Consider the following 55852-nt stretch of genomic DNA (forward strand, 5'->3'; position numbering starts at 1 on the left):
AGTTCTTTAATATGATTAATACTTTGGTATAATTCAGTTTAAAATTATCATGAACAACTGACAATTTGAAAATAAGAATGACAATGAACAACCATGAATGAAGGAATAAATGTCAATGAGTTTTATGGGGTTTACATCTTTAGCCCATGTAGAGGAATGGAAATATGTTGTAGATGGAACAAACTTAGCTGAATGATGATTGTAAGAATTAACTCTTATTTTATCCTTTTGGAAATCTAATTTCATAGATTTTATATTGATTTGATTAAATTGATCTTAATTCAAACCTTATAATTTATACATTATTAAAGATTCGTCCAGCGAATGTTAAAATCAGTATATCTTAACAATTTTGTTTATCTTACTTCGTGGCCAACGACAAAACAAACAAAATAGGAATTTATCAATTTTGAGCATGACCGTTAAAAACATTCTCAAAATCATGCCTGAATCTGAAGAAAGACATAAAATAAGTAATATTTTATGTCTTTGTACTTATGTAACCGATGTGTGTGATCTTGTTGTCAAGAAATGAACTGATGAATGTGTAAAATTATTGACACATTAGTTGAACATATGACGGAGAAAAATATTGTAACGTGTGTGAAGTTCCTTCAATATATAGATAACTTATAACCAATCATATTTAATGTTTGACCGCCTTCTACAATGATTGTAAATAAAACCTACTTGACACTAACCGTTCTGTCATTATTTTCTGAAAAACAGTGGAGTAAGATGTCTGAATTAATGAAAAAACATAGTACAATCCTTCAAACCCAGGGTCTTTGGGGGTAAAACGGTTAAAACGTGCAGTGTTACAGGAATACGGCGTAACTCTGAATGATAAAGAAGTTACGGACAAAATGTACAAAGTAAGTACATTCATGATCATATAATAAATTCTAAATAGAATACCAATTGATGTTTTAGAGCATCATAGTTGCAATTTTGGGAACGTGGGTCAAAAAATTGCGGGGAAAGAATCACCTGTTTCTAATAGTGCGGGTGACACCCTAAATATGAGCTTGCATATTGATGAACGAATGTGCTTAAATGTAAATTAAGCAACTCTCTGTTTTCCATATATGTATTTTCCAAGTCAATGAGACAATAACCTATCTTGGAATAGTTATATCCAAAAATCCAAAACTTGGGTACGATTTAAACTGTTTGCCTATCTTACAAAAACACCTAAAAGAAAATTCAGAGAGATCTCTAAAAGGAAGGATTCTTCTCTCCAAGGCAAAAGCATTTCATGCCAAACAAATGCAGCTATCTCTTTAGACCCTGATAAAGTAATGTGCAAATAGTTTGATCAACTATTTTGTAACTTTGTATGGAAAAATAAGACATTATGTCAAAAAATCAGTTTTATCCAACAGCTACAGTAATGGTGTCCTTAATTTTGTTGATTTTGCAACGTTAAATAATACTTTTAAAGTCAACTGGTTGAGGAATTACTTGAAAAATCCATCCAGTACTTGGAATATTATACCAGAATATGTCTTTTCTTAGTTGGGTGGTTTGAATGTTCTATTGCTATGTAACTACAGCGTTGAGAAATGCATTGCTCTCTCTAATTTCCACAAACAAGCACTAATAACATGACCTATGAATTTCAAACACAATTGTTCTGCAACTAATTACTTAATTTGGAATAAAATATAGAATTTCTGCTATAAACACGAGTTCCTTTTTTTTTTTTTTTTTTGGAAAACTGGTTTAAGAATGATATCAGTAGGGTTAGTCAATTAATTTATCAGGATGGTTAATTGTTTACTGATCAAGAATTCCTCTCACTATAATTTCCCTGTTATTCCAAAACAGTTTGTCATTGTATTTGGTGCTATCCCGAATGCTAAAGGGCTATAATAGTGTTTTGGTAAGTTCTGAAATACATCTCCCAGACCCGGTTGACACATATGTTTTAAATCTACTTAAAAAAAAAAAAAAAAATGAAAGAAATATTGCTTTCTTTTTCTTAATGATTATATTTCCACTCCACATGTTGTTTCAGAATGGAACAGATTAGTGGAAAATATTTTGTGGAAAAAGGTTTGGATTCTTCCCAACATCAGTATTATCCTTTAAAACCTTCATTATGTCAACATTCAAATTAAGTATATATGTGAACTGTACTTTCTGTGACTCACAGCCAGAAACTTGCATCATCATTCTTGCATTTCAGTCTGGCTTCCGTCCATAACATAGTACAGAAACTGCCCTTGTAAAAGTAGTTAATGATTTATTACTCTCTTGCGACACTGGCTCTCTATCTTTACTTCTGTGACTAGACCTCAGTTCTGCCTTTGACACTATCTCTCATGATTTACTCATCTCTCGACTTTCGGCTGTGGGTATATCAGGCACTGCTCTTTCCTGGTTCTCTTTATATCTATATGACAGACAGTTTTACATTTCTGCTCGGGATTTCAGATCCCCTACTGCCCCTGAAACAAGGCGTCCCCAGGGTTCCGTTCTTGGGTCTTTGTTGTTTATTATTTATATTTTACCACTGGGTCAGATACTACAGCATCATGGCTTTAGCTATCATTTTATGCTGATGACATTCAAATCTACACGTTATGCAGGCCTTCCTATTCACACAAATCGACAAAATTTTCTGAAAATAAATATGGAAAAAGTGAGATCATCATTATTGGTGAATTATTGATCATCACTTACCACCAAAGTTCCCGCTGACTTTACTTGCGATTATTACTGGCATCAAGTATCGTTAGAAATCTCGGTGTTATGTTTGACCCATCTCTTTCATTTCAGTCTCATATTAACTCTCTCTAAATTAGCATTTTTCACTTGCGACGAATTGTCCAGCTCTGTCCTTTCATTAATACCAATGATGCAGAAACTCTCATTCACGCTTTTGTCTCATCTCGCCTCGATTACTGTAATGCCCTTTTCATTGGCTTGCCAGCTACCTCTATTGCTAGATTACAGTATATTCAAAACTCAGCCGCTCGTATTCTCACTCGCACTAAGCGTTCAGCCCACATCACCCCTATCCTAGCTATCGTATCAAGTTTAAAATGATCCTGCTTACTTTTAAAGCTTTGAATGGTCTGGCTCCTTACTATCTTTGCAATCTGCTCCTCACCTATTCTCCACCACGTTCATTGCGGTCCTCTGATTCTCACCTTCTCACCATCCCTCGATATTGCCTCTCTTCCATGGGGGGCAGATCATTCAGTGTTGTTACCCCTAAATTATGGAACTCTCTACACCCAGATCACTCTGTCTTGCCAATAGCCTGTCTAAATTCAAATCGCTGCTCAAAACTCACTTGTTTTCAGAATGTTATCTGTCTTAGTTAACTTTTGTTTATTCTGTCTTATGTTGTATATTACTCTTTCTGTTTACCGTTTGATGTTTTCCTCAAATAAGAAAACTTTGGAAAGACATTTGGCAAGATTGTAAGACAGTTCATTGTAATATGCAAAGTACAATGAATTTGAGCTTTACTTTAAGGATGTTTTGTTTGGATTTTTCACTTTTGAGAAGCAATATGGAAATGTTTACTTTCTTTGCAAATATTTTGCTTGCAAAATATTATATCCACAAATGCAAAGTTATGAAAGTTCCCCCCCCCCCCCATATTAAATCCTTGTCTACCTTAAACATTTTTTTTATAATATTTTATGATATTAATTTATGTTTTGTATGAAAGATTGTTATGTTTATTGTTATGTGATCTGTTTATTTATTTATTTTTGTTGTGCATCTGATTACAGATATGTGGGATTACACAAGATTTGTATTTAAAAGAGAACCAGTTCTAGGGAACATTAAATTGATAAGAGAACAATTTATTTATATTATAACCGCTACCCAATTTAGGCTTAAGTTATACATCTAAAGGGGTACCTAAGAAAGTTCTTTAATATGATTAATACTTTGGTATAATTCAGTTTAAAATTATCATGAACAACTGACAATTTGAAAATAAGAATGACAATGAACAACCATGAATGAAGGAATAAATGTCAATGAGTTTTATGGGGTTTACATCTTTAGCCCATGTAGAGGAATGGAAATATGTTGTAGATGGAACAAACTTAGCTGAATGATGATTGTAAGAATTAACTCTTATTTTATCCTTTTGGAAATCTAATTTCATAGATTTTATATTGATTTGATTAAATTGATCTTAATTCAAACCTTATAATTTATACATTATTAAAGATTCGTCCAGCGAATGTTAAAATCAGTATATCTTAACAATTTTGTTTATCTTACTTCGTGGCCAACGACAAAACAAACAAAATAGGAATTTATCAATTTTGAGCATGACCGTTAAAAACATTCTCAAAATCATGCCTGAATCTGAAGAAAGACATAAAATAAGTAATATTTTATGTCTTTGTACTTATGTAACCGATGTGTGTGTGATCTTGTTGTCAAGAAATGAACTGATGAATGTGTGTAAAATTATTGACACATTAGTTGAACATATGACGGAGAAAAATATTGTAACGTGTGTGAAGTTCCTTCAATATATAGATAACTTATAACCAATCATATTTAATGTTTGACCGCCCCTTCTACAATGATTGTAAATAAAAACCTACTTGACACTAACCGTTCTGTCATTATTTTCTGAAAAAACAGTGGAGTAAGATGTCTGAATTAATGAAAAAAACATAGTACAATCCTTCAAACCCAGGGTCTTTGGGGGGTAAAAAACGGTTAAAACGTGCAGTGTTACAGGAATACGGCGTAACTCTGAATGATAAAGAAGTTACGGACTGGCTAGCGACTCAAGACGCATATACCTAACACAGAACTGCACCTGTCAAATACAAGTGTAATAGGGTCGTGGTGTTTGGGAAAGACGTACAGTTTCAAGCAGATCTGGGGTGTATTCCAGAAAGCATGGTTAACTTGCCGTCAGATAAACCCTGAACTTTCGGTTGATTAACCCCAAACCTTGCTTACTCGAGGTATGTGGTTCCAAAAATGCGTCCGGGAGTAAGTTCATTCAACTCAGAGTATGTTCCTGGTTAAGACTCAAGACATTCTCAACAGAGCGACGAATCGACGAGTCACTATGGAAACGGACGCTAAGAATAAGCGCGCCATAATGCTTCTTTCTTCTTCTTCTGTTCAAAGGTCATGTATGATGGTTTTGCAATCATTTTTATTTTTTTTTCTGTTTAATCTTTAATCTTTGAGAATAAGAATTATATTGTTTGTTTGATGCTAATTATATATTAAGTCATATCAGATATGTATTTTATTATAGAAATACATTATAGAAAATGCCGATCCATGTGTGAGATGATAATATAAAATGTAATAAATTATATTATTATATTAGCCTATATATATATATATATATAGGCTAATATAATAAATTAAACATTACATTTTCATAATAGTGTTTTATAATTTATACAGATAACTGTTATATATGCCAATAAAATATAATAACCATATTAGAGCAATATATAGGCTAACCTTATTTATTACTTATATTAGCGCTTTATCATTAAAATAACATACAACTATATATATATATATATATATATATATATATATATATATATATAGTAGGCTATATACATAACTGTATTGTAATAATATATAATATTGTGCTCTATCTGTCACGCCCACTGAAGGCTCGTCAGTAGATCATACATGCTCTGATAGCGCTGAAGTGAACTGGAACATAACCTGCTCAGGAGCAGGTTATCTTCAGAGAGCAAGTTGCTATGGTTACTTACATACCCTCAAAGTAACCTCCGATTTTGGAACCCGAAAGCTGAGGTTATCCGCTCACTTATCCTCAAACATATCCGGGTATGTCACAAAACCTGCTTTCTGGAATACACCCCTGGTCGACATGTCTGCTTATTCGAAAGAAAATGATAATATAAAATTTTTACTTACTTGTATAGACGTTTTCAGCAAGTACGCATGGGCACGACCGCTGAAGAATAAGACGGGGAAGGAGGTTACGAAAGCGTTCGAATCTATACTCAAAAGAAAACCGTGTGCCTCAAAAATTACAGACTGATAAAGGTACTGAATTTTTTAACAAACATTTCCAGCAACTGATGAAAAAGTATAACATACATCATTTTGCTACAGCAAGTGATGTAAAATCATCGGTGGTGGAGCGCTTTAATCGCACGCTTCGGGACAGAATGGCGCGATTTTTAACAGCCATCAATTCAAAGCGTTATTACAATATCTTACAAGACCTTATAGATGGGTATAATGCCAGCTATCACAAAAGCATTAAAATGCGACCCCTGGACGTTGATAAAGAAAACGAAGCGGATGTGTTTAATAATCTGTATGGAAGGATGCGTAAAGGTGCATCTGTCTTTAGGTATAAAATTGGCGATGTGGTTAGGGTGTCTAAAGTCAGGAATGTGTTTTCTAAGGGGTACGAGCAGAATTACACAGAAGAGTTTTTCACTATAGCGGCCTGTATACCACGGACCCCGCCGGTGTACAGGTTACAAGACTACGATGGGGATATTATCGAAGGTTGTTTTTATGAAAAAGAATTACAAAAAATTATTGTGAATCAAGATAAGTCGTTTAAAATAGAGAAGATTTTAGATCGTAAAAAGAGAGGAAAAAAAACGTCCTGTCTCGTGAAATGGTGGGGCTGGCCGACTAAATTTACGTCATGGTTGCCAGAAAGCTCCATCTTGAACATACAGAACCGTTTAAAGTAACGGCGAGGTCATCTTAAATATCATTCGCAATAATCTACATCATGACCGAGGGCGGTTTTTACATTACGCTTCCTTGCAACGTGTCGATGAATGTATATCCTGACAACCGCATTTCTAATTACAAAACAAGGCTTGCCAGAAGTATGAATCTCAAAGGCCAGTGGGAGGTAGGCCTGATCGAGTTTTATTATCCAATTTCTTGGTATACATTTAACGAGGAGGATGCGGCGTTTATTATTAACACGAACCCCACCATACTGAATTATGATGAGAAACGTTACGAAGAGGATGCGGGTGTGATTATCTATATTAAAGAAAAAAATCTTCAAAACGTATCTAAAGTATGTAATACGTTAAAAGCGGGTTATAACGAGGATGTACTGTTTCTGGTTAGAGAAATAAATGCAAATCTACCTCCTAGAGTGACCCTCGGTTACGATCATGTCAAAAACAGGATATTTCTAAAAGCACCGACGAACACATCTTTGATATTTTACGGGAAGTTGGCCATTATTTTAGGTTTAAAACCGGGCATGCCTCTAGGATCTGTAAATCAGCCTCGCAAAGATCATCCTGATGACGCACCTGTCGTGACGCACGCCCCACATCAGGCCGACATAAGAGGGGGTTTTTATAGCATGTACATATACACGGACATGATTGAATTTCAATCAGTCGGCGACTCGTATGTACCGCTACTGAGGACTGTACATATAGAGGGGGCGTCTAACGACATAGTCAGTGTTAGATTCGATAAGCCACATTACGTGCCTGTGAATAAATCTGATATTACAGACATATGCATCGAAGTCAAAGACGATCAGAACAAACACGTACCTTTCATTACGGTAAAGTTGTGGTTAAACTACACTTCAGACCAGTGAAGTAGTTTTTTTATTTATTTTTTATTTATTAATTTTTTTTTAACAAAACTATCACACGACTATGGACCCCGAACGCTACGTCGCTTACTACCGAAACCAGGCGGGTAACGGGTTACCCGGCTATGCTGGCGGTCCTGTTATGTACAGGGCCGGTATAGGTGGAATTTTCAAAGCGCTTTTCAGAACCGCTCTACCTCTGTTGAAAAGATGTTTTAGTATAGCAAAACCGCATCTAAAAGCCACTGCGAGAAATATAGCTAGCGACGTTGTAACCACAGCCCTATCGAGATCGTATAACGATAATAATAACTACAATGGTCAAAACGGTAACAGGTAAATGGCTATGTCGCGCAGGTTTTTTAAACCGCCCGGAGTGCGTGTGCGTAGGGGGAGTGGCCGCGTGAAGAAAGCTAAACGTACTAGTAAGAAGCGTACAGTCGCAAAATGCTCACGACGCTCCCATGCGAAACGTGTAAAGAAAACTGTCCGTGTCAAAAGACCACTGAACACTGTTTTCTAAACATGTCTCTGTTCCACAACATGTCGGAGGAATGTATTAAATCCGAGTTAGATTTATTTACCGTTCCTATGACCCAGACGTCTATTGAAAAAAATACCTACGTGTAAATACCGCCTTTATCTGCAATAACGGATTCATCGCCGTTAGAATTTTTTATTGCAGGGACGGGTGAAGATTACATCGATCTGAATAACACTCTGTTATACACGCGGGTCAAAATAACCAGACCGGACGGTACCGATATAGCAGACGGTGCACCTGTCGGTTTAATAAATTACCCCGGAGCGTATATATTCTCGCAGGTGGATGTGTCTCCAGGCGATCGCTTAATAACACAGAGTTCTAGTACATACCCTTATAGGTGCTTGATCGAGGCGCTGATCAATTTCGAAAAAGATACCCTCGAAAGTGTCTTTTCAGCTGGATTGTTTTACAAAGACACGGCGGGCCACATGGACAAATACAGGATTAATAAGGCGCGCGGCGTTTACCAACACTAGTAATATCGTAGAATTACTAGCCCCCATCCATAGCGATATATTCTTTCAGGAGAAATTAATATTGAATGGTATAGATATAAAAATACGGATGACAAGAGGTAAAGACGAGTTTTGTTTGATGCGAGATGACCTTAACGCTTATAAACTCAATATTGTATCCGCGTCTCTTTTTGTGAAAAAAGTTTCGGTTTCACCGGGCGAATGGCTAGGACATGCGCAAGCGCTTCTATCCACCACAGATAAATACCCCATAGAACGTGTGTGTCTGAAGAATTTCTCTATACCGGTAGGATCTCGCGTGTCTAATCAAGAAAATCTTTTTTTGGGGACTTTACCAAAATCTATAATTTTAGCAATGACAGAAAATACAGCTTTTTCAGGGGCGTACGATACAAACCCCTTTGCTTTTAAACATTTTAACCTGGAATTTCTGGCTTTATATCGAGACGGAATACAAATCCCGTCCAAACCCCTTCAGCCGGAATATGAGAATGGATCTGCTGTGAGGGACTTTTATCAACTCGTATTATCTACCGGAAGATATCTTAAAAATCAGTCTCTGGCAATAGTTTGCCAAGATTTTCTCAACGGATACACCCTCTACGGATTTAATTTAGCGCCCGATGAAGATTGTTCGAATCACGTATCATTAATTAGATCAGGAAACATTAGACTGGAAGCGCGATTCAGACAACCTCTCACGCAATCCGTAACCATTATCGTATATGTGATTTTTGATTCGATCGTTGAAATATCCAATCAAAGACAGTTGCTAGTCGATTATTACTGACTGAGACGACGAAATGAATACCATCCAACTGACGGCCGTTATGGATAAAATTGCACACAACACGTATTTTTTAGGCGTGCTTCCGTGCGATTACCTACCCAAAACCCCGTTAAAGAATTTACCGGCTATGCTTATTTTTAATACCGACCCATCCACAGAACCGGGTCAACACTGGCTAGCCATCTACGTAAACAACGATGGTGTTAGATGTTTTTTTGACAGCTTTGGCGGAAGCCCTAAAGATCCGCGTTTTCCGAAGACTGTACAAGATTTTTTTTTAAACAATTTTATTCGCGTGCAATACTCTAACAAACAGGTTCAAGACTTCGCATCAGATGCTTGCGGGCAACATTGCATGTTTTTTCTGTATCACATGTCAAAAGGTTACGGTTATGAAAATATTGTTAAAATGTATTATGATGATCTGATTAAAAATGATGACATGGTTGTTCGATTTGTAAAGAGATTGAAACATCGTCTCTGTGATACATTTAATTGTATTCACTGCGTGCAGATCTGCAAAGCTCTATAATTACATGTTTAATAAATAAAAGATGTAATCTCAAATGTATGTACTTTATAAATAAAAGAAGTTGGTTAATCAGTCATATCTTTTTTCTTTATTAATATAGTGTTGATATTTCAAGACATTTTAATACAAATATTTCAAACATTTCAAACATGCTTACAAATATATTTACAAACAGTAACTTAAAAAGTTAACCACGCGCTAGCATCAAGAGTCGGCGAATTAAACGCCTCTCCTACTGGGGTACTAAGCTGTGACGCGGCCGCATGCTTTTTACCACGCCGTTGTTTCAAGGGGGTCGCCATCTTTGGGGACATCTGCTGGCTGTGTGCGGGTGATTTACCTTTAAGGGCTTCGACCGCCCGTTTAACTTGTGGGTTGCTTATAGTTGAAAATGGTATATTTAAAATCCATCCGCGAGGTCTGTATTCATCGTGGACGGTATGAGGTGCTGTTACGCTTTTGACCAAATCCATCATGTGCGAACCGGCGATTACGCGACCTTTAAACACAAACTCTCCAGAATCTGTCCATGAAGACAACTGCTTAGCATTAGACATTTTATTCAAAATGAATTTTTTTTTTATTATGCAAGTAAAGAATGTGACAATGTTTACATGTACCAAATACATAATATATCAAACATATAACATATAAGACAAAGAGAAGAAAAAATAAACAAAACAAAACTGAGGAAAAAAAACAAAAAAAAAAACAGAGTTTATAAGGTGACAATATTTGCATGTGCCAAAATGTAGAACCAATTGGACAAACAAACATACTGATGGCCAACATTACAAGTCCGTTCTGATTAACTCCTGTATTTGCATTCATATGTCTGTGAGCATGTATGTGTGAGTGCGTGCGCCCGTGCCTGCGTGTGTGTCATTGTATCTAGGGTTGGGGATGGAAGCATACAACTGAGATTGCATCATAATTGATTGATAACAGGTATGAGTAGAGTAATAAAAAACAAAAATAACCAAAACAAATGAATATATAAATAAAGACTAATAATAATAATAATAATAATAATAATAGAGACAACAAATGTTATTAGCAACAATGATAACTATAATAATGTTAATCATAATGATAATAATAATAAAAATAATGATTTCATCAAAATTGGGAGGGTGGAGTACAACGAAGAGGGCAGGTATAAATAATAATATTAACATTGGATTATAAATGAATAAATGTTTAATAATTGGGGGTGCCTCCGATCCCACCGTGGCTACGACATATCAGAACTTAATCTCCCCCTCTCTCTCCCCAAACATCAGCCATTAGCCGTCTATTTATTTATTTTCTAATTAATTATGTTTTAAATGTGTGGATGTGTATATGTCTCAGCTAGTTTGAGATGCATTAAAAAGTGAGATGTGTAGTGCAGCCCAGGTCAGGGACCCGGCCCACCCACACAGCCCACTTGCCCTGTATGTTGTTTTTTGTTTTTCCTTAATCTTCCTTTCCTTTCCTTTTTTAATCATGTATATGTCTCAGCTATTTTGTAATGCATTAAAACAGTGAGACGTATGGTGCAGCCTAGGCCAGAGACCCAGCCTACCCATACGGCACACTTACCCTGTATATGTTTATGTTTATTTATTTATTTGTGTGTAAATAACAAATTTACCCCACAGTGTTTCCTCATTGATGTTGTCCTCCACCCCTTCCCAAAACTCAAAGGATAATATTCAAATTAAGTTCAAATAGTAGTGTAGGTGAAGATGTGTTGTTGTGATTGGTCTCAGACAAAGAAGGTCAGCAGATTTATGACTGCTGGAGGGTAATGAGAGATGACCAGAAGGGGTGTAATTCTACTGTATTATGAGATGAACAGGATAGATTTTCCATTGAGATATAATCAATTAGTAGATTTTTCCAGGATGCGACATGTATGGAATTTCTTGATTTCCAATTCATGAGGATAGTTTTCTTGGCGATAGCTAGCGCCACCAGGAGTAACTGACTGTTTATATTGTCTAAACTGATTATGGATATATCGCCTAGTAAACAAACTGATGGTGAATTTGGGATGTGACATCCCATAGTGACCGATAGTGATTCAATGACCTTTTCCCAAAAATTTTTAATTGGGGTGCAATACCAAAGGGCGTGAACATATGTATCTGTTTCATTTTGGGTGCAATGTGAACATGTTTCTGAAGTGAATCCCATTTTAAACAATTTCTGTCCGGTTAAGTGAAATCTGTGAAGTACTTTATATTGTACAAGTTGCAAGTTGGCATTTTTTGTCATGAAGTAGATATTTTTGCAGATTTGTGTCCAGAAATCGGCATCAGGAGCAATAGATAGGTCTGATTCCCACTTAGCATGTGGTAAACTTAATGTGTTGTCTGATTTTAATATTATTCTATATATTTTGGAGAGTAGTTTTTTTGAGGACGGTATATTAATTAACTCTGAGATTAAAGGTGAGAGTTCTAGATTAACGGTTCGAATGTTAATTTTTGATTGGATAGATGATTTGATTTGCAGATATTCCAAAAAACGATTACTCCCGATGCCGTATTCCCGGACCAAATATGAAAATGAGGCCAGATTATTTCTATGAAAGATGTGTTGGAGTTGTGTGATGCCCTTTTCTGCCCATGTGTGTAAATTAAGTGGCTTTTTATTAACTGTATAATCTGGATTATTCCAAATGGAGGTGTATTTAGATGGAGCAAGAGGAGTGTTTGTTATTTGGTGAAATTTCCACCAGGCTGTCAGAGCTGCTGCTATAGTTGGTGCTTTAAAACAGGGGTGTTTTTTGATTGTTTGACTGTAGAATGGTAAATCTGAAATTAGAATATCCTTACAAATTGTTTGCTCAATATCTAGCCATATGTTTTCTGATGAGTTTGGGTGAATCCATTTGTATATCTGTTGAAGCTGATTAGCCAGAGAGTAGTGGTAGAAATGTGGTGCTTCCAATCCTCCTTGTGTTTTTGGTTTCTGTAGAGTAGATAGTTTAATTCTTGGGGTCTTATTTTTCCAGTAAAATTTGATAATAATTGAGTCTAAAGATTTAAACCAGGCGAGGGTGGGTTGTGTTGGGATCATTGAGAATAAATAGTTTAGTTTAGGGAGTATAGTCATTTTGATTACTGATATTCTGCCCATAATGGATAATGGTAATTTCATCCAGCGTTGAAGATCATCATTTATTGTTTTAAGTAATGGGGTGAAATTTAGACTAACCAGCTCTGACAGCCTGGGGGAAATATTAATGCCTAAATATGTGATGTGATTGGTGCATAGAGGGATAGGTGATGTCTGGGATGTCACATCCAAGCTATTGTGATTTAATGAAAGAATAGAAGATTTACTCCAGTTGACTGAATATTCAGAAATGTGAGAAAATGAATCAATAAGTTTAATTGTTTCTTGTAATGATGATGAGGGATCTTGTAAATATAGTAATATGTCGTCTGCATAAAGACTGATTTTATGCTGTATGTTTAATGTTTGGACTCCTTTAATGTAGCTGTTTTGGCGGATGGCTGCTGCTAACGGTTCGATAAAAATGGTGAATAATGAGGGAGAGAGTGGGCATCCTTGTCTAGTCCCACGGTGCAGTGTGAAGCTACGTGATGTTAGTCCATTAGTGATGACAGTGGCTGAAGGTGATGTATATAGAATTTTAATCCAATTGATGAATGACTCCCCAAAACCAAACCTCTCTAATGTGGAAAACAGGAATTTCCAGTTGACCCTGTCAAAAGCTTTTTCTGCATCCAGGGTGGCTATGATGGCTTTTGCTTTTTGAATTGAAGAATAGTACATTGAGTTGAATAGTCTATGTGTATTGGTGGATGCTAGTCTACCTTTAATGAAACCGGTTTGATCTGGGTGTATTATAGATGGTGTGACCTTTTCTATTCTATGAGATAATACTTTGGCGATGATTTTAATGTCAGCATTGATAAGAGAAATGGGACGGTAGCTTGATGGTAATTTTGGATCTTTATTGGGTTTGAGAAGAAGTGTAATTGTGGCAGTATTCATATTAGCTGGGAGTTTTAATTTTTGTTGTGACTCATTTAACATTCTGATGAAGAGTGGCGATAAAGTGGACCAAAAGTGTTTGTAAAACTCAGCAGGGAATCCATCAGGACCTGGTGCTTTATTATTAGGCATGTGTTGTAGTGCTGTAAGAAGTTCGGGTTGCGTGATGGGTGATTCTAGGCTGTTTCTTTGGTGTTCATTCAGTTGTGGCAGACTGATACTGTTGAGAAATGAGTTGATGTCATTTTGATTTGGGTCTTTTTCTGATGAGTATAATTTGCTATAAAAATTTTGAAAAATTTGGTTAATTTCTTCTGGTGAGTTGGTGGGTTTTCCTGCTGGGTCTGTAATAACTGAGATTGTTACTTTTTCCTTGTTTCGTTTGATTTGATTTGCCAAATATTTACCAGATTTATTACTATGGTGAAATTCTTCTTGTCTGAGCCTATGAATCAGGAATTGAGTATGTTTATTGATTATTGCATTTAATTTAAGTTTATATTCTCTTAATTTATTTTGGGTTTCTTCTGTTGGGTTATTTATATTGATGTCTTGAAGTTGTTTAATTTTCTGTTCCAGTTCTATTTCTTGTTCTTTTTCCTTCTTTTTTTTGTAAACGGAGTATGAGATTATTTTCCCTCGTAGTACTGCTTTTCCCGTTTCCCACAGAAGAGAGGGAGACAATCCAGGGGTGTCATTCATTTCTAGAAAGAATGCCCATTCTCTTTTAAAATAGTTGTCAAAATCTGGGTCTTTCAAAAGAGATATGTTAAAACGCCATCTGGTAGCAGGTTTATGAGGTTCACTTCTGTTCCATTTTAATGTTACTGGGGCATGGTCACTAATGACAATTGGATGAATCTTTGATTCAGAAATGTTTGATATAATAGAATTACTGGTGAGAAAGAAATCAATGCGGGAATATGAGTGATGGACTGGTGAGAAAAACGAGTATTCTTTAGTATTTGGGTGTTGTAATCGCCAGCTATCACCAAGACCAAAATCACTCATGAACTGTTTTATGGTTTCTGCAGATTGCCACATGCGTTTATTACTTAAACTAGATCTATCTATTGCTGGGTTGAGAACTGTATTAAAATCACCTGCTATTATGACTGGGAAATTAGAAAGATTTGAAATGGAGGAAAATAAGTTTTGAAAAAAAGATGGGTCATCTGTGTTTGGGCCGTATAGATTACCAATTGTAACTGGGATATTATCGATTGAAATGTTTATAATAATAAAACGTCCCTCGGGGTCTATAACAGTGGTATTATGAATAAATGACATGTTTTACTTATTAAAATGCAAACTCCTCTTTGTTTTGTATTATATTGAGCTGAGAAAACATGATTGTATTTTGATGATTTAATTTTATCCTGATCTGCATCTGATAGATGTGTTTCTTGCAAAAGGCATATGTCAGCTTGTAGATTATTTAAATGATTCAAGACTTTGACCTTCTTTGCCTGAGAACCAATTCCACGAACATTTCATGACATAATTCAAAATGAATTTGATGTTTTTTAATCGCCTTTGCGATACATTGTTTAAGATCTCTTTGACGATGTGATCCTCTTCATCGCCGTTATCAGACGGCGGGGCAGGTGCGCTAGCAGGTGTACTAGCAGGTTCGTCGGTATGAACGTTATCCTGTTTCGGGAGCATGAGAGTTAAAGTACCGCTCTCCAAATCACCCTGTTTTACTATAGTTAAAAACCTCTGCAAGACATTGGAATAAAGTTTAGCTTTCCCGTGCGAATCTAAATCAGACCTTTGTAATATATTTCTTATAGCACCATCCAAATCGTTCTCCACAACTTGTTGAATTGTCTCGCGAACGTTCCCGGCTCTTAATTTATTCAGCTGATTCTGCGGAATTATATAATGCTTTTCAGCATATTCCATTCCTAATGTTGTCTGGATGTTATTAAACTAGTGATAAAAGGTATGGCGACACTTAACAGAGGGACGAGAAATCCTCCTCTTTGATTAATCAGAGTTTTTTTTCTCTCGACGGTGATCTTTTTACTAGCAACGTATTTGATTTCCGCTTTTTTTCTTTTTTAATCTTCGGAACTGTGTGCTGTTTAGTGGTATGGTACCGCGGAGCACGTTAAGAGCTATTTCGCATAAGGATAGAATCAATTGATCCGATGCCGACTGTAAAATGACGCGCCGCTGCTTCGGTGAAGCCTTATATAACAGTTTTAAAAGAGGTAGGTTTTTACAAAGCCTATCGCTCATTTTTCTTATTTTCACCCAAGTTTACCGCGTTCTTTTCTGTACGTACACCACCTGATGATCTGAAAACAGATCTGATCAGAGACGAAAACGCTCCGGCGTTTTAGCTTTAAAGTCAATCAGGAGAAATCTGAAAGGCTTATTGGTTGCATCCTGATAACATTCCATGAAATATTTAGTGCTTCCTGGAAAAATTTGTCGCCCTAAAACCATTATTTGCATAGAGTCTCTGGGACTCTTGTACAAAATAATATAATGAGTATTCAGTGTAATAGTTCTACTGGTTTTACCTTGAAAAAACAGATTCTGAGTTATCAATATAATGGAAAAACGATTTATGATGAACATATTTCGTGAAAGCGCGTGAGAGTTCATCGTTCGAATATGATAATTCCATTAAATCATCACAAATCAAAATAGATTTCTTATTAGGAGGCAATAAATTTTCATCCGTTAAAGATTTTGGCATGCCTTCAATAAATTTAATATCAAACAATGACAAGAGTTCATCATACAAATTTACATTGATCAGCTTATCTGCGTTACACAACAGATTTTTCACAAAGACAGTCTTCCCACTGCCAGAAGGTCCGGAGACCACCGCGGAGAACAGGAAATTAAAACGAAAGTCAAAACCTTCTTCAACATACACATCGTCTGGTCTGGACATATTATTAATAACCGTACGGTAAAGTGGAGCAGTCAGGCAAAAGAATCCGTTTGTCATAAACCACTTTGAATCCTTTCAAAACTGATCTATTATGTAGTGTGAACTTCTTTTTATTCCATACAATGGTCTCTGTACGGGTGAGCAGGTGGGACGTGCCACGTGATGCTACATAACCGTGTACCAGACATATCATACTTTCTAAGGTAACGATTTGCGCATTCGAAGAATGGAGCGTGATCCCTTTCGCTTTAAGGGTGACTTTATTTTTTGCAGTTTTAAAGCTGTACGATTTAGGACCAGTTCATGCGAATTTCGTGATGTTATCATCTATGTCAAGTTCGTTCGTCAGTTCGCCTAGGTACAAGCCTGTTTGAGGCATCCATTCGCCTTCTTTCGACAAAAAGATAAGACTGTCTGGATCTACATAAAAAACGCGCGGGCCTAATCTGTCCATAAGGTCTTATAATTCCAAGCGTCCATAAGCCGTGGTGAATGAGGCGATAAACACATTAACATCGCATGCGGGGGCGGGGTCCTCCTTAGCGTAACACCACTGCACTAGGGCTACAGAGTCTGATACGAATGAGAAGTGTTTAATTACGTGGTAGTTTCCAAAAATGTGACGGGCGAAATCTTCAGGATCTGTCAAAAGTTCAGTCTTCGGTAAATTACATCTAAGTCCGATTCTCCCCCAAAGGGCGTTCAATAAAAATTTATTTATAGATCTACGTGCCAGATTGAGAGCGATTTTGTCGATGTCTAGTTGAACGCCCTCCTTCTCAAAATAATCTTCAACATAAGATTGTTTTTCGGCATCTGTCACTACGTACGGTGTCATTCTCTGAAGCCTCTTGCTTGAATTTGAGAAACGTCTTAACATATTCGGTGAATAATGTATCTGACGTCTGCGGAAAGTGCCAGACTTCCACGATTCTGACAACTGTATAACCTTTAACTACGGCGTGTGAGAGTTCCACAGAAGTCCAAACCCCTGAAATAGCCCTTTCTTCATCGCTATGCTGACAACACGTTTGTAGTTGTTGCTCTGCGCAGGTGCGACACAGAGCGAACAATAGCTTTCCCTGCGGTGATTTGAAAGGGATAAGCGGATGAAGTAGTTTACGCGGGGGCAGCACCGTACATTTAATAAGTCCAAAATACGACTCGACCGGTTCAAAATCTTTTAAAATTATTTCAGGATGCCCGATGGGGTAAGTTTTACGCGACTGTACGAAAGGATACAATGACGTAAAGTCCAGATATGATACGCGTTCGCCCTCTGTAACTTTATGGTAAAGCTTCAGTGCATTCGTTCGACCGCCGAAAAGTGACGCACTAGGATTCAGACGTTCAGGTGCTGCGTAATTACTCATAAAAGTCCTAACATCTGGATCGTTTTGTTTGACATTCTCCCACTGACATTCCCTAATAGTAATTACTTTGAGGTTGTAAGTTTTACGCAAAACTTACAGTTTATTATCAGACTGTCTTCTGAGCACACCGAAAGGTGTTTTTGACACGGGATTTAATTTGTTAGGATTAAAACGACAGCAATGCCCGTGCCAGAAACACCCCAGGAATTCCAAAGCCATTCTATCGCCGTTAAACTCATAATATCCATCCACGTGATAAGATCCGAATTTGACTTCTCCGTGATTTAATGCATGATGCACGTCAACGTTTTTGCTCGCTTTAATATATTCCAACCACTGGATAGACGGGGTAGAATATGCTTTGTACTGATTAAGATAGGCGTTTTTATGCGTCAGGGCTATTGTGTCTTTGGATAAAAAAAGTGTTTTAAACACCTTCATAGCGCACCCCGCGAGCGTTACACATCCGAAGGGGTCCACCTTTGTACACGCTATAAACTCGTTTCTGTATTTCATACATCCCTCACGTAACAAAATGACGCCGTTCTTGCAATACATTGCGAGTTGTGTTTTGAAATTAAACACCTGTCCTGCTACACTCTTGTACCACCTATCAAATTTGACCTGATCAGGCTCGGATATTGTGTTGTATCCATAATCTTCTTTAGATGGATACGGTCCAACGTAATTTGCATTTTGCAAACGATTAAAATGATGGGGAAAGAATCCTTTTTCGTCAGTGTTTAGGTTTAAAGCAGAGGTCATTTTTGACAATTTCATAGGTAAGAAACTGTAACTGTCTATGTATCTCTGTTTAAATACATGATCGTACATATATACAAGTCTGCATCCTTGGAGTATAATTTTTGGCGCCAAACTCTGACTTGTGAAATACTCGAGCAATATATAAGAGTTGAAACCTGAAGCATTGTGCGCTATAAATATAAAGTCTGTAAATTTTGGACGTCTGAAATGTTTGACCATTTTGTCTACGCAATCAACCCCCTCGGCTGTAAACTCTTCACCGTCTTGCGAAATGGCGCACACGTAATTTGCAGTATGTCTTGAATCTTTGTGCATCGTCTCTAAATCGAAATAAATATATTTTTCGCTATGCTCGTCAGGTTTTGCGGGTTGAATATAACAGCTGTGATGGCCTTCATCTATCAGTATGTTGTTGCAATGCGGACCTTTGGACGGCGCGCACTTGTGCAATAATAGTTTATCAACCGTCCATTTCGGTCTATACTGTCTGCAACATCTGCCACAAAATTTTACGAGATCACAGCGTGACCTCACCCCTTCACTTTGCGGCTGTTTATGAATTTTGTAACAGAAGTCAGATCTGCAATATCTAGCACAGTCCTCACATTGCACCCATTTCTTAGGATGTGTGTGGCACTGAGGCGTATTACACACGTTGCATGTAAATTTGCAGTAATGTAAACTACGATCGTTAAACCCTTGATGGCAGTAGTCGCAAACGTAGCTGTACCCTAAGAAACCCTTCAGATTTTTTATCATGTAGTAATGTTCATCATGCAGATATAAATGTACGGTGTTAGGGTGTGTTTCATCAGTATTTTTATACACTTCCAATTTACCTGAACACGTTCTGTGAAAGATGACTATTTTCAGGTTTAGGGCTGTTTCGAATTTAGAAACGTTGTGAAATGCAATTTTATGTTGCGGATGATAACCCTGTTCTGTGTGTATGTTGTTGGCTATTCTGATCATTTCCTGATCGGGACAATGAGGGTTTAAAAAATGTGCCAGGCATATACTGAAGCACATATTGTCTGTTATATTTTTTGCGACGAAAAGATTCATCTTATTTTTTTGGATTATCATATTGTGGGCTAGGTCGGTTAGCTTTCTACGACCTCCACCTTGTCTATTCCGTACCACAGACACGCATAACTGTAAAGCAGAATCGGCCCCCACATCCGCGTTGCTTTGAACCGTTTGTTCGATTTGATCGATAAACGTATTAACGTCATGTTTATTATCTGGCGTTAGAACCGCATTAATGTCTGTGGGGAGACTCTCACCTTGCAGCGACACGTTCATAAAACCGGATTCGCCTGCCAACAAACATGAAAAATCTACGATCTCATTCAAAATATCTTGCAAAAAGATATTATACGCTGCATAATCATCTGCGGCGATTTCGCGGAAATTTAAAGTTCTGCGAATTTCTAAACCGTTAAATCTCGATCTTGGGGTAATTGTAAAATCGTTCACATGACCACCTTCATTTATTAGCCTGTCTATAAAATTTTGGCTGAGACCCATATTTGGTGCTGAAGGATCGTAGCTTGAGGCGTCATCGTTAGATGGACCCATACCAATCTGTACTTTACATTCATACTGTTCATCTACCAGTTCGTGCAATCTTTCGGTCATGTTAAGCGAATCTGGTTGTAACATCTGTAACTGATTATTAATAAGATTTCGTAACAGATTGGCGTTATTTTGAGAATCATGTCTAGGTCTTAATGATCTCTGATCATCTTCTGGCACACGGTCATGCAAATCGTCGTGACATATTTTACCGCTCATTTTGAAAATGTATTTTGAAAATCAGAAATACAAAATAGTTCAACCTTAAAGACAAACGGATGTAGCCCCTTGAAAACACCACAACGGTTCACAACGTAACATGTCCAGATATAACAAAAACAAACACTTACAGTATAAATTCAAAATAATAATTTTACCATCAGTGAGTAAAACTGTACCAGAAACTAATAGTAGATACAATCAACGATGAGAAGTTACATATCAACACGTATATGATTTACTAATAACATGAATAAAACAATAATACACTGTTGTCAATGATAAACATTAATAACATTATGAAAAGTTCAATATAGATAACATACAAAATAATGTAAGGAAAAAAATCAGCTAGTCAATTCATTGTACATTATCTCCTCGACATCATACGATCATGCAAATCTACCAACATTCTCTGTAGCAGATTCAAACGCTCAGACATCAAAGATAATGCATTTACCGACAACCTCTGCTCGGTGCGATGCTCGCGGATATTCTCCGGTATTCCGATCATACTCTGCCGAAATTGCGTGAATTCATTATACAGCTCTTCGTGACAATTTCTCCAAAACTCCGCTGCATGTCGTAAGGCTTCGGTGTGTTGTTGTTGACAGGATATGACATTTCTTAAAATCGAAATAACATCACCTTGCGCGTTAGCTGCAATCTCTTCAACTTGCCGGTAAGTTAACGGTTGTCCGGCCAGGTCAAAAAGTCTTTCGAAGTAACGATTAACACGCTTCGCGATCAAGCCTTCTATTTAAATCACAATCGCTAAACAGCTCCCGAGGTATTTCATGTAGTAACTCCGCATCCTCCTCCTCCTCCTCTTCTTCACTCTCCGTATCGCTGAAGGATACCTGATCCCATGCGTGGACCTGCGAATCAGACCAAGCTGTTAGCCCTCCTTGGTCATGATCTTGTTCTGTAAAAAGAATAACAATAACCGCTTTATTAATTTATTAAATAAAAGTCGAACATAAAATATGATAATGCAATTTTCTGTTCCTTAAACGGCTGGTGGACGGCGAGTCGCTCGTTTCCTGTTCGGGCAGCCTCACGCGTTTTACGGCCTGTCCGCAACCATACATTCGCTGCGTGGGGGGGTCGGTTACGACTGTGCGTGTATTTGCACGGACGGTAGGCGTGTGAAGTTGTCCATCCGCACACTCCGTGTGGGAGGGGGCGGACGTTGTGACGTTGGCTGGTTCGTGACGTAACTCGGTTCCCACCACAATCTCCCGCTGCACATCCTCTGCAGCTATTATTACAAGGTTGTTGTCATCATTATGCACACCTGTCAAATTTAGTAAATACTGTTTATGAGGAATCGACGGTTTTAACACGTTAAGAAAAACAAAACAAAACTAATGTCAGCTTACCGTTAGGTCCATTGTCGTCCTCGCAAACAGTTAGTTGGGCTTCATCAACTGAATAAATGATAACCAACATTATTATTATTAATAATATTATTAGACGTTAAACCGTATGATAGAAAAAAAGAGTAAAGACTTACATATCTCCTCAAGGATATGTTCCAGATCTTTGTCAAACACGAGGTTATCAAAAGTAGCTGGAAATAATAACGTCATGTTAAACAAATATTCACGTTAAAATATTTAAACATCTCCTATGAGCAAAACATACTCACCATCGTAATTGTCAGCCATCGTTCCGAAGTTTGTTGAGGTGTAACAACGTCGTACGAGAGTTTTACAGGTAATGAAGATGTTTAACTTCACCCTGTGGGCGTCTCTTGAAAATGTATCGTAAATCCGATAACAGCCGGCAGGGGGTGACCTAATACCACAAATCTTTAGTAAGGTACACAACACAATGTTAATTTGTGAAATAGTATGGTCAAATATTACGAAATTCGCGTTTAAACATAATGACTGCTATTCTATAAATAATGCGACTATTCGTACATGCTTGCATAAAGGAACGCTTTTATTATTTACATTTAAATACAGGTTTCGCATCTGTTTACGTAATTTACCTGATGGTATGATATAGATTTACATCACATTATTTAAAACAGAAACTCTGGATACATTTTATATTTAGACTCCTACTTATCGTTCGCGTCCGGCATATATTTATTCGGATTCTGACTTTCCTTATAAATCTCATCAAATCCATCCCGCGCAATTCATCAGACGCAGGCTAGTTAGCAGACCGCATCTTCATCAGTTTACTTAACACAGCTGGAGGTGTTTCACCGATGGGATGAAACATCTTTTAGATTTTCTTTTTTTCTTTTACAACTTAATTGCTGCGATGTTAGCATATCCCTTGCATGTAGACGCATATTGACCCTTATCTATGCGCGTTTGAACGCCACGAGTGATTTTAACAGACGAAAAATCAAAGCTTGGGATATCTGTTTATTGATCTCGCGTGATGTGAACCATCTGTTCAAACGGCCGTTTGAAGTAGGTCTTATGTATTTCTTACGACGGTAAAGTTCACGGGATTCTATTTGTATTATCTGTATTACGTATAGACCTACATCATAATATGTTTTAAGCACAGCAATGATCAAAGATCGGATAAAGAAATAACAAATTATGTGAAATTAAGTAAATTAAACGTCATTTTCCTACAACATAGACCATCTTATTAAAACAATCATCTTTGGAGATCCTCTATTTATTTAAACTTTATCACCTTCTTTATCTACCTCATTACATCCTGAACATCGGTTTGAAGTCGTATTCGAATAGATTATAAATTCATTATAAATACTCAATTCTCAACTTTACCTAAACTTTTAACTTAACCAGCTATGTGTCATATAAAATCTTCAAAAGGGAACACATCCTTTGATAAATGAACAGCAATGCCAAAGTTTACGATGCCAGAAACACCTTTAGATGTTTTTACAACAACCCTCTTGATCTGATACGGTCACGTCATTAATCATACGTCCAGACACACAGTGGCGTTCTCATTTCGTGGCACTGCGTTAGACGAAATATTTACATTTCGCGCGATAATGTAAAAAGTTTAGGCGTCTAATTACGGCTGAAAAATCCAAAGACGTCCAAACATTTGCTTTCATTCCGGTTTCCGCTCACATACGCCTATATGCGTTTTAACCGTTATAGCAGGCTAGAAAGTTTAAAGATTGACACAAATCAAAGAGTAAATAAAGATATTATACTACTAAAATGAAATAAAACAAGACAAACAACATTTTCCTGCGGCTTAGAGGTGATTTTTATAATAAAAAATGAAAAATAAAAAACGTAATTTTTAAAAGTGAAACAAGTCTGGGTTATATAACACGTCAGAAGTCTTAAACTTGACAAAAATAGAAGAGTAAATAAAGGAATTACTATATTAAGTGCCAATAACTAAACTAAAGTAAATAAAATAAAATAATCAACATTTCCCTGCGGCTTAGGTACTGTTTGTTTAAAAGGAAAAACCTTATTTTAAAGTGAAAAACTTTAGGATGAGTGCAGAATTGTTTCATTAATTAAGAAATGCTAAAGAATTATTAAAAATAACGTTCGTTCTAATGTTAAAACATTACTTTAATTCTTTTAAATCTTTGTGGGCTCCGGCGTTAGGGGCGGTGATGTAGGTGTGGTCTGGCCTCAGCAGCGTAAAGTCATTCTGATTTTGACACGGTAGTGTGCGGTTATCTGACGGAGGCTGAATAAGATACTCTGCTCTTTTTCTTTTGTTTAATTTTTCTAACAAGATTTTGACTTTTTACTTAATGTTCGCTTCTGATGCTTTTTTGTTTTAGAAGACTGGTAAGATAAGTCAGATCTATTTGCTGTAACTTGTGACAAAAGCTACCTTTTAATTTGTAATGTATCTTACTTAACGTTCGCTTCTGATGCTTTTTTGTTTTAGAAGATGGTAAGATGAGTCAACTCTATATTATTTAACTTGTAATGTTATGCTATTGTTTTAACTAAGGTGTCAGATGCTTTGTTTGTTTTAAATAAACAAACACGTTCACTTCTGCTTCTTTTTATTTAATGTAAAACGTTTTTAAAATAGTTAGAGTTCGTTACAACAACACTAGCAAGTCGTTGCTCATTTTACGTATATGTTTGATGTTTTTTGTTGATATGTGTACGTGAAAAAACTCCAATAAAAACTTCCCTTTGTCCCGTTTAACACAGTTTCACAATTTAAAGTTTAAACACATAACAGTCTTCAATGGCACACACAAAAACACGGTTCCCAAAACATTCGTAAATACCTTAGGATCACTGGACAGTAAAAACAGATGGTCATTTACATGGGTGGGGGTGGACAAACAGGTGTCCAGTTTGGTGGGGGGTCTTATCTTTATGATTGTTGACACATAGCACACTGGGATCTCTCTAGAGTCATGGGACGCGTTGTATAGATCCTGATTTCCTGAGGGGGTCAGTTACTTTAATGGTCCTTTTCCTGTTGGATATACTGATCCATACATCGCGATCACGAGGTTCCCCTGGGTTGCGAAAGGACCCTTTCAGTTCTTGATACAAAAGATCTTTGTTGTTTCCCTGATTGAGTTAATTATTATCTCTCTTCTGAGTGGATAAGAAAAACGCTGACAGGAAACCACTCCGAATATTGACGTCACGTGATTGTGTGAATAGTTTTAGTCCTCGTTATTAATTTTGGGGGGGTCTCTAGATTCTTCTTGACTGAGTCGATTCGATGGCTCAATATCTCACATGGTGACCTGTCTCACCGTAACAGAGATCCTACATGATGAAGCTGGCCACATGCTAGACGATTTTCAAATTTGAACAGATTTTAAAACCATGGGAGACCATAGACATGAAGACAGTTTCAACTGAGAGAAGAAAAACAAATGTAGAACAATCAACGTTGTCAGCTAGCTCTCCTGACGTGTGTTCTGTTTCACAGTGAAATACGGTTACAATATGAAATTCAAATGGTATGACAGTTAGAGAATATAATGTACAGAAATTTCAATCTAAAGGACGTGCAAATACACACTAAGTACACAGTCATGCAAAGCTGATGTTGTTAACTAACAATTTGTGAACAAAATATAACAGTAATAATAATTTGTATGGTTTGATGTGATATGAGCTAAGCAATCTTTAGATTTAAACACCATTGGTAGCACAATGTATTGTAATGCTTTTTTTTTCTCTCCATTGTTAAGAACAAAAGCGGCAGACATGTTACTTGTTCAGATGACTATCCGGTGAAAATTCTTATTTGGGCCATACTTCCAAGACGTCCATACTCGTCAAAACATTACATTCATCCGCACTGAGAAGCCGTACCAATGCACAGCCCACGTAAAGTTGATAATTCTGCAAATAACTGCAGTTGCAGGTTTTCAAACAGAGATGGCGACAAAGAGGAAAAACTTATGGACTGCAGCTTTAAGTATCCGATTCTGGAATTGGAATTGATTTTCAATTCCCAACCCTACTAACAATGGAAACTAATTCCACATTTTCTAATAAAATTACAAAGGAGCAAAATTTATCTTGAAAATAACAGAGGGCCTAAGACAGATCGTTGTGGCACTCCATACTTTACTGGTATGCTCTCAACCATCTTAAAGCCTGTCCTTGAATGCCTGTATAGTCTTTTAATCAATCTATGAGCATGTCATTATCTATAGTGTCAAATGCTGCACTAGAATTAAAAAAAAAACTAATAATGAGATGCAGCCTTGGCCTGATGCAAGAAGCAAGTAATTTGTCATTTTAATAAATGCAGTTTCTGTGCTGTGATGGAGCCTAAAACCTGACTGACTGGGTCTGTAATTTGCCTATTCACTAGGATCTAGTTGTGGTTTCTTAATGAGTAAATGCCAACTTGAAGGTTTTTGGGATGTGACCTAAAAATAACGAGTTCATAATATTGAGAAGTGGTTCTTCTGCTACAGGTAACAACTCCTTCAGTAATATTGCAGAAGCAGCAATAGTAGTATGTTATTATGCTATTCCAACATTAGCCAACGGTATCCAAAAACGGACTAACTTTTGTAAAGCTCAGAAAGCCATTCAATGACCAATGCTGCCTCCCAATTTGCCTACTTATACTACACTCTTAAAATATATACTCTTTTTAAGTACACACTTTTGAGTTTGCTTAGTCAAGCTTTGGGACATACTATCACATCATACAATTATGTCTTTAACAGATGCTCTGTCGCATAATTATGTGTGTGTGAAGAGTTCCAATGCAAAAGCCTCTAAAAGCCATCTTGGTCAAAAATGAGATAGCGATACTGAGTGAATGCTGTCCACCAGGCCCGGTTTAACACAGTGTAGTGCCCTAGGGTGACCACATTTGAAGTGTGTCGTGATATTTTCTCTCTTTTTTTTTTTTTCATTTACGTTTCGCACAACCGCCAAGTTGATGCTGCCTATCCATTTGAGAATAAATATGTTCGACTCTGACTGGGGGGAGGGGGCAAATACACTGTGACCTGACCCAATTGCAATTCTTTATATGCGTGCATATATTTGATATTCTCTGTCTATATTGTATCATTAACTGTTCATTTTCTATGCAGCTGTATCTCTTCCAGCAAAATAATATATACAAAACATTATCGTAATCACTTGGTGCCCCCCTATTGGCTGGTGCCCCAGGGCACTCTCCCAATCCCGTCTATGGATAATCTGGCCCTGCTCCACACATAGTATATGTTCATCAAGTATTTTCACTTCAAATGCGCTAAATCCCAGCCTAAACCCATTCTGTAATACCAGTACTTACATAGAAACCTATACATAGTAGCCAGCAAGAAATGCAAATTTTAAAGAAAAACATCAGACGTACTTAGGCTTTTGCATCTGAACTCTTCATATATATATATATATATATATATATATATATATATAAAACCAGGTTAACTCAGTCAGATTTTGGGGTTTGCTGAGGTCCCGAATGGCACGGACCTTTTCTGGGTCGGGTCTAATGCCCTCTTGAGTCGATGTCCCATGAAACCCAGTTCTTTCTGACCAAAAATGCATTTTTCCTTCTTCAGCTTCAACCCTGAGGCATGGATAGCCTTTAGTACCTCGTGAAGTCTATGGTCATGTTCTTCACAAGTGTGACCATACACTAAGATGTCGTCCATGTAGCAGCATACTCCCTCAATGTTCCAAAGCAACTCACTCATGCGTTTCTGAAATATCTCTGGAGCGCTAGTTATGCCGAATGGCAAGCGACAGAAACAGTACCTCTTGAAAGGGGTTATAAAAGTAATCAACCTCTTGCTGGTGTCATCTAGCGGTATTTGCCAGAAACTGCTGGCAGCATCGAGGCTAGAAAAGACTGCCGCCCCTGCCAGTTAAGAAGTGATGTCATCCAAGTTTGGCAGAACATACTTTTCACAAATGATGGTTTCGTTCAGTCGTTTGAAGTTGACACATATTCTAATGTCTCCGTTCCTTTTGGTGACCGGCACTATTAGGACACACCATGTAGTGGGCTCAGAGACCTCTTCAAATCACGCCCAGCTGCTCCATTCTGTCCAGTTCTTGTTTTACCTTCGTAAGCATTGGAATTGGTACTCTACGAGCTACATGAACGCTGTATGGCTGCACTGTACTTTTAAGCATTATTTTAACTGGTTCGCATGCCATCAGTCCCAAAGAGCCAAACACATTCTCTCTTATTTCGTCTATTCTTTTTATTAGCCCCATTTGAATTGCAGCACTGCATCCTAGCAGATTTCCAACGTGGGCTCCTCTCACCACATATGCATTCATCATGTACGTATTTTTATTTAGGCTTACTTTTGTTCTCATCTGGCCCATACACTCCAGCTTGCCACCAGGACTGTTCAGTATGACATTTGTTTTGCTCAGTAGTATCTTATTTTTCAGGCTTTCGTAAATTTTCTCAGATATTACACTGGCATCTGCACCAGAATCAATTTTGAAATTGATTGTTTTGCCTTCCATAAGAATGTCAACTGTCCATGGTGGAATGGGTGCATCCTTACTTTGAACAGAGCCCAAGAACATTGCTGACCCTGCATCTTCATAAGATGTTACTTCCTGCACTGTCTTAGTGTGGCAGACTACAGCGAAATGGCCAGTCTTTTTGCACATTCGACATTCAGCTTTTTTGGCAGGACAGTATTCTCTCTGATTATGAGTTTTGTTGCATCTTGTGCATTTCTTCCTGTGACTCCATTCATTTCTATAGCCTTGTCCTTTTCTCTGTCTATCAGTGCTAATTTTCCTCCCTCTGTTGGGGAAATTTAACCTCCTCTAATTTACTTTCGCTTTGCTCCGCATTTTGGTTTTTAATGAGCTCGTGGCCACGTGCCATTTCAATTGCTCTAATGAGTGTCAGTGTTCCTTGAAGCTGCAGCTTTTCTGACAGAGATTTGTCTCTCAATCCTATCACAATCCTGTCTCGGATATACAGGTGCTGGTCATATAATTAGAATATCATCAAAAAGTTGATTTATTTCACTAATTCCATTCAAAAAGTGAAACTTGTATATTATATTCATTCATTACACACAGACTGATATATTTCAAATGTTTATTTCTTTTAATTTTGATGATTAGAGCTTACAGCTCATGAAAGTCAAAAATCAGTATCTCAAAATATTAGAATATTACTTAAGACCAACACAAAGAAAGGATTTTTAGAAATCTTGGCCAACTGAAAAGTATGAAAATGAAAAGTATGAGCTCTAATCATCAAAATTAAAAGAAATAAACATTTGAAATATATCAGTCTGTGTGTAATGAATGAATATAATATACAAGTTTCACTTTTTGAATGGAATTAGTGAAATAAATCAACTTTTTGATGATATTCTAATTATATGACCAGCACCTGTATTCATCTTTTAGTTCGCCAAAATCACAATATTCTGAGAGCTCATAAAGTGCTCTTACGAACGCCTCTACTATCTCTCATTCTCGCTGACACCGCTGAAAGCGCACATGTTCATATATCACGTTTCTTCGGGGAATGAAGTGCTCGTCAAACTTCTGAATCACCACTTCATAGTTATCTCTGTCATCATCGTTATCAAATGTGATTGATTTGAATATATTCTCTGCATCCTTCCCCATGGAATAAGTGAGAGCGCTGACCTGCACATCGCTGTCCTCCAGTGATAATTTGGTGGCTGTTCTGTAACGCATGAATCTCTGTTTCCACTACGGCCATTCACTCGGCCTTTCAAACTGGAAACTTTCAGGCGGCGAAAATTTGAGCATATTCTCGACTTTGCTGCTCTTCACTTAAAGGGGCAATATAGAAACAGTCTGTCAATGTCCACTGAGATAAATCCCTTTTCTGACACCATGTCATAAACCACGCTAGACTTGCATGCTGTTCTTCATATCCTTTACTGAACACTTCCGTATACGTATATGCGCATACATAATAACCAATAAGAAAGCTTGTTACAAACCCAAATACTATTTATCACACTGCAAGCTATTTTTTTTCAAAGAAAGGGAGCCTGACCTGTCTCTTTTGTGCTCTGAGCCCTACACATTCATTACAGTGCACACAGAATGTCTAAACGGCTTATTGTCTGCCTGGAAGACAGTGGAAGGAGAACATGTCTCGAAACATAAAATCTCCCATGAGATTGTAGATGCAATTTCCATTCCAGGGGCATGGCAACTTCTTCAGCCATAGCATAGTGCCTCATTAGCAGACAAATCTAGAGCTGCAGGCTAGGCTACATCTGATATGTTCGCTAGATTCATATCTACGAATATAAGGCAGTTCACCCTGGATGAGGGAGGACTGGTAAGATGTAGAGCTTGCATTAGGGATGCGCGGTATTCTAGAAAAATACAGGTATATATTATATTTCAAACGACATCATAATTTTGTTCAATTCGGTATTTCATACACTCCTGTTGTGAAGTGCACCTGTAGGTGGCAGTGCTTTCCAAATTGCTGCGCAACTGGTAAATGTGACAACAGAACACCGCAATGGATCAAACAGATAAAACTAAATCTGTGCCAACTTCGCTGCTCATTTAAAATGGTGCTGCTGTTACGGCTCGCGGTCCGGATGAATGCCGTGCTGCGGATGCGATCTGCCTTTTGAAAATCAGTTATATAAGTATTTAAGGATGAAAAACTTGAGTTGCATTTAAAATATTCACGAGTCCTTTTCCTTGAGTCGAGTCAAGTCTGGAGTCATTTCAGGTTGAGTCTGAGTCAAGTCTGAAGTCTATAAAAATGCGACTCGACTCATCTCTGGCTCTGATTGGCCAGCTGACAGAGTTCATTGTGATTGGCCGAACACCACAAGCCACGTCGGAAATGTAACGCCCCTTTCCATAATCGCGAGCTTCAGCTTTCAAAATTAAAGTAAAGACAGTTAATAATGTCCTTAGTTTTACCATCGGGTCAAGCCTGAGAGGGGAACAGAGTCGCGTGACAGACACAGTGATGATGCGCGTATGTGTTTGCACACAATGAATGAGCCGTTTTAGGGGGGCGTAGCAGAGTCTTAACTTTGATAAAGAATATCTCTTTGGTTTTGAGACTTTAGTCTTTGCAACTTCAGGGATATTATCTATGCACAATCAGCTTGTAACATTCCAAAGAGAAAGGAAAACTTGGAATCGCATCATATGACCGCTTTAAAATGATTTAAAAATTGATTTAAAATGAACAGTTAAGAATAAAAATGATTATACATAAAATACAGTGCAATCAGTTCGGACGTAGCACAGTGCTCATTCAACAATTGCACAGCTAAACAGATGGGTTTTGAGTCTGGATTTAACCCTCTGGGGTCTGAGGTCATTTTGGGGCCCTTGAGATGTTTTGACATGCCCTGATATTTGTGCTTATTTCAGTTACTTAAAACATACTATTGATTTTTTTTGTATTCAGCACAAACTGTGCTACAATATGTGACCAAGATGGATGTACATGTTTGCATTTTTTAGAAAAAAAAAAATTATGCGTGGTTACTAAGTTTTGGGAAAACAAATGTAGCTGAAATAAGACCTTAAAACCCACACTAAATAGTTCTGAATAAGACTTTTGAGTAATCAGTCTTGTAGGCTAGAATATTTACTTCAAAATTATGTGAAAATCATTCTGCTTACTCATTCACAGAAAACAATATATTGATTTAAAATTTTCAAGACATGTTTTGTGATTGAGGGTCTATATGCGAGGGAGTGGCAATGGCCATGAATATTAAGTGAGTCTCACCTGAGAGACAAAGGGCCCTCCCCTAATGGCCCATCAGTGTGACTGTGACTTTGAGGCAGGTAAGAGAGAATGTGAGGAGATTGAAAAAAAGTTTTTTTTTTTTAATTATTTGTATTTTATTTACAACAGTATAATCAAAACATACATAATGAAGGTCAAAGACACATTACTGTGCACACTGATCTAACCACAGAGATGTCAACAGACTTTGAGTCATTCCTGCAGATTCTGTTCAACAAGTGAAACAAGTAAATCATACCTGATATTTACGTGTGTTATTTAAGTGTTTCTACTTCTTTCCATGGATTCAAGAAGAAAAAAACATAATCAGTAGAAAAGGAGCTTGTTTTAACATAGAATATCAGTGTAGTTGAACATCTGATGTTGGTGCAGCGCTCTCAGAGGAAAACAGTTTGAAGAGACATCAGGATACATCTGGTGCTGGTATCTGATTCAATAAAATACAAACAACCAAAAAAAAAAAAAAAACATTTGTGAGCATGTTAATATCAGGAACATCTGTATATATATAGGTTTTGTAGCCAACCACATGCTTTGTACTATCATAAAAAAAAAAAAGAAATCTTATATCTGAGAAACTAATTATTATTGTTTAGCACGTTATTAAAATCTATTTCTAAACAGAGTAGGCTATTAATAATAAACATGTACTAAACATACTTAGACTCGTAGCATTCATCATGTGGCTGATGTTTTAGCACATCTGATCTCTTCTGGAAGCTGGTTCCAACTGCGGGCGGCATAATAGCTAAAAGTGGACTCCCCTTGTTTTGTGTGAACCCTTGGTATTTCTAACTGACTCGATCCTAGTGATCTGAGTGGTCTGTTGGGTTTATATTCAGTGAGCATATCTGTATTTCTAGGCCATTGAGTGATTTATAAACGAGTAAAAGTACTTTAAAATCAATCCTAAATGTAACTGGAAGCCAGTGTAAGGACCTGAGGACTGGTGTGATATGCTCTGATTTTCTGGTTCTAGTCAGAATCCTGGCAGCAGCATTCTGGATGAGCTGCAGCTGTCTAATGGTCTTCTTTGGAAGGCCGGTGAGGAGACCATTACAATAATCCACCCTGCTGGTGATAAAGGCATGAACAAGTTTCTCCAAGTCTTGACTGGAAACAAAACATCTAATTCTTGCAATGTTTTTGAGATGATAGTATGCTGATTTAGTTACTGTTTTGACATGACTACTGAAACTAAGGTCTGTCTCCAGAATCACCCCAAGATTTCAAGTTGTTTGATCCCTAGAGTCAAGGTATGCATTCACCTTGAGAACTTCACCTTTGTTTCCAAATGCAATGACTTCAGTTTTCTCCTTGTTTAACTGAAGAAAGTTCTGGCACATCCAACTGTTGATTTCATCAATGCATTGGCAGAGTGAGTCAATGGGGCTGTAGTCATTTGGAGATAAGATAAGTAAATCTGGGTATCATCAGCATAGCTGTGATAGGTAATTTGGTTCTTTCTCATTATTTGACTTAGTGAGAGCATATACAGGCAAAACAGGAGTGGTGCAAGAATTGAGCCTTGTGGGACTCCGCATGTCATGGACGTCCACTTAGACTTATGCTCTCCTATATTCACATAATAACCTCTCCCTTCTAAGTATGACCTGAACCATTTGAGTACCATCCCAGAAAGCCAGACCCAGTCTCTCTAGAAGTATGTTATGATCAACAGTGTCAAACGCAGCACTACGATCTCGTAGTACCAGAACTGATATTTTGCCAGAATCAGAATTAAAGCGGATATAATTTATTATTTTAATAAGTGCTGTCTCTGTGCTGTGATGAGCTCGGAAATCAGATTGAAAATTGTCCAGGTATCCATCTGAGTTTAAGTAGTAGTTCAGCTGATTAAAAACAACATGTTCAATAATCTTGCCTATAAAAGAAAGATTTGATATTGGTCTATAGTTGCTCAATATGGTGTTATCAAGATTGTGTTTTTTCAGGAGGGGCTTAACAACTGCAGTTTTCAGGGAGTTTGGAAAAATCCCAGAAATAAGTGAGGCATTCACCACTTCTAAACAGTTGTTTCAAGATAGCAGGTTGACGATGTAAGGTGCTGTACTATTTCTTCCAAAATTTTGCTATCAATTGCTTCAAAAACAGACATAGTCACTTGTTTTTGGAATTGTGGTTGAAGGGCAAAGCATGAAATCTTCAGAGGAAAAAGAGAAAGAAAGAAATTAAATATAAAACTTATAAATTATTATAAACTATATAAATTAATTTGTGCTGTCTCTCACTATTTAGTTTTAATCCACACATCAAAAATGGAACCAACTGCACCTTTAAACTTGATGATACTGGGGAAAACACAAGCTGGGAAGAGTTCATCAGGAAACACAATAGTGGGACAAGAAGCTTTCGGTTTCAAGAAGAGAAATGTAGCTGTGCAATCCAGTGCTGTCTATGGGTTTCCTGTCAATGTTTTTGACACACCGGGTTTCTGTGACACAGAGATGAGTGATGAGAAGATAAAGCAGATATATGAAGAGGTCTTCCAAAAATGCGATTCAGGTCCCTGTGCATTTCTCCTGGTCATCAAAGCTGACAGATTCACTGAAGAAGACAGAGAAACTGTGGAGAAGATTGAGAAGTTCTTGGGAGAAAACCGCTTGCAGAAAACCTGGATTCTTTTCACTGGAGGAGACAAACTACAAGAATTAAACATGACCATAAGAGAACTCCTTGATAGAAATGAAGGTTTGAAGACACTTGTTGAGAAATATAATCGGAGATTTCACGTGTTCAACAATACGATGAGAGGACCAAGTGACCAAGCTAGATTGCTTCTTGTAAATATTCACCAAAAATCTTTGGGGCTAAAGAGTAAGTCTTTTTCAAATATTTTTTTTTTCAAAACAACATGTAATATTTTTTGTAACAAACTTTTTATATAAATTATGTAATTATGTATAGTTTAATAATATATAATATTATAGTTAATTAGTAATATCCCAACCCTGTACACAGCAAAACCCCAGTATTAAATTAACTCTCCTCAGAGTTTGATTCCAAACTCAAGAGTGTTAAAATTAACACTGAAGTGAAGATAATTAAGTGATTAATTGAGTGATGGTTGACCATTGGTGAAGACACCTGACATTAATAAGCAGAATACCTGAAGAAAAGAGTCACCATTTTAAAGTCACAATTGTGGAGATGGGTGTTTGCTTTAGTTGAGCTCTCATTAAATTCTAATACTCCTGAGTATGGACCCAAAGAAACTCTGAGGAGTGTTAATTTAACACTGGGGTTTTTGCTGTACGTGGAAATTTAGGGCTGTGCATCAAAACAGATGTTACACATCTAAATTACTGCTTAGTTACATATGTTTTCTCTTTTACACATGGAGGGAGGATGACCAGACAGATTTCTGTCCGACCAAACACTTGTAATGAACCAGAGAACCCTGCTGACAGCCTCTCATCCAGAAGGATTGTTCTTATTGGTAAAAGTGGTGTTGGCAAGAGTGCAGTTGGAAACACAATACTGGGACAGAAAAAGTTCAAATCTGAGCTTTGTATGGATTCAGTTACCAGTGAATGTTCAGAGAAACACGGCATTGTTTCAGGCAGATCTGTGTCTGTAGTTGACACGCCTGGATTATTTGACACACAGTTGACACATAAGGAGATAATGATGGAGATAGCAAAAAGTGTGTATCTATCCAGTCCTGGACCTCATGCTTTTCTCATTGTGTTTCCTGTGAATATGAGGTTCACTGAACATGAGCAGCAGATTCCTCAGATGATTGAGTTGATGTTTGGTCAGGAGGTGTTAAAATACTCCATCATTCTCTTCACTCATGGAGATCTGTTAAAAGGAAAGCCCATAGAGGAACTCATTAATAAGAACGCTAAATTAAGGCATCTAATCCAGCAGTGCGGAGACAGATTTCACGTCTTCAACAATGAAGATGAGAATAATAGAGAGCAAAACACAGATCTACTGCAGAAGATTGACACAATGATAGAGCAAAATGATGGATACTACAGTAATCAGATGTATGAGGATGCTCACAGATTCAGACAAATGGAGAAAGAGAGGAGAAAGAGAGAGGAAGAAGAGACAAAACTACAAGTGGAGAAACAAATACAAGAGGAGACTGAGAGATTGATGAAGGAGAAAGAGCAGAGAATCAGAGAAGAGATGGAAGCTAAACAGAGATCTGAACTAGAAAGAGTGAACGCAGAGAGACAGAGAGAAGAAGAGCAGAGAAAACGACAAGAGGAGAAACAAAGACGAGAGGAGATGCAGAGAGTGAGAATAGAGACAGAGAAGAAAACTAGAGAAGAGATGGAAGCTAAACAGAGATCTGAACTAGAAAGAGTGAAAGCAGAGAGACGGAGAGAAGAAGAGCAGAGAAAACGACAAGAGGAGAAACAAATACAAAAGGAGATTGAGAGAGCGAGAAAAGAGACAGAGAAGAAAATCAGAGCTGAGATAGAGGAAAAAACAAAAGAAGAAAATAAGTCACATACAGAAAAGGTCCCTGAAATTACAGAGTTTTCTAAGCAGTATGAGCCAGAGTTAAATCTTTCTGCTTCTGCAGCTAATAAAAACAGCAATACTGGTTTAGGAGCAATCTGTGGTAGTGTTCTTGGTGGTGCTGTTGGATTACTTGCAGGTCCTGTTGGTGCAGCTGCTGGTGCAAGTCTTGGTGCAGGTCTTGGTGCGGCAATAAGTAATTTTTTTAGCTAGATGATTGAGTCCTTGATATAAACACAACTACATTATGGGAAATTAGGGCATGCAGTGAAAAATAATCCAGATTTGATTTGAATAATATTGCAAGTTAATTTTCTGCAATAATATTGCATAATAACTGCAAGTTTGATTTAGTTGCTCAACGTTCTATTATTTACATGAGTGATATATTAATCATTGATTCTTATTCATTTTTTATTATTGATATCCTGTTCTAGATATATGTAATGAATTGGATCCAGATCTAAGGATCTAATTTGTACCACCCTATGTGTGTAGCTTCAAGACAATAACCATATATTTGTTATTTTCTATTACTTTTTGTTTTGTTCAGTTATTTGTAATCATTTAATAAAATTCATTAAAAAAACATTTAAAAATCCTTTTATTATTCACTTTTAACATAAAATCATTTATGAATGAACCTTTTTTTCATTTTATTATATTACAAATAATTTTACTTATTTCCTTTGCTCTTGCAATGCTTGCTATTGTTGTTTAATATGATGGTGTGGTTTCAAGGGATATTTGTCGTCAAGAGATAGGAGAATGTTTCCAATTCAAGGTTCCTGTGAAGAAAGATGTTGTGAAGAAGTAATTTTTGCTGTAATTAAATGCTGGTCAGATGAACACACGACAAAGTCTGACTGAACACAAATAAGATCATTCAATAAACCCCGATCATTATTACCATCACTTTGTCTCCTGTTCCCTGCTTTTCTCCTTCCCCTTAAGATCACAGATGACAGTCAATAACAGTTCCAGGTATCAGACAAAATGTTGTGTAAACTTGTAAAAGAAATAGTCACACTTTAGTATAGGGACCAATTCTTAGTATTAACTAGTTGCCTATTCACATGCCTATTAATAACATATTGGCTATTTATTAGTACATATAAAGCATTTATTCTGCATGACCATATTCTACATCCCTAATCCTACCTAATACCTAAATTTAACAACTACCTTACTAACTATTAATAAGCAGCAAATTAGGAGTTTATTGAGGCAAAAGTCGTAGTTAATGCTTTATTAATAGTGAGAACTGAACCTTAAAATAAAGTGTGACCGAAATATCTTCTATGTCTTCTGACAGAATCTGGAATCTGAATTTTCTTGACTGTGGGGGTAGGGTTGGGGGCATCACTACATAATGCACAATGACAAAACAGACATTGGCACTCACATATACAAAATGCAAAGCCTCTTTTCCCAAAAGTATCGCAAGCCAGTTAATCGTGAACCAATTGCAACCAGTTGACTCTATGATCTACTTACAGGTGTAACACACACTATAAAACCAATTCAAGCTGTGAAAACCAATGAGATATGCAGAACTGAGATTCAAGGCTGGTTAGCATCCAAATGAAAAATCAATGAAAATGAAATTGCGGAGATTAAGCTTGAAAGTGGTGCATTCCAGCTGTCATTTAAAGCGACATCCCTTTTATTAATTACATCCATGCAATTCATAGTCCTGTATGTAATTCATATAGTGTCATTCAGATTTATCAACTACATTGTCAAACTGTTTCTCATTATTGTCGACTGTCATCTGTAATAAAGTCATTGAGGTTTTCAGTCAGTTGCTCTATTTCACCACTAGATGTCAGTAAAGCCACACTGAAGTCAGAAATTATTTTACATGAGCAAGTGAAGGATTTGTGTTACATGCATTTATTAATTTACATGGCTTTATTGAAACTATTTAAATTGATTTTAATAATGGCACTATATCGTCTTTTGTAGATCTGCTTTATATGTGAAATAAAAACTGAATTTATTTGTTCATACTTTAAGAACTTTGCAACACTGATGCTGTAATTTTCCTGTTTATTAAAGTGAAGCTGTTTTGAATTAATCTGTATTTTATAAAGTTCTATTGAAATAATGTGACTCTACTGTTTCATTGGAGGAACAAAAATAACCAAAAATTCTGGTTTTCCATACTTTTTTTTTTTTAACCACAATTTAAAAATGATAACGACAAACATTTAATGTTTCAATCTGAAAATTACACTGAATGAAAATTATGTAAAACTATGTAATAACATTAATAATCACATTAATAATACATGCAATTATTATCAAAACACAAAAAACAGAGTCACCAAAACACAATAATTTAATCTGAGAATCAGACTGATAAACATGCTGATCCTATCTTATCTGACTTATTGGAGGCAATTTTAATATTCAAATTTTAATCACATTTGCATTTTTTATTTCCTCAGAGAAAAGTTTCTTTGATAATTGAACATAAAATTGTATATAATAATATCATGTTTTTTCCCCAAATGTTTAGTTCAGTTACACAGATTAAATTATAATTTCTTTATTGATTTAAATGTATGCAAAATGCAGAATGTTTTAAAGCTGCTTCACAGCAATACAGTAAACAGTAATCTGCAATTGTTCATTTGCTTTAATTTCAGCTCTAAAGCAGCTACATCACTATAATTCATTCATTCATTCGTTCGTTACATTTATATAGCACTTTTCTGGGTACTCAAAGCGCTTTACATGAAAGGGGGAATCTCCTCAACCACCACCAGTGTGCAGCATCCACCAGCCATATTGCGCCAGAACACCCACCACACACCAGCTACAGGTGGAGAGGAGACAGAGTGATGAGGCCATGATGGTCAGAGGCCAATGGGGAAATTTGGCCAGGATGCCGAGGTCACACCTCTACTCTTTTCGAAGGACATCCTGGGATTTTTAATGACCACAGAGAGTCAGGACCTCGGTTTAACGTCTCATCCAAAGGACGGTGCTTTTTACAGTATAGTGTCCCTGTTAGGACCCACATAGACCACAGGGTGAGCACCCCCTGCTGACCTCACTAACACTATATTGTTAACACTTATATAAATATTTATATTTGTAGATTTGGTGCACTCCCTGAGAACCTCAACGATCAGAGTGGTTAGAATGGACTCGATGCACGACTACTTCCGCGTTTCGTGTCAGTTACTCCGCAACTTCCGGTGCTGCGGCGGAAGCAGTTTTTCTCTACCGTTTCAATGAGCGCTCTCAGCATGGCATTTTACACTCGCTGCTTGCAAGAACTTCCACGGATTACAGTGAACGATGTCAATCGAATTATAAGATTTAGCATCGGTCACTCCTTCAAGTAAAAAGGAGAAGGGTTTCAAATTGTATATTTCGAGCTATATCGACAACTTTGAAGGGACGTATTCTCAAGCTAACAAGCTAACGTTAGCTAGCTTCGTTTGTGACAATGCATACACTTATAGGATGTGTTTTGTTTACTTAACCTTTTTAAGATCTTCTGTTTTTATAATTTCGCTAATGATATTATGTTAATACGATCTGTATGACCCTTTAAAGCTATGTCATTTTTTTCAGTCTCTGAAAAGGATCAGGTGACAGGAGAGATCAGCGTGAGGGCGACTTGTTTCAGATCTACGAGGAAGACAGAGAAGCCATAGTTTGAGAGTAGGGAGACAAAACTAGAGAAATAAAGGATGGATTTATTGTTCATATTTTAAAATGTTTAAATTTTCTAAACTTTTTTTTTTTTTATTAAATTTCTATTTATACAGTAAGTTTAGAAATGCAGGCATAAGTCTATTCAGTAAATAAAGTTAGCACTTTAAAAGAAAGATACTGATTTTGAAAGAGAGTTTTATATATATAGATATATTTATTTATATAGATAAATAGATAGATAGATAGATAGATATTTGTTTCATTTGGGGCCATCCATTTACTATGTCATGGTTTAATTATCTTTACAGATTACATTAAAGGACTCCAAACCTGTCATACTGTCCCAGTGTAGCTGTTCCTGTGTTGCTGGCACAGCACGGTGCAACCATATTGTTGCACTATTGTACCAGACTGCACATTACTCTCAGCTTGGCATCAGTGCAGTTCCTCCAGTTCGCAGCTGTACTGAAACTGAGCAGAGCTGGCACAAACCACGAACAATGGTAAGTTTAAGTGAATTTTTCAGAACTTTTTAGAATAAATTATATTAAATGATTGCTTTCCTAACATCATTCCTGGAGGCACACAGACCTTGTTTTAAATTCAATTCATTGCTCTTTAAAAGACCTAAAACTTGTGTGTCAGATTAGTGAGATGTCCAAGACATGCACTGTTGGTGGGCCTCCAGGAACAAGTCTGGCAAACACTGGTTCATACTAAAGTGACTATTGGTATTCCTAGGGAGTCCGGCCAGGTCCTGTCAGTGGGATGGTGGTTATATCTGCACGACCTAAAGAAAGGAAACTCGCAGATGGCTTAAGGTGCACAGTGCAATCAGTTACTTACTTAATGTAGAAGTATAATATGGGATTGTTTAGGATTGTTTACTATATGGACAAAGAGAGAGTTCACAAAGTCATGGCATTTACTCGCTCTCATGTCATTCCAAACCCATATTACTTTTAACACAAAAACATATATTAGGCAGCATGACTGTTTCAGTCACTATTCACTTTCATTGCATCTTTTTTCTCCATACAATAAAGAATGGTAACTGAGTCTATAAAAATGTGCAACTTATTTTTCATACTATTTTTATTATTATTAGTTTTTACTAATTTTCATTTCAGGAGTACCTTGTGTAAAGGTGTTTCCAGCGACTTGCCTGACCTCTCAGTCCTGCAAGTGGCAGAGGTGTATAAGGACTTTACCAGCACTACAGCCCCTTTAGTCACCACAATGGGGATGTCCAGTGATGATTGGATGGTGGATTCTGCTTTCGGTAAAGTTCAGGCTGGGAGTGTTCTGTCATACCAACAGCCAGCAGCAACAACACGCAACGTTACTCCCCATCAAGATGCCCCACCACCACCACCTCTGCCTCTAGATGGTTACAACCTTGACCCATCTGTGTGCTTATTTGTACATAGCAAACATGAACTACTGCACATGAAGTCACTGGCAATAACTCTGGAAACGGCACACAAGATTCAGCATGCCACCAAAGACCAGAGTGCTTCGATGGATTGGCACTCCGTTAGAAAGCCACGAGTAACATCGTCACGATTTGGAGAGGTTTGCCATGTAAGGGGGCAGAGCTCTGCTGAACACTTGGCTGAAAGAATCCACAAGGGAACACAGCAGACATGAAGAGAGGCCTTGAACTGGAATCTGCAGCGGTGGAGGAATACTGTCTGTTGCGTGGAGTGAACTTCTACGCTTGTGGATTCTTAATTCACCCAGATGCACCTTGGCTTGGCTCCTCTCCTGATGGTATCGTTTACGACCCCACAGAGCACCAGGTTTTGACTGCCCTTACCTGAAGCTGCAGAATGGCACACCAGAGCTAAAACAACAGCATGCTTATTACTGGCAAGTGCAAGGTCAGATGCTGATCTCGGGATTGGACTGGTGTGATTTTGTGGTGTACGCACAGGATGACATGATGATCCAGCGCATCTACAAAGACTGCAGAATGTTTAAAACTATTAGAAAGAGGGCTGACCATTTCTTTTTTATTTCTACCTGCCAAGATCCTTTAAAATGTAAAAAAAAAAAAAAAAAAAAAGAAATTCAAGTTGATTTACATTTGTAAAAAAGTTATTTATTTACACATTTTCAGAAACACTGTATCAAAGTTATTTATATTTACATGTTTACAGAAATGCTGTATCAAAGTTATTTATTTACAGACACATTATTAAAATTGTTTACAATTAATCAACATATTTATATTCTCTACAAATAAATTCAAATTGTTCCGTCCCCTACAGCAAGTGTCTTGTCTAGTCTTTAATCCTTTGCCCATGCTTTTACCAAAGGGCCATTCTGGTAGTTCACAAGGAGGCAAGCAACAGTGTATAGCTGGTTGATGCTCCCTGTGATGGAAAGAGGGATGACTGTATCAAACAGCTTGTGATGTTTCACCCTGCGGATGAGACGCTCAACATGGACCCTCAGTCGAGCAATGGATTGGGTTTCCTTTACCTCACCAGCCGACATCTGTTCTCTTTTTGACAGGTAAGCAGGTCTGTAGACTTTGCATGGCACACAGTCGTCCACGAGAAAACCTTTGTCGACCATAATAGCCATGTTACGAGCCCTGGTCTAGGTCAGAGTGTAACATAAATGAAACAACCATGTTAACTTAATTTCTCTTTTTTTATTTTCTTTCCTTGCTCTCGTTCGTTTTCAAAGCAAGTGTACCTGTTTTTCGTTCTCATTGTATACAAAAGCAATACACAGAATCCAGAAGCAAAATCTCAGGGGTGAGCTAATGCCAAAATAATAAACAAACAAACTAACTTCCCCACAAATGTTCTACCTTCCCTACGAATCAAAATAAAAGAAACAAAACATACAATCCAATTCCCTATCTCCTTATCTGCCCAATAAACAGGAGAAAAGTAACAGCCAACCGGCCTACAAAAGAAACACGGCACTCACCCCTTACAGCTTCCCAAAACAGTTGAATAGTTTACAGACATGGCCAACAAGACATCAAGGTCCTAAAAGTAAGGCTCACACAGTGTCACAAGATATCACAAACACTAGGTTAAAACAGAAAACACTCTGTCACACCACATGTTCAACAGCTAGCACAGTACCACAACAACAGACATGAGCAATCAATAAAAGAAGCAGAGAGCCCCCTCCAGTGGATTGCCAGGGAATTTATAGTCCAGGTCTCTGCTCCGGTCCAACCACCAGCAGACTCCTATCATGTCCAGGACCAATCCTAAAACAGAAAGAGAGAACAGCAACAACGAAACCAACCTATAATGCATTACGTTGTGGACGTAACAGCCATGTCAGGTTTCAGCAGAGACACAATCCCAGACTGCTTGAGAAGCTCCTTGTCACTGATGGATCCTGCATACAGGGATGACACAAAGGTGACTGCGCCATGTGGTGCCATGCCAATTAACCCCTTGAAGGTGCAGTGGGATTTATAAGAGGAGAACACTTCACTTTGAAGCAGGAGAGAGGATGGAGTTTGGCACCGCAGCTCTGTGCAGTCGATCACCACTTGTGTGTCTGGATAGTCCTGGAACTCCTTTCGCATGTGAGCCTTGACCGCCTCCTCAGACATCCAGATGCGCACTGATCCAAGAACGGTATAAAGAAAATTTGCCCAGGTTTTTATAATTCGACTCCTAGTTGTAGCTGCCCTTGCTCTGGTCACACGAACCATGTTGTGAGATGCAGGTTCAATGAGTCTCCAGAACGCCATCAAGTGATTGTACATCACAAACCTACATAAGATGTGGGACATGTTTGAGATAATACACATCACAAAATGACCAACAGTTTTATCTTACTTTTAGACTGTATTGTAGCTTACTTGTATAGTATACGGGTTTAGTGACATGTAAATAAAATATCTACATGGACATACTGTATTAATCAAAGACCAGAAAATTATAATACAGCATCCTAATAATGATATAATATTATTTATAAGTTTTAAATCTTACCTAGTGTAGAACCGTATGTCATCGTCTGATGCAGCAAATCTGCCCAAGCAAAATCTGTGACGGACAGACAGTTCTTCCACCTGTTTCCTCAGTTGTTCCACTTCCTTTCGGAGATCTTCAGTCTGATCTAAAGAAAGATCGACAGCCGCAGGAACGGGAAATGATCAATAATCATGCTCCTCATGCTGGAGGTCCACAGGCACAGGATCTTCGTTCAGTGGAGGGGAAACTTCTCTCCTCTGCCATGCCCCGGTGCGCCTTGGTGCTGAAGTGGAGTAGTTGTTCCACTCAAACAAAGTGGGCACTGCACCTTTCTTCAGTAGCCGGCGTCCTGTGGGAGTCGATGGCTCGATCAAATCATCACTCTTGAAGTGACGACTGCAGACTCTTGTGTTAGGAGTGATATTAAAATCCTCACGTCGGATATAGTGAATCCATTTTTTACTTGTTTCCTTGTCCAAAGGGAAAGTATGGAAACTAACCACCGAATTAAACCTTGAGGATGTGTCACATAATGGGACACAGCAATACATAGACGTTGCACCTTCACGCCGAAGGCACTTGAAGCTTCTTGAACTCATTAATAAAATGTTGTATTTTAATATAATATACTAAAATGTTGTTACTACAGTTAATAAAATATATAATATAAAATAATTACTTGTAATCGCTAGATAATCGAAAATTTGACAAAGACCGCGCTATTACCACAGCTTGCTATCAGAGAACGCTAAACCGGAAGCTCGCCTACAACTGAGATTTTAGCGGAAACACGTAGGCGGTGGGCTGTGCATAGAGTCCATTGTTCACTACAAGACTAGTAATGGGCAATAACAAATAGCTAAAATAACCCCAGATAATAAACCACAAACATAAGTTTATAAATGTCTGCTTTCTTACAAAATGGTGTCTGATTCTTTAGGTTATTGGTCGCAGAGAAAGGCAGATAAAGCAACTCAAACGTGGTCTGAAGGACACTGGGGTCCTGCTTATGTTAAAGGAACGCCCTTCTCTCATCTCAGTGTTGTTCCAGAGAGCGGCTGACAAAATCATCCTGCCTGAAGTAATGGGTTATATTTGTGGTTTTAAAAACATAAGCAATCAATCACTAAATCTTCCCATCTTCTAAAAACTTAAGCATCTGTTTAGTTATTTCCTTTGTTGATAGATGGTTTTGGAAAGAGTTATATGGCCAGATTAGATTAGATTAGATTAGATTCAACTTTATTGTCATTACACAAGTACAGGTACAGGGCAACGAAATGCAGTTTAGGTCTAACCAGAAGTGCAATAGTAGCAAGTGCAGTATATACAATGGTTGAATAAGTGCAGGACAAGGATATGTACTGAGTATATGTATAAATATATATAGAAAGATGGTTATTAATATAAACAGAATTTACAGGTGAATATGTATAGTGAATAAATATACAGAATTTACAGGTGAATATGTATAGTGAATAAATATACAGAATTTACAGGTGAATATGTATAGTGAATAAATATACAGATGGCTATTACTATAGGCAGAATTTACAGGTGATATGTACTATCAATATAATATATATACAGATGACTGTTACTATAAACAAGGTGTAAAAGTGCAGTGGAAGTGATTGCGTATTACAATTAGACATACGGTGCAAAATATTAATGTAAGCATTGATAATGTAACAACAGTCGGCAGTGCAAATGAGCATAGTCCAATTTAGGTATGGTAGTGCAAGATACAAAAGTAAACAGTTGTTACTGTGATAAAAATTTACATTCAGTAGTGCAAATAAGGCAGATGTGAGGTAGGAGAGAAGAGTTAATAATATATGAGGAAGTGGATCAACGGGGGTTAGAGTTCAGTAAAGAGACAGCTCTGGGGAAGAAACTGTTCTTTAGTCTGCTGGTCCTGGTCCGGAGGCACCTGAAACGCCTGCCGGAGGGCAGGAGAGAAAACAGTCTGTGGGCTGGGTGAGAGGAGTCCTTAAAGATGCTGCGAGCTCGATGCAGACAGCGTTTCCTCTGGATGTGTTCGATGGCAGGTAGTGGAGTCCCTGTGATGCGCTGGGCAGTTTTCACCACCCGCTGCAGTGCCTTGCGCTCCGCAACAGAGCAGCTCCCATACCATACTGTGACACAGTTGGTCAGGATGCTTTCTATTGCGCAGCGATAGAAGTTCACCAGGATAGCTGAGGAGAGCTGATTCTTCCTCAGTGTCCTCAGAAAGAAGAGGCGCTGGTGAGCCTTCTTGACCAGGCTGGAGGTGTTGGTTTTCCACAACATGTCCGCCGAGATGTTGATCCCCAGGAACTTGAAACTGGAGACACGCTCAACAGCCATTCCATTGATGTGGATGGTGTCGTGTGCCTCTTGACTCCTTCCTGAAGTCCACGATGAGCTCCTTCGTTTTGGTGGTGTTGAGGAGCAGGTTATTTTCAGTGCACCATGTGGCCAGGTGCTGGATCTCCTCCCTATAGGCAGTCTCATCGTTGTTACTGATGAGGCCAATCACCGTGGTGTCGTCTGCAAACTTGACGATGGAATTAGATCCATACACAGGCTTGCAGTCGGAGGTGAAGAGGGAGTAGAGAAACGGGCTTAGCACACAGCCCTGTGGTACACCAGTGTTAAGTGTGATGGATGTGGAGCAGGTGAATCCTGATCGAACATTCTGGGGTCTGTTGGTCAGGAAGTCCAAAATCCAGTTACACATTGAGGTATTGATGCCCAGGTCTCCAAGTTTGGCTATTAACTTGGTTGGGATGACAGTGTTGAATGCTGAGCTGAAGTCAACAAACAGCATACGTGCATAAGTGTTCTTATTGTCCAGGTGAGTGAGCACAGAGCGCAGTGCCATGGAAACTGCGTCCTCTGTGCTCCTATTGCTACGGTAGGCAAACTGGTGTGAGTCCAATGTGGATGGTAGAGAGTCTTTAGGTGTTCCAGGACCAGCCGCTCAAAGCACTTCATGACGATGGGTGTGAGTGCTACAGGGCGGTAGTCATTAGGGCACCTCGGACTAGAGTGTTTTGGCACTGGCACAATGGAAGTGCATTTAAAGCATGTTGGTACGACTGCTTGGGCAAGAGACAGGTTGAAAATGTCTGTAAAACCCCAGCGAGCTGCTCCGCACATGCCCTGAGAACACGACCAGGGATGTTGTCTGGTCCAGCAGCCTTGTGCGCGCTGATCCGCTCAGTTCCTTGCAGACATCTGTGGAGGAGAGTATGATTGGTGGGTGGTCATCTGAGGGATTGAGCTTGGTGGCAGTTTCTCTGTTGTCTCTTTCAAAGCGAGCATAAAAGTAATTTAGCTCGTTCAGGAAGTTGACATCAGTGGCTGCGGGGGTGGAGTGGGTGGGTTTGTAGTCACTGATGGCCTGAATGCCCTGCCACATGCGTCGAGGGTCAGAGTTGGAAAAGTGTCCCTCTATCTTTAGCTTGTAGCAGTGCTTGGCCTTTTTGATGCCCCTCTTCAGGTTTGCTCTGGATGTGCTGTAGGCTTGTGCATCTCCTGATCTGAAGGCAGTGTTGCGTGACTTCAACAGGAGTCGCACTTCCTTGTTCATCCAAGGCTTCTGATTTGGATATGTGGTGATCTGTTTCTGGGTTGTAACACTGTCAATGGTGATATTGATATGATCCAATACAGAGGAGGTGTAAGAGTCAATGTCTGTGTGAGCGCCACTGGTGGCTTGAGAAGCAAACATACTCCAGTCTGTGTGTAGAAACCTTTCCTGGAGTGTGGAATCTGCCCCCGCAGGCCACACCTTGATGGTCTTCACTGATGGCTTCACACGGTTGATGAGGGGTGCATATTTGGGGGTGAGGAACAAAGAAAGGTGATCTGACTGTCCCAGGTGGGGGAGGGGTGTCGCAACGTAAGCTCCAGCCATGTTTGTGTAAACATGGTCTAAGGTTTTGTTTCCTCTGGTGTGACAGGAAACATGCTGGTGAAACTTGGGTAGCACTGACTTTAAGTTTGAGTGATTAAAGTCACCTGCAACAATAAAAGCCGCTTCGGGTGATCAGTCTGTTGTTTACTGATGGCTGCGTGAAGTTCTTTCATAGCAAGCTTGGCATCAGCATCCGGGGAATATAGGCTGCAGTTATAATGGTGGAAGTGAACTCCGCGGTAGATAAACGGTCTACATTTAACCATGAGAAACTCAAGGTTAGCTGAACAATGACTCCCAACAATAGCAGAGTTTGTGCACCAAGCTTTGTTAATGTAAATGCACAATCCACCACCTCTGGTCTTACCGGAGCCATCTAATGTTCTATCCGCCCGAGTGTGTGGCGTCCGCTAGCTCAATAGCGGTGTCCGTATTCCGCTGTTTAACCAGGTTTCCGTGAAGATTAGGACGTTACAGTTCAAAAGTTTCTTGCTGTGTGTGATGCTGAGTCGAATCTCCTCCATTTTGTTCACTAGCGACCGTACATTGGCAAGGAAAATGCTGGGTAAAGAGAGCCAGTGTGGTGTTAGCCTTAGCTTAGCTCTTAGTCCTCCGCGCTTCCCCCGCCTTTGTTTACGATCTCGACGCCGCCTGCGAGCACTTCCGCCCGGCCGGGTAGGGTGCATAGCCTCGGTGTCCTAGCGATCTCAGGAAGGAGTCAAGATTGTCCATAAAAGTGTCGGAAATTGCAAACCGATATCCAAAAGCTCACAACGGGTGTACGATGTAAAGGCACAACTGTTCTGCACGAACAGGCCCGAGATGAGTAAGAAAAATACCGCAAAATTGCAAAATCTGGAGAGACCCAGAGCCTCGCGATGTACTCGCGCCGCCATCTTGGATCATCATCTCATCATCTCATGAGGATGTTCACGAGGTTCCTCTGGAATTGAAATGCCAGATGTCATCGTACCTCAGGAAGTACATTGAAAATGGTAATTTACAGTCTTGTCACCACACATAAATATATAAAAATGTATTCAAACATTTAGATGTCAAATATATTTTTTTCTGTCTTTTTGCAAAACATTCTGTTGCAGCTGAAATACCATGAACAAAAATCAGCAGTCTATGGTTTTACTACCACATCAAACTTTAAAAAAAAACAAAAAAACCTATCGGTGCATCCCTATATGAAACACTATGTTATTCTCACAATGTCCTTGTAAAATAAGATATATCAAATGGGTAACTGACCTGTTACAGTGCATACTCACCAGAGAAAATAATTTTCTTTTCTCCTAGTCCTGCTCTTTCCAGTTGAAATTTTTCAGGCACCTTTGGTATTTCTGACTCTTTCCGCCTGGCTAGGCAAAAAAATCTGTGTGTGTATGACACACTTTTTCTTCATTCTAGGAGTTTGGGATGGAGTGAAATGCCCAGTTCTTCTTAGTTGATTAACTGACTGACGAGGGTAAGGCGAAAATAATCGATTCACTTCACCTAGAAATGTCAACATTTAAGGCAGTTCTGAAATGCCAATGCCTTAAATATAAACAAATAATTATTAGCTTTTGTCCCTTATATCACCTATTACATAGGCGACCTGTGCTGGTAGGTCACGTGATAATGACAACATGGCAAATGTAGTACCACAAAACTAGTGCTGTGTTCAAAATGCCATACTATCATTCTACTCTTACTTTTTCTGCAGTATCCAGTATGAATACTGTGCATAGTATGCAAATTTTCTGTATGCAGAAAAATATTTGCCAGAATCTACTAAATATAACTCAAGTAACACTGAAATCAGTACATAAGTTATGTCTGGAATGGCATACCACCCATGATCTATTATATAGATTATATATTATTACATTACATATAGATCAGTGCATACTATCATACAACTCCTTGCAGTATGCAAAGTTTATACTGTATAATGTTTTAGAGACTTGATGTCGGGAGGGGGGATGGGGCCTATTATCGGACGCAGTCCTCAGTGAACCGTCTGTGGGAGGCGCATCGCAACATCGCTGCACAATTTCTATTTGTCGCCGATTATTTCATACACTCAATCAATACACTATTACTAACTATAAAGTTCAAACAGCTTTTTTTGGAAACAAAAAAAACATTTATTTCGGAAACATGACGATTGATTTTACCTCAGATATTAAGGGGACTGAAGCGATAACAACAAGGCTGACTGAGATTAGACTCGCCTTGTACCCCACCAAATGCCCGTTGATCTGGAGCACATTCAGCCGTAGGTTGTTGGGGAGGTCCGGTTGTCAATAATGATGAACTGTGCTCCAGGGCCTCGGTAGCGTCCCTTAAAAGTTGTGTAATTAAATTCCTGTCCATTTTGTATGAAAAAACTCAAAAGAAGTTACTCAACAGTGGATGAGGTACCCAGTTCCGCCTTAAAGCTCCGCCCACGCTAGTTGATTGGCACTCTTCATTTGCATTTGATTTATCAATGGCCGTTTTCGGTTTCCGTTTGAGCAAAAATCTGAGCATTTGATTTGTCATTTGCGGTGTTGGTTTGAGCATTTGATTTATCATTTAATTATGACAGGTTTATACTGAGTTGATCATGAAAATTATATATCAAATACAAATGATTTTTTATTTGTTTTTTGACACAGTTTGTGCTTTGCCGAATGAGGAAATGAAATCACATTTGATTTCGCATTTGAGAAGCCATTTTGATAGTTTGATTTATTATTTGATAGTTTGAGCATTTGATTGAGAGTTTGATATATTATCTGAGCTTTTTAGGCATTTGAATTTTCATTTTCATTTAATCCATAAAATACAAACGGTCATGTGTTTGTTTAAATTTTCTCTAAAGATTCCCACGCTTTTTTTTTCTTTTTTATTATCATTTGTATGGGTGCTTGACTAGACGTGTAAAGGACGTCAGTGGACGTCTATTCACAACCTCTTAAAAACTACTTGGGGAACTGAAATTAATTTTTGCAGTATTAACCAAGGTGTAAGCACAATTGTTTTTGCATATTTCATAAGGATTTCATAGAGGGTCATGATGGACTATAAATGCACGTGTGCACCTACTGGACGTCGTCTCACAACTGAATCACAGCAGGGTATATATTGAACTACACGTAGCTAAAAGTCAAAGTAACAATTATACATGCAACCCCAGAGAACTATAGACATGTACAAACGTATCTGAATGCATTTTTAGGAAATATTCTGTGTTACATATTTTTACATATGTCGTCCTACCGCGACTATTTCTGGCCAGGGACACGACGTTGCTGTCAGACCAATGTTTGCTGGGAGATCACAGATTTAATTCACGAGTTCAAGTTGAATGAATGAATTTGACAATGCATTATGGTTATACAATAAATTAAAACAAGGAATCAGTTGTAGAACCAGATGTGAAACCAGCAGCTGTAATGAATCACAGCACTTTGGAAGGTGTTATTCTTTTTTCCACCACAAGATGGCCACAGCATGAACCGTTTTAAAACGCTTGGAGTAATGAACCTTTTTCCGCTTCATTGGTTCAGAACGCTTCACTTCGCCATCACTAGAAAATACAGAAATAATCAAATATACACGTAAAATTAAACGGAGTATAAAAGTATAAAAGTGATTTTTAAAGCAAAGATTAAATTAGATTAATAAGAGCTCATTAGAAACCCATCTCTCCCATGCACAGACTGTGCAGGAAGGGAAGAGGAGGTGCAAAGACAGGAAATTAAGGCTAATGCTGCTGTCAGAAATTTAAAGGGGAAGGTGCACACAGACAGGCACATCAGGTATACATTGTGAACATTTTTGTGTAATTCTACATATGAAATAAACATTACTTTCCATACCCGTTACACATATTTGTTCATTGGAGACTTAAGAGCAGAATACTTCATTTAGATTTTAGGGGAAAATGTATCTTTACTTTTTCTGAAGTGTAAACTCGAATTTAAACCATTGGGGTAAGATGACCCTCTAAAACTGGGGGGAAAGGGTTGACTCCGATAGTCTTGAGGGCAGCACAATATAGCGCTGTTGTGCTTCGGGCGGCACAAGTTTGAGTCCCGGCTCGTGGTCCTTCCCAATCCTGTGCCCCGTCTTTCTCCCACTTTGTTTCCTGTTAATATATAATGTCCTATTCTAATGAAAGCCAAAAATGCCAAAATGAAAAATCTTTAAAAATCTTAAAAAAAATAAATAAATAAAATCAGCTTACTAGAAAATGTTAAAGAGTTAAAGAGTGAGTGAGAATGATTTGGAAATGTTTGTAAGCTTTAGGTCACCTCCACTTCAGGATGAAATTCATTTGGATATTCTATAACCTTTTTACTTTTATTTTGCCTCTGTCTCGACTTTTTTAGAATGTGTTGCAGCCATCATAATCTATTTTTATATATATATTCACAAAATATAATTAATTTTTTCAGTGAAAACATTTTCTTTGTACTTCTGTTAACTAAAATGTAAAGACTTTTTCTGATCTGGGGTTGTATTTACCACTTTTTCCATTTCTGTAAATCAGTTTTTGTGAATGAATGAATGAATGATTCTACCTGTTGCTTTGGTTTTTGTCATCACCTGCTGGTCAGGTCACTAATGGCACACTGCAAAAAATGCCTTTCTTACTTACTATTTTTGTCTTGTTTCCAGTCAAATACCTACAAATTCTTAAATCAAGATACATTTACTAGTTAATAAAATGGCATAAAATATTGTCGTTTTCTGTAAGAAATAATAATAACTTAAGCAAAATTATCTGCCAAAGGGGTAAGAAAAGCATTTTTGCAGTTCAGATGGAGATGCATCAGTACTCGACAGGTGAATTTGTAAAGCAAAATAAAATGGACTGAAAATCGCTTGTTCAATATTATCGTGGGGTTTTTTTCTAACAGACAGAATATTTTGGAAATTAAATCTGGAAGGTGAATATGAATTAGTGAATTTATAATAATACATATACAACTGTGCTTATTCTCAGCCACAAAAATGCAAGCCCTGAAAATACAATGCATTAAAATGCCAGCAGTGTTAATGCACTCCATTTTATTTAATCAGTGCAATTTATCAGTGTAAATGTTCAATGCAAAAAGAAAATATATATATTTTTTGTTTGTTTCAAAGACATGTTTCACACTTGAAGATTTTATTCATATTTACAAATCTGATTACTTTTATGATTTACTAGTAGTGTTAAAGTAGTGCAAGGCGGCGTGGGAGGCAGACGCGCTAACCAGGAGGCTAAATGGCTGCAGCCACTAGCGTCAGTCAGTTTACTTGCACAGCACCTACTAGCTGGCCTCCGTTACATTAAGCCACAACTATTGTAAATATTTACCTAAACCTCTACAGAGAATGTGAGAATCATTCATTATTATTACAATAAGAGCTTAACATTACAATACATTGATAACTATTATGATTAAAGCTAAGATTAAGATTGATTATACATAAATGAATACAGATAGTCCCATAATCCATGTAAGAATCTCTGTTCTATCACATACTGGATGGCTGAATGCCATTGAACAGTCAGACACTAGCAGTGATAATAGAGATTCGTCATGATTAACTGACTAGCAGAAGAAAGCAAAGCACCGAGATGATCAGAGTGGAAGCAGTCGAGACACTGGAACTGCAAAATATGTCCAGACACTCACTGAAAGAGAAGTACAAATAGGAAGATAAACATTATTAAATAGAAAAACACAAATTTAACTGCTTATATTTTAATAATGTACATTTGTAAGGTGCGTGCAATAAATCATTTCACAAACGACAGAAATCAGCAGTTGTGTGAAAGACTCATGGTTCACACTTCATTTGAGTCAGATCCTGATCCACAGAATGGCAGGTTTTGGATTTTTATGTTTCAGGATTTGTTTTTAAACAATCTGGCGTTATTATATGGTGACACTGCGGGTTTATGCAGATGTATTTTTGGAAGTTATATTTTGCTTTTGGCCCTCAACATATATTTTTCACCAATCAGCTTTCTTTAGTTCAAAATCACTCTCATTGTTTGATGCAGTAACACTTTACATGGGGAAGACATATTCAGTATTTACGAATTTTACTTTTGCCTCAATAAACTCCCAATTTACTGATTATGAATAGTTAGTTAGCTTAATGACTTAAACGTAATGTGAAGTGAAGTAATGTTGTAGTCTTACCGCTCAGTGGGCTCTGCTGCGGGTGTAGTGGGAGTTGATGGAGTTGTTGTAGTTGATGTAGTTGTAGTTGTGGGAGATGTTTTAGCTGATGTAGTTGTGGGAGTTGTTGTAGTTGATGTAGTTGTTGGAGTTGTGGGAGTTGTTGTAGTTGTTGTAGTTGTGGGAGTTGTTGTAGTTGTGGGAGTTGTTGTAGTTGTGGAGTTGTTGTAGTTGTGGGAGTTGTTGTAGTTGTGGGAGTTGTTGTAGTTGTTGTAGTTGTTGTAGTTGTGGAGTTGTTGTAGTTGTTGTAGTTGTTGTAGTTGTGGGAGTTGTTGTAGTTGTTGTAGTTGTGGGAGTTGTTGTAGTTGTTGTAGTTGTGGGAGTTGTTGTAGTTGTGGGAGTTGTTGTAGTTGTGGAGTTGTTGTAGTTGTTGTAGTTGTGGGAGTTGTTGTAGTTGTTGTAGTTGTGGGAGTTGTTGTAGTTGTGGGAGTTGTTGTAGTTGCGGGAGTTGTTGTAGTTGTTGTAGTTGTGGGAGTTGTAGTTGTGGTAGTTGTTGTAGTTGTTGTAGTTGTGGGAGTTGTTGTAGTTGTGGGAGTTGTTGTAGTTGTTGTAGTTGTGGGAGTTGTTGTAGTTGTTGAGGTCGACTGAGGTGTGGGAACAACTCTAAGCAACAAACAAAAATACTGTTAGGTTTTGATCATCAAACTGAAGAGCCTGTAATCTAAAAGCAATGTGGCCCAATTAAATGTACATTCAGTTTAATTTAAAATAAACTATGTCCAAATGTCCCGTTCAGTTCTTAAAGGCCACACCTGTATGCGAGGGAATCATAAACATGCTGACTGAGGACAGTTGGGATCACAGGAGTCGCCTGCACCTCTAACTCACATCTGTTCCAGTTGTTTGACCTCATTTGATGGTTTATAAACTGAACAGAATTGTGGTGAACTAATTAGAGATATTACAGTATGCTGATGTGCAGTTTAGGAACTATTAACGTGAACTTCTCCTCTAGATCACCACTTGTTTGTCTTTTGGTTTCCTTTGAGTTGATTTTGGTGTTTGAATTGCTCTCATGTGTTAACAATGCTTTGCTCAGAGTTTAAGAAGGAAAGGTTTAGTTGAAAGGCTCTTCTGCACAGCAGCGCATTAAGTTTTTCTGTACAGTATGTCGTTTCATTCTGCTGTCTGTATATTAATATACTGTATATCTTTGTCTGCTTAATTTCATTATGTAAATGTTCAGGTTAAATCCTGTATTTTCCTATCAGTTCTAAGAAAGGCGTTTATCTTTAAAGAAGAGGAGGTTAAAGAATAACAAAAACTTAATTATATTGGCATCAGACAAAAAACTGAATTATGCATGTCATCCTTCAGCTGATTTTTTCACAAGTAACAAACAGTACAGCATGTTCTCTCCGATGTTATTTCTTAAATATAGTGTTTATTTTTAAAGTACTTTTTTGATTGGTGTATTTTGAATAGAAGAGTGCAGCAGAGGTCAAAAGGAAACTCACCTTGTGTCAGATGAAACATTGAAGCTGTTCACGGTTACTTTAGGGCAGGGTAGAGAGTCATTCTGAAGCAGCGCTGAGATATCTGGAATGATAAACAACATTTATAGAGATGATCTCAGATATCTCAATCTAATAATGCTC

The 55852-nt window shown here is 37.8% G+C and overlaps 2 protein-coding genes across 3 annotated transcripts; both read left to right on the top strand.

Moving 5' to 3' along the window:
• The first annotated feature begins 34250 nt into the window (after positions 1-34250).
• LOC131538701 (uncharacterized) lies at positions 34251-37573 on the top strand. The gene is made up of 2 exons (XM_058772738.1): positions 34251-34836; positions 35363-37573. Exons 1-2 carry the CDS (start codon positions 34278-34280, stop codon positions 36709-36711), a joined length of 1908 nt encoding a protein of 635 aa, XP_058628721.1. The 5' UTR covers positions 34251-34277; the 3' UTR covers positions 36712-37573.
• A 2445-nt stretch (positions 37574-40018) lies between these two features.
• On the top strand, positions 40019-42197 carry LOC131538702 (uncharacterized). 2 transcript variants are annotated; one of them, XM_058772739.1, is made up of 4 exons: positions 40019-40179; positions 40482-40676; positions 40915-40994; positions 41304-42197. In XM_058772739.1, the coding sequence occupies exons 2-4, from the start codon at positions 40674-40676 to the stop codon at positions 41821-41823; spliced, it is 603 nt and encodes a 200-aa protein (XP_058628722.1). In that variant the 5' UTR covers positions 40019-40179; positions 40482-40673; the 3' UTR covers positions 41824-42197. The 2 variants fall into 2 exon arrangements, with proteins under 2 accessions (XP_058628722.1, XP_058628723.1); XM_058772740.1 differs by lacking the exon at positions 40019-40179 and having other exon boundaries at positions 40448-40676.
• The last annotated feature ends 13655 nt before the right edge of the window (positions 42198-55852 follow it).

Source organism: Onychostoma macrolepis, chromosome 04 (assembly GCF_012432095.1).
Source record: "Onychostoma macrolepis isolate SWU-2019 chromosome 04, ASM1243209v1, whole genome shotgun sequence".
Lineage (NCBI taxonomy): Eukaryota > Metazoa > Chordata > Actinopteri > Cypriniformes > Cyprinidae > Onychostoma > Onychostoma macrolepis.

Bases quoted from the DNA above. Each gene is read 5' to 3' on its own strand.
- LOC131538701 (XM_058772738.1), top strand. From the start codon at position 34,278: ATGGAACCAACTGCACCTTTAAACTTGATGATACTGGGGAAAACACAA. The intron at 34,837-35,362 runs GTAAGTCTTTTT...TTACACATGGAG, and splicing joins AAAATCTTTGGGGCTAAAGA to GGAGGATGACCAGACAGATT.
- LOC131538702 (XM_058772739.1), top strand. The intron at 40,995-41,303 runs GTGCACAGTGCA...TTTTCATTTCAG, and splicing joins AAACTCGCAGATGGCTTAAG to GAGTACCTTGTGTAAAGGTG.